Raw genomic sequence first — 52,273 nt, forward strand, 5'->3', positions numbered from 1 at the left:
TAATAAGAGTTTTGTTAAAAGTTCCAACATTTAATAAAGTAATTGTATCTCCATCTTTATCATAACAATGTCTTAAGGTTGGTTTGGATACGTAAAGAGGAGACTTCCAGAGTATGTAAGCAACGTCGTATCCAATCTCAACATACCAGGTTCCAGACACAGAGGGCGATGGAAAACTAGATGGATGGATGTGGTCAAAAAGATATGCGGTTCTGCAATGTTTCCGAAAATAAAACGTCGGATAGAGCGAAGTGGAAGAGTAAATCGAAGAAGGCAGACCCCACCATCAGATGAAAATAATAAATGTCAAGAAGAGAGAGAGATAACAATGTATTAAGAGGTGCTCTTTAAAATTTTGTATTCCAAAATGTAATAATATTGCCGTTTTATAAAGCATTTTTTTACGTTATAATTGCTGTATTTATTATTATAGTACTGCCATTCTAAGTTATATTTTGTTTCATTAAAAATGGATTTAAACTTTACATTATTATTCCCTAAAAGGCTTAGAGGACAGGCTGAATAGTGCCAAGAAAAAAAAAAAGATTTTTTTAAATAATTTTAAACAAAATTTAAAAAAATAAACGAACATTTTCCCTCTCGTGCTGTCAAACCGTTATGGACGAAGATAAAGAAAGGAGTAAAAAAATATTTTATCGCGCGAACACAGATAGTACTACCATTCTAAGTTATATTTTGTTTCATTAAAAATGGATTTAAACTTTACATTATTATTCCCTAAATAATGGCTTAGAGGACAGGCTGAAAAGTGCCAAGAAAAAAAAAAGATTTTTTTAAATTATTTAAACAAAATAAAAATAAATAAACGAACATTTTTCCTCTCGTGCTGTCAAACCGTTTTGGACGAAGATAAAGAAAGGAGTAAAAAAATATTTTATCGTGCGAACACTATCTGTTTAGGAAATAAATTAAAAAGCATGCTATTTAAATCACCTATCCATGCGCAAGAGCGGTAAAATCCGTCGCCGGTTACGGGTTAGTTCAGTCGTCGCAGCCACCTGATGGTGAGTGGTCGTGTAACGATGGCTCGCATGCAGCTCTTCGTCTTGGCACAAACCGCTTTCGTCGTATTCATTCTCGCAGGTGCGTGGATCTTAAATATTTTTATTTATCATTTAATTAATTGTATTCTCATATATTTAGTTATTTATACTAGAAAATAACACAATACATAATTTACCAAAATTTGTCATTTCTTTTTTAATCGTGTTTTATATATTTGTAAAAAAATATATATTCACCGATAAAAATAAATTAATTTAAATTAGGTTTGAAACCCAAATATTTGCCTTAATGATAACATTTTCTTAAACATTTCAAATGTCATATATAGACATTTGGATTCAAGGTTGTCTAGACAAATACTTGTAAACATTACCAGGTACAGTAACGTATTAATTATAATTATCATATTTATTAAAAAAAAATATTTCGTTTCCTATCACCTCCGCGAATTAGAGTGAACACTTATATATCACGTAAATGTTAAGTCCTCTAAGGCCCACTGTTCTTTTCTTTAAATTTGACTTTTGCGTAAATTTTTGTTCACATACCACGAAATAAAAAAAAAACTTACTATATATAAATATATATAGTTTTATTGTATTGTATATATATATATATATATATGTATGTATGTATATTTATATATATATAATTCATATGAACCGAAAGCTAGACGTTAATGTAGTACAGACAATATTTAAGAGATAAACTTTAATAATCCTTATGGAATGTAAATTAAGTTATTGTAACAGGATAGAAGCCTAAATACTGGTCGAAACATACTCTAAAATATACTCGTATTATACTTAAATAGAAAGATATAGTTTCCCTTTAACTATGATATTGAAATTGTTATTTTACAATCAAATATCCCAGCAAATTAATTAAGATAAAAATATTGAAGTTATTGTATATCACAGTCGCTTAATGAGCAAGGAGGAGGACTTTGAATTTCTTTACGAGAGTGAGTCGGAATCGAGGAGTTCTAATGCATCCCAGTGGATTGACAAATTGAAGTGGCACTGACGACTGAAAAGGAGACCACGGTTGGGCAAGAACAGCGTAGGATTTCCTGGAAAGACAGACGATTTTATCAAGGTCCATGTCCAGCAGTGGACTTCGTATGATTTGATGATGGTCATATACTATTATTTACTATCAAGTAACTAGAATTCTAAAATTTGTTTGTAACTCAACTTGTAATGTCATAAATAAATAATTAGTCAAAAAACATTGTTGCACAATACGTAACCGCAGTCTCTACGTTAGTTATATAAAAGCACTTATGTTTGGCACCAAAAATAACATGTTTTTTAAATGAACCATAGACTCGGCTATAATATCAGATAATCTGGTTCTTGTTTTTATGCAACCTAAAAGTTTACCAATGGTTTGTATTTATTGAATTTTAGTACAGGCGAATTGTACTATTTTAGTCAAACAATATATTTATTTTAAGTTCCAATTATTTCGAAGTGTTTATCTTTGCTAAAGTAAGTAATTTAAAAATTGTACTAAATTATAATGATTTTAAAAGCTACAATAAGAATTACAATTAAAAAGATACAATGTGAATTTTATCTCAACCTAGTTTTAAGTACATTGATAACTTTAACAAACTGCTAAAGTTAGCAATATACTTATATCCCGGTTAAATTTCGATGTGTTATTTATTGTATTTATTTATTTTATTTTATGTTCTGTACACACATTGTACACGTTTTATGATTATTTTTTTAATTTCTGACATGGAACTTTAAGGATATATTAAGAGTTAAAAGTTACAGCAGGAGAAGCCTTTTAAAGCATTTGCTTATTTTAAAGCTCAAGGTAAAAATGTGAAATATTCATACATTCACACATGTTGTTCAGTCGCTAGATGCGCTCTACTAGGAATAGGCTTTTTCAAAAGATGGCTATTGGGGAGATACACCATAATATTTGGCAGGAGGGTTGACGATTCCAGTGTGGTATTATGGTACGCAGAAGACGCTGCTGCCCATCTCTGGTAACTTGTTTGTATGCAGTGGCAATCCTATATAATTCATATACAAAGTGCGAATTATATAATATTATATCCAGAGAATCGAACCCGAGACTTACGATCGCAAGTCTAAGTCCTCTACTGGGCGACCACTGCTCGTTTTGAACTGAATGTTTCTTAATTTTAGATAACTTTTTAAAATTGTATGGATCGGTTTTATCAGATGGAATGGATGTATTATTCAGACAATTTCATTCAGCGTGATGTATGTATAATGATGTTATTTTTTAATTCACGTCTCATAGCATTACATTTATAATGTCTATTAATTAATTAAGTCCTTGTTATGTATTTAATATATTCGCGTCCAGTTATTGGCAGCTTTTGGGTTGACTCGCGTTAACAGTACAATTGCAAATGACCTCCTGTTTCGCTTGGTCACGCCATAACCAGAGAACGACTTTACCGATTTCATTTATTTTATAACTTTCCTTAATAAAGTATTAAGGAAAGTTATAAAATAAATTCATTTTAAGAGAATATAATGGCTGTTGAAATTGGGTATTTGACATATTTCACGCGTTTGACATTACGATTTGAACTTCGCGCGTTTGACAGTTTACGTTGCTAATTTATATTGTCTTTAACAGCTGAATATATAAACAAATGATTTAATTTAATTAATAAATTTAGTATATATAAACAATTTGATCTCTCAAAAATAGGTCATTTTTTTCTATTGGAATACGACTGACTAGTATTTTTAACCTTTCATGTATCATGTGCCTTAGCGTTTCAAAAGTTCTACCGCCCCCTATGTAACATATATTTTATATATTAAAGCAAAAGGGTTAAACTCGTATTGTTCAGTCCACTTTCAAATTGCCCCTTTAACAATAAAATTGACCCTCTGTGGGGGCGTGGGCTCCACGTTGGGAAGCACTGCGATAGATCTATAACCTCTCAGTACATAGTCTATCAGAAAAGCTAGTAAAATGTAAAAATTCGTTTAATAATTTGACTAATTTTCATTGGTTAATGGTAAAAACGCTATTGGTGTAAAAATATTTCTTTGGTGTTAGAGCTTCGAGTTTGTCTAAGTTCCAAGGTCTCTTTATTTATCTAGTAATTTCGTCGCATTATAATTAAAACTGACTATGGGACCTTATAGAAACGCGGCCAAAGACGTCCACAACGCACGGACAACCCACGAATTTTATTAAAAATCTGTGATAGGGTTTTGTCCAGCATTGGACTTCATTTATATAAATGATGATAATTAAAAAAAAAATAAAACTCAATAAAACAACAATTAGCAAATACATATTGCCAGCATTTACTTATTGTTTTAAGAATATTACAGTCACTTATGATGACAACATTGTATACTTAGTGTCAGAAAACAAAGCGGTTACAACTTGATAATTGCTTAGCCAAACGTCTTTGCTACTTAAGGTGAAGGAGCAATGATAATTAAAAAAAAACTTATTTTGTTCACCATCTTGAATCATGAATGAGGAGATCAATAGACGAACAAAAGTAACATAGCCCAGCGGTTAGGCAAGTTATAATGGCATTAGGCAGACCACACTAGGGTTATTTTTTTATGGCGTCTTTTATTGGGGACCTCGTACATCTTCTGTCTTGGGTTCACAGGGACAGTTTTGCTTAATCATTTATTCATATTTTTTTTTATTTTCTCACTCTTCTTTCGTCTTTCTTAATATTTATTATACATTCTTCTTTTATTCGTCAAATTATTTTTCATTTCTATCCATTTTTTTACCTTTCATAAAGTTTACAATTTAGATTCATTCATTCATTTTATTTCACATTTTGTTGCGTATTCTGTTTTTTTACTTTTATTGTTTTATATATATTATCTACATCATAGTATACCACTGATGGTTTATTGTTCTGTATTGGACATCACGGAGCAGCACGCGGTGCAGGACGTCCACCCATAAAGTGGTTAGACGACCCTGCTGGTCCTATTAAAAATCCACGGAGAAGTTCTATGCCCAACAGTGGACGACTTACAGCTGAAATGATATAGATAATACGTGTATATTTTGTAATATGCCCACAATCTGGACAAGAGTCACTTTCGTGAGCAAGATTTTTAGTTTAGAAACGAGTTTAGAACGTATGTCATATGTTCCGAATTATAACTCACATACGCCGATTTCTTAACAACATTTTTATTTACAGTTTATAACTATTGAATATATTAAATAATGCACACAATTTCAGCAGCATGGAATCTATATTTTGAAATGGAATTATCATTTATCAACACTTATAGCTCTACGTAAGTTTCTGTTCATATTGTCAAAACTATAGGTTAGTTATTGGTTGTTATTTCATTTTTATATCATGACAGGTAATAGACGACGCTCTCTGGAATGAATAGGCCTCCACCAAAGATCGCTACAATGACAATCTCACGCTGCCCGCATCTAGCAACTTCGCGACCTTTATTATAAATTGAATATTTATAATATATTCTCTATTGTAGCATGTATTTGTATTTTAAATATATTAATAATCACGACGCTATCACGACTACAAACACGATTTGATATGGAGAGAGCATTAATATTTAATTTGCTATTATTAATAGATACTAGTCAGATATATAGAATTGTACAGGGTTAGAGATGAAAATTTACAGTCATTGTAAATTATTTTATCAGCAAAACCATTAACGCTTTTACACTTATAAATCACTGTGTTTAAAGTGATCAAATTTAAATATGTTACATTTTTTTTCTATGGGAATGCGACAAGTCAATAACATCCATAACATAAGAAAATAATATGTCATTCTAAATTTAAATTACATTTGTCTGCAGAAGGCCTATATTTAAATTGCGAGTACAAAAAAAAAATTAGTGTGATTAAATTTACCGCTTTAAATTACTTATTACAACAAATAATAATTTTATTTATTTATTTAATATACTTTATTGTACACGTTAAGATACATTTATTAAGCTTTACAGTAATGTATTATACAAAAAAGAACAATGGCCGGTCTTATCACACAAGGCAATCTCTTACAGACAACCATAGTATAGAAAAGGTAAAAGTACTAATAATGGGTACGTGTACAAAAAATACATATTTACAAACAAATGAAAATAATACATTGACATACATATATATGTATATAACACATATACTTATAATAAATAAGGTTTAATACATATTATAAATATAATAAAATAATAAATAAAAACATCTAACTGACTTCGATCAGGATTGGTTCGATCGCACTTGCCTCAGAAATAAACAGAAGAAGGAAAAGAAATGAATCAACAGATAGATAATTATAGGTCTAGTAAATAGTTCTTAACCATTTACTAGAAAATAGGTAGTGAGTTAACGTTAGCACGTTCGTCAACATTAAAAGAATTTTCCTTGGAAGTAGCATTGGGTGGGGCACATGGCATCGTACAACTGACGGCAGTTGGTGCTAAAATATTCTACAGTGGCAATCGGAAGCTGGTTTACGCCGCTTGGGCAGATTGACCGACGACATGTAGGGTCACTGGATGCAGCAATAGCCCGCGTTCAAGCGAAGGCGGTCTGGAGAGGCCTGTGTTTTTCCCGACCGGCGAGCAGTCCTCGCTTCGCAAAAATTACACTACACCTCATTCACTACACTATACACCTACACGGGTATAGTCCCTCCTGGTGTGGGCGTTTTAACAAGCAGCGCAAATTTTCAGTCCGTGAATCTCCCGTTTCCGCAGACTCAATTTCCAGGAAGCTGTAAAAAGCCTTAATTAGCTATCAGCATAACTTCAAACACATCAAATGAATGAGGATGCAGCCTGCATAAGATCAGTCATTGTGACGATATTCGGGAGAGGCCATGTCTTACAAAGCGTCTACCCGTTAATATGCTACAAAAAAATGACAGAATTTTAAAAAAATATAACAACCTCTAGAAATGTGTTTTAAACACTGTCACTTGAGAATCCGATTTAAGAAGCATTTCGTAACAAATTATAGATTAAAAATATATACATAGATAACGCACGTGACTTAGCTGTTTCGTGATCGTAGATAATTAAAAACACGTACGTGACGGCTACCGACGGCAGCATAGATCATGCTATTTATTCTAAAACTCTCTGAAACATACATTCGTATTATATATATTTTAATGAAGTTTGAATACATTACTCCGTATTTCATATATTTATCAATTGTATTGATAAGAAGAAGTATGTAATTCCAAATTTAAATTCAAGAATTATGCGCTCACGCACGCATATGTGTACAAAGACGTTATTATTTTGCAACTTATTAATTATGTATCATAGTATTATTCAGTTACATTTAAATATCAGACTAGACGTGTAAAATTTATTGTTTAATTTTTTAACATGACAAGTTTGTTGTTTTGAATGATTTTTAATGTTTAAATTTACGAATATCGTAATTTAATATTTATTATGCTATTCCGAACGAAGAGAAATCCAAAATTATGAAAATCTTAAAAATTGGTGCAGTCGTTTTTGAGTTATAAATAGTGTAAATAACACGATTTATTTCCATTATAAAGTTCGGGGCAAAGTCTTTTTGCAAATAGTATGTCATCGTCGTTGTCACCTTTTCAGTTCATACTATAAGGCCTCTCCTAAATATATCTATGGGAGATATACCAGAGGTTTGTGAGCAGTGTCAATTCTATATAATTAATGCACAAAGTTTGAATTACATAAGATTGTATCCCGGGAATCGAACCCTAGACAAGTCGCAAATCTTAGTCCTCTACCGCTGGGCTATCACTGATCAGAGCGCTTTAAACAAATAAAAATATAATGTATAAACTTGTAATGAAACCTCCTTGGCTGTACTATTGTACCTGGCTGATTCTGGAGATATTAAAAAGGATACACGTGAAATTCAAAATCAGAAATTAATCAATAGAAGTGGTATTGTCTTGCATTATCTTCAAAAACATTTTTAGTCAATAAAAATAAGGAAGTTTGGCTGGTAAGTGATAATGTACCTATTACATAGCCTTCATAAAGATGTAGCGGTCACGCTCCGTCTTGCTGGCAACTCTACCACAATACTTTTAATTTAAACGATTCTTGCATAAATGATCTTCTTCTCCAACGTGCTCTGGTGGTAAGTCACCTCCGCACGCTGCGTGCAATTGTATGTTTACATTTCTTCTTATTTCGGTCACTTCAGAATTTTTTACGTGTCATATTAACATCGAAATGGAAATATAGAATGTAAGGCATAGCGAAAAAATGTAATAAGAGTACGGCTTTCAGAACGAAGGAGTAACATAGTGTTAAATGGTAAAATAACAAAAGAAATGTAAATGAATAAAACAAATATATAGTCTGTGTTAAAAAAATATCTGTGTTAATTAAAAAAAAATGTGATAAAAATGAAAAGGAAGGAGATCTGCATGCGAAGAATGACATATGTGAAGCGTAGAATGAATGAATAAAAAATAATGTGAAGAAAGAAAGAGAATGTAGAATAAAAATAAAATAAAAATTGAATTTATAACGTAAGGCAAAAGGAACGAGAGTCCAAAAAACGGAGGTCATAAAAATACATCAAAGTAGAATTGCCACTACTATTTCTCGCTATTTTTATCATTCCTAAAAGTTTTACAGCGACATCTGTCTAATCGAATAAAATTGCACATATGTACACCAACACCTCACTTTGCGTCGTGGTTACGTTCCAAAAAAACACGACGCGAATTGAAACGCCGCAAAGTGAATTAGGATTTTCTATAGCTAACCATGTAAAGATCGAAGATAGGTTCCAGGGTGACGAAAATACAACTTTTTAAAAGGAAAATAGAACACAGTAAACAATTTAAAAACAAAAATAATATAACACTGCCAATAAATAATTTGGAAAAATATATACCTTTTTTGTAACCAGAAACAACTCGTTTAAATATATATAAATTTATTATTCTCTTTTAAAAAAAGCACAACACACTACGTAATTGAAACTGAACTTCAAAATTAGCAAAAAAAAGTGAAAATAAAACTATATAAAAATTGCGTTGATTTTTAGTTAGAAAGGGAATTCTCGAGTTTTGATGGCATAGCGCAATTAGAAACAAAAGTGTTGCCATCTTTTGGAAAAAAAAAATTAAATTAACAATTAAATTAACCCAAAAAAACGCAACCTCGAAAATCTAACGACTCACAATGAAAATTAGTACTAATAAAATAGCGAAGCAACTTCGAAAAAAACGAACCGACACAAAGCGAGGTATTGGTGAACTGTAGTTAAATGTAAATAAAATTTGAAAAAATAAATCTTAAATTTTCATATAAAACGCGAAGTAACTTTTTCCTCGACTTGTTATATAGAAGGTGAAGGTAAATAATTAAAATAAAATGTAACAGCCTTTAACTCAAGGCTGTTACTACTCATCGATATAAATATAATAAATGTTAACTTTTTTCCTACTGATATAAAAGTAAACATACAATTACCTTTATTACTACAGCAATACGTTATATATATTCACAAATAACCTAGAGTATATTTGTCCTAATTAACGCAATTGTAGATTATATTTTCAATTTTCCTCAATTGAGTTTTTCCTAAATATTTATTCGAGTCAATGTCATATTTACGTTGCAATCTTTAATAGTTTAAATAGAGGTATTTAACTTTGATTTTACCTCATGTGCACGTTGCAGGAAAATGATTTTACTCGACTACAAAATCACGGGGTTACCGTTGTTATTTTTGTAAATGGTAATTTATTTATTTATCTGTTTAATTTTTATTGTTTGGCATTAACATAGTGCGGAGAATAAATGGCCTAGGGGGACTTTCGTTCTTTAGTAGAGACAACGAACCTGCAGGCGTAACGTAGGAAGTTCATCAACAAGGTTTACAGACGACTTTGTTAAGTTCGTCGGAAGAGCCTGGATGGTATACCTTTTCCAATAAGAAAGGCTGGAAAAGAATGGAATTTTTTGGGAGAGGCCTATGTCTAGCGGAGGAGTATAAAGATATGAACATATTGCATTGTTATTTAGTACAAAACTTGAGTTTAACGCCATCTATTATGTCAAAATAGAAGCTTTTAAGTCATTGACAAATGGTGTTTACCAACGCGCAAATAGTGCAGGGTACACTTGGCCAAGTGATAAAAGGGAGCCTAAACCTTTTCATAGCATCTGTATTTTAAAGGTTATCCGGAGCCACAGAGTTATATTATCCTGCGTCATCTTCTTTCAACAACAGTAAATCGTGTTTATAAAGATTATTAAATTAAAAATTATGTTTGATTCTAATTTCAAATATAACGTTTAAAAATTTCGAAAAATCAGTATCTTATTAAAATATTACAAGCGATACTTTTTGGTGATAATCTTCCAGACATCAAAAAGGTTACGTTGAAAGTTATGAAGGAACTAAATTTATCAATAGCATATAATGATTTTTATTGTATGTCCTAAAAAATGTAACAATCATATCTATAATTTTCGCATTGATTAGCATCATATCGAGTAGCGCCACCTATCTTTTTTTGAAGGTACTAGTTACGTCATCACTAAACATTTTTAAGACATTTTTACCCATATACGGACTCATCACGATGTCTATGGAAATATACAAAGTAGAGACTTGAAATTTAATACGATTATTCTTTTTCTTGAGTTGAGATCAGCTAAGAATGGATTTTACGTGATTTTATCCAAAAGAGTGGTTGAGAGAACTATTACTAAGTTTGCAAATCAGACAAGGGAAAACTAGTTTATATTATCTTAAGTGGTTTCTTCATTAGTCAAACGCTAATATAAAGGTATTTAATAGACACTTCATGTCCTTGGCCTATACTGCGTAATTATAGATTAGATTAGGAGGATCTATTAGATTAGGTAAACTAATATACCATTGTCTATACAAGTAAAAAAATACATTATTTTATTTACAGCACGTGCAATTTAATAAAAAAATATTAAGTTGTTTTTGTTTCGTTTTAGAATTTAGAAGACTATGTTACTTGTTATTACATCAGTTACCTGCCAGTATAAGTTCCATCAAAACTATCCAGCCATTTAGGAGATTAGCTAGAATAAACAGACAGACACACAAAAATTAAAACAAAATTAACTTTGTATTTATACCGTACATATTAGGGGAACCGGAAAGTAATGTCGTTTCTGTCGAAATATTTTACAGAAAAACCAATTGATTTACCGCTCAGACATTCATAAGTTGTATACTAGATAGCAAAAGGTTGATGACAACGAAATTGAATATATTGTTGATTAGAAATAAAAACATGTAAAAAATATAGTCCCGTAAATTTAACTTGAAAAAGCGACATTACTTGCCGATCCCCGTAATATATTCACGGCATGTAGTTAAAAGCGGTAATTTTATCATTACAAACAGACACTTGAATTTAATTTATTTGTATAGATTAACTGACAACAATAATTAATTGTGAACAAATATTATCTTACTACGTATTAAAGGCGGGTACATCTACTATTTGTGAAATTTATTAGCGCTATGGGAGAGAAAAACAAAAACTTTAAAACATCTGGAAATAAAATAAAAATGACTAAACAGGCAATTAAATTAAATATGATAAAGTAAACATAGGATTAAATGCGATAAAAAAACAATAACAGTATATTCAGATAATCGAAAATTGTTTATCTATATTTGTTTGTGGAAAATAACTTATTCCTTGTTCCAGTTATTGGTAGTTTCATCATAAGTTATACCTATAATAGATATGTATGTTCGTTCTCGTCAAACATTTTGACAGAAATGCCATTTTAAAATTTGTATCAATATTTGTATCAACTTGAACATATTGATATTTTTCGTTCAACTAAACTACAAAAGTTAAAGCATATTAAGCAACATCCACACTTTAAATAATTGTAAACTCTATCTAAATTAGGTAATTTTTTTAATGTTAACATACGAAAAAAGTCAAATTTATTTTTACAATTGTTTTAGGTACACAAATTTTTCACTTTATATAAAAACTATGGATGTGATATTTTTAAAAATATTTGGAAATTATGAACTTGTTGTTCATTACAAGATTAAATATTTAAAAAAATACTCGAGGAAATCCCCGATTTTATGCAACCTACTCGTGATATAATGTAAAACGGCGAATACATACGAAACCTTTCTTATTTCTTTACATCGTAATTTTATATGTCTGTATATTTTCTTTAATAACCCTATTACCTAGAAAGCGGCTTCCTTAAGATAAAACAAAGAAATTAAACATTTGATGTATTATAAGTAGTATCTATTTATTGGTAGGGTACTTAAAAAAACGAAAATTAAAAATAAATTTTATCCGCAGATGTTTCAACTCCTAAACCAAAGAAGGTGTTGGACACCGTAATGAACCCCGAGTACATTCCACCCGAGGAGAAGCACGCATCATTCTGGAGGAAATCTGCCGCAACAACACTGAAGTCCAAACTCCATGAAACGAAGAACATTAATAAAGCCAAAAATGGCATCATGTTCATCGGAGATGGGATGTCATTGGCAACTGTGATGGCGGCCAGGACCTTTGCAGGTCAGATGGAACGCGGTCTTGGAGAGGACAATATATTGGAGTTCGAAAAGTTTCCAGTTACAGGACTTGCTAGGGTGAGTCGCTTTTTTATATTGATCGCAGTAACGACAATGTTATAGTGTGTTTATATTTTACAGGGGAGCAATGTTTCATATACTTAAAAGTAATTGATCAACTAAGAAAGGGATTAATACATAGCTACATCCGCCATGCAGCAGTTGTCGTGCAATGAAGTACACCACCCACCAGCCCGCTGATAAATGTGCGTGCGGTAAATAATGCGAAACGCAACTGCCATCGCTAATTTACTCTACACGTGTTTCACCCCTCCACGGGGCATCCTCAGGAGACTCCTGACGTAGCTATATATTAGTCACTTTTTTAGTAAGGATGGACTTCCGCAAGATAAGGCCTAAATCTATTAGATAGTAATAGATCAATCTACATATTTGTTGAAGAATCTCTGTATAATTTCTTATTATCACTAATTATTTTGATAGTGTATATTATATGACAATATTAACAGTACAGTCAGCGGCTCTGGAGACAGTGTGAAGATATGCAGGATTTCTTTTTTAATGGCACCCGTTTTTGGGGAACAAGGCCCCCAAAAACGCTTTGTGTGAGACAGGGACGTTACAATGTCGGGTTAAATATTTTTTTCACTATTAACATTCTTCACAATTTCTTTTTTATTTTTATTACATCCTTCATAATTTCTCTCGTTTATCACTTTTTCATGTTCTTTCGCACATCACCTTATTTACTCATCTACATTACTTGTTAAATTTGGTCCTTTTACAGCATCTTTTTTTAATTTATCTTATTTATTAACAATTTTTTTAGTCATTTTACTCTTCATTTACGTATTAAATGACATCTATAGTTGACTTGATATTTTAAACATTTTGTGTTTCTGCGGTCGGGTTTTACCTGACTATTTATTTTAGTCTTTACTTTTTTGTCTGCCGATTGTCTGCTGCACTACTATTTCCAGAAGTTTAGGAAAGTAGGGCAGCATTTTCTATCGCCCATGAGGGAAGTGACACTTTCGTCTCCTATTTTTCTACCCAATTCCACCTCCAAATCAAGGCGGAAAAAGGTCAAGGAGGAAGCGGCCTGCCGGCAACGTCTTCAGAGTATTTTAAAAAGATCGTTTGTCCACCATGTGAGTAGACGTTATAGGCTGCGCTTGACAGTCGGTAGTCTCCACTTCAAAATCTTGGGCCAAAGCACCTACGCCATGTCGGTTATTTTCGTTCGTCTACAGATCTCCTTATTCTGATTGGATCTCGTAGGGTAATCCCTCAGAGTATAGCCCGGGATTCCCCTCTCCACAGTTAGATACACAACTGTCGAATGTGGCCCGAAATGAGCGACCACATTTCTGTGCCGTAAGCTATCTCTGGTAAGCTATAAATGTGAAAAAGCACAAAATTCCAAATACCATGTTTCTCGAATTTGCACAAACGGAAGTCGAAAGTACAGATAAGTTCAAACTGTGCAGTCGGATAGAATTCAATACGACAAAAAAACTTCGATTGTATAAAAATAATACAAAAAAATACTATTCAAACTGTAGAAAGGAAGCGGCTGATCTCGTTTATTATGTAAGCCGAAACAAAATAAATAACCAATCTTTCTGTCGATCCGTAATATTACAACAAAATACGCAATTATGTAACATTTTTTACTGTCTTTACCAACTCGAATTTTGCTATCGTCGCGGTGAAAATATTAGCTAATCGATTATATTTACGATTGAAAATAACAGATTATAGCAGTCCTCATAAACACAACAACAGACGTCATCTGTCAAAATTTACGAGACGTCATAAGATTTTTTTAAAATGTAAAACTAAACACTTCCACTTATAAACATCTATACTACAGCAATCATATTTCTCAATTAAACACGTTTTTTGCATAATGAAAGCGACCTTGAACAGTAGTCAAAACTTCTATTTTAGTACAGAAATATGTTCCTCTTATGCAACTAGTTAAACTAAGACGTATTATGTTGCATCTAAGAATGACAAACGCAAACGCTATTCCACAATAAAACTACTAAGGCGTATTGCTTTCAATCAAGCGAACTTCCGTTTCCTGAAATTATATTATCCTATAAACTTGTTATTCCTTCCAATTTAAATTCTGTCAGTGATACTCTTTTTTTTCGCGTGGGTAAAATCTCCATTAGAAAACCTCCTGCTACTGGAGTACCATAGGTTTTTATACCCTGGCAACAAAACTCTATAGCTTTTTTTAATTCCGCCGTCAAAATAACGAGAATGCTTTTGCACACTATATTGCACCTTTGAATCCACCATCAAGGCTCTACCACTACCTCCTCCGAAGTCCAGATTTCTTGGTGTCAAAGAACACCTGTGATATTTCCTATCCTCATCTCTATGGCCTTCTTCTGCAACATTACTACGTTCATGAACGACTCTAAAATCATTAAAGCCAACTTTATATTCTTCTCTTAAATTAGTAATTCTTGTTGGCTATTGTGTACGGTTTTATTTATTTATTTATTTAACACTTCTTATACAATTTATGTATAATATAATAGCAATCTTAATACCGAAGGTATTCTCTACCAATTAACCGTTTAGGCGGTGTAGCAATAAATTACTGAAGGTATGTGAAACAAGACAATATCATAAAAAATGACAAAGTTAAATCAAATTAAGAAGTAAAATAATCATTAATATTAAAAATACCTTTTATTAATATTAATAATGGCCACTGCTTACTCTAGTTATGAATATACCATGTGTATATTTAAATATCTACCTACACTATTTATATAAATGTATAATATTTAACAATGCGCTTACAAATGATGTCTTTGAATAAACTTGCAATAAATTTATAAAGGTTTAATAAAAAAATTATGAAAATATCCTATTAGAGTTTAATAGATAATTAAGCTATTAAAAAGACTGCAAATTAATTGAACTTACTTAACTATACTATAGTTAAACATAAAAGTGATGATGAAAAGCGATGACAAAAAAAACAGTTTATTGTTGGGTCTAATTTGTAGACACCTGATTGTTATAAAATAATTAGTGAACGAATATATACATTGCTTGTTATATATAGAAAGTACATAACGACAGCGTAAGAAGAGAGTCACTGTTTGAACCGTCGAAGCATATTCTGCTAGCCGAACATAAGAAAATTCTCCGAAACTGTGTCGTGTTGGAAGTGTGTTATGCTATACTAGTGACGTCTAAAATATGACATTCTTAATTTAAAAAAAAAGAAACATTGCGAAGAATATATTTCCCTCATATTTTTATACGCCATATGTTTTTATCTAATCGACTATTAAAATGCATCAACAGGTACTTGGTTCACAATCAAGTTAATCTTTGTTTATTTCGGTTCACACAGCGATAATATATTTCGTAAGCCGTGCACTCACACAATGATATTCGATTAAAGGAAACTTCATACCGCCTCTTTTGTAATACTTCTTTGTTTCGTTATATTTTTTTTCCTTCTTTGATTTATAAAGGGCAAGGCACTTGTACATTCAGCCAAGACGTTGGTTCGGTTTTCTTTTTTTTTTTTTTTTTAAAGGTTATTCGGAGTCTTGGATTAAGTAAGCGAAGTAATTGCGTATTTATTTCTTAACTTATTTGTTCCATATTGTTGTCGCAATGTATAATTTATAGCTTATAAACGAGCTATGGACAGGGCTATACTATTATTTACGGGATTGTTTGAAGAATGCGGAGATCAATAGACGGACGAAAGTAATAAAGTTGCAGTTTGAAGTGGCAGTGGATATCGTGCAGAACTAATGGCCGCTGGGGCCTCAAGGTTCTAGAGTAAAGACCACCAAGATCTCGATGAGGCGGTAGGAAGACTTTGGTGGCAGGCTGCCTCCAACCGGTCTTATTGGAAATCTTTGGGGGAGGTCCATGTCCAGCAGTATAAGTCTTTCGATGGAAATGATAATGAAATTATTGTAGACCATAGACGATAGTGGGGTGCAATAAAATCTCTGATAAGAAATATATTAGCAAAATATATATATATTTATGTTTTATTAAAACATCTTTAATTTGTTTCTAAATTTCTTATATTTCAATGCGGATATATATGTTATATGTACACGCATATATATATACATATATATGTGTATATTTATTTATGGATGTATATATATATATATATATATATATATATATATATATATGTATATGTATATGTATGTAAAGTTCTAAGTAGTTTTTTTACATGTAAATGTTTTTGTGACAAAAAAAACAAAATACGTACGTCCAACTTTTAAAAATCTTCGTCAACTGGGAAGCTTTCTAGAAAGTTCGAAACATGTTCTTTTCTAAAATTTATTGCCTAAAGACTAAGGTATGTAACCAATGAGTGTTATCAGGGACTTGCCCTTCAAAAATTTGGTCTCTTACCTCGGGGCTCATTGGTAAACTCACAGTCATTCTACGAAGTATGCAGAAGTCTAATCTCGGGATTTCTCTACGAGATCAAATTAGGACGAATGAAATTATTTAAGCCTAACGCATTTGCAAGTTGAATTGGCAGTTTGCCGGCACAAAACACGTAAAACTGACCGCCACTTGGTACTTAAAGTCCGGGGCCGTTAAGGTATATCCTACAACGAGTAAACGCGCCTCCATGTCCTTACTATAAAATAGAACATATAAATATTAATTATTAACAATTAAAGCTGTTGTAAATTAACCTTCAATATTAATAAATGATTGTTTGACGTCTCGACTGCGGTTTTTCTGTGAAATGGCTGAAACTGTCATGAAATATGGTTTATAACTCTTATTGTAAGATACGACGGATTTTAATTATGTATTGTTTAGGCTTGGCTTCTTCATATCACGATTTTATGAAAGACTGTTTTACATGAATATCTATGATACTATACTACTTTTCTTAATATATTTAGAGTAGGTAAAATACTTGAACATATATATGTACCTTGTTACTTTCCAATATAAAAAGAAAGCGCATTTGCAAATGCTTGAGTCTTGTAGTACTTGCATTATCTTTTAGATAATTATTATATGAAATATAATACATAGAAAAGATAACACATAAAAACCCACTTTAAAATACTGTTTAACAGAAAATAGAGTTCATTAATTTAAGGCTATATATATATATATATATATATATATAAGAGGCATGATAAAAAATAGTCACTAATTTTAAAACGAATAAAGTATTTACATCAAATTTCAATGAATCTATTTAAAGTACTCTCCTTATCTAGCGATGCACTTACCCCACGTTGATTCCACGATTGAAAGTACTTCTGGAATTCTTCTTTAGGCAGGCCTTTCAGCTATGTTGTAGCTTGTAGTATGGAATTGTGTGTTGCTAGTATGGAATTGTGTCCAAAGTGTTTATCTTCAGCACGTTTTTTTATTTTTGAGAAGTGCCAGCATTTGTTGATCCACACCCTATTCATCCTCGCTTTTGAAATGTTCATAGCACTTGTAAACAGTCTTCAAAGTCACCACATTATCACTACACATTAATTTTAATATTTCGTGATCTTCTTTGGCACTTTTTTCCAACGTAAAATAAAATATTCTTTAACACGTCGTTCAAAGTTCATGACGCAACAAAAATACACCGAATGTGATTTCACTCTTGCAGCTATGCTGGCTGGTAGACAAGACGCATTTTGTTCAAATTTTTACTTCAAGACTCTCAATTTTCGTCAAAGGAAATTACTGCTTTTAAAATTTTCTTTTTAATGATATTAGATAATTTTTCTGTTTTACTAATTTATTGAACTTATTATACCTCTTAATCTGCGAAGTAATTAATAATGTATTTAATAGCCAAGCATTTGCCTGTTAGTGTAAAATAAATAGTTAGACATAAATTAGACAGAGTTATTATATCTAATTAAAAAGTTTAATAAAAATCGATCAATGTACAATCCTAACACAAGAGGTCTTTGTTAAAAAAAAGTAATATTGACATTTTGACACAACACTTACATATTTCAAGCACGTTTTTACAGGGGAAATACCGATGTTTTAAGTGAACGGTAATGTACCTAACAGTTTACCGGTTTTATATCGAGTCGTTATTGCAATCTCTTGTCGAGGAAACAAGTGCAGACAAAATTGTTTGCACTCTTCTCGAATAGTACTTCATTTTGAAATGTATAAGTGAAATATTTTTACCTTTTTCTTAATTTCAATTCGTATGGTATTTTAATATTAACGCAGCCAAATATTTCTTAATAATAAATATAAGTCTAATATATAAAATTTTCGTGTCACGGTGTGCGTAATTGAACTCCTCCGAAACGGCTCGATTTTCGTGAATCTTAGCGTGCATATCGGCCAGGGCGGAGAATCGGACAACATCTATTTTTCATCCTGTTAAGGGTGGACCACCTCTAAATTTTTTTTATTTTTTAGACAAAATTTTTTGGTTTTATTTTCTTATTATACAACATACAAAAATACATACAACCCTAAATTTTGATCCATCTACGATCAACCCTTACTTTTTATTTGTTTTTTAATGTTTCATAGAAATAACATGCATGGCAAAACAACGTTTGCGGGATCAGCTAGTAATAAATATAAGAAGGTACTTTTTTGTAAAAACTGGGTTTAAAATAAATTCAATGTCTAATTAACAACCTTTATGACATATTTTGTGATATAGTTTTAAATTTAAATTTATAACTATGAAAAGGAAGGCCTGAGTTGTCTTATGGAACTTTTTTATATATGTATACACCCATACCAATGAATGATTTGTCAAATTTATGACGACAAAATTTAGGCGTCACGAGTTTTATTTCTAGTAAAAATGTATTATATAAGATAGATGGATTTACCCTTTCTATTACATACTTCGTCCAGAAATATTTTTACAATTCAGTTCTGTAACTGCAATAATAATATTTTAAATAACTTATTTGACTTTTTTTCTGTCATGCGTAATTGTTGTTTACGAGTTAGCTATTACAGTTTCATCGGGTTTAACGTGGCATAGAGTTAAAAGCGCTTTGTCTTTCCTTCTCCAATGTCATCGACAAAAGCTTCTACTATATTTATTTTACCGAATTAGTAGATATTTTATAATCATCTTACAATCTTAGGGAATCCACTTCTGGGCATAGGCTACCCCTCCCGACTTTTCAAGTCATCTAATCACCGTGCAGGAGGACTTCCTTCGTTACGATTACCGGTCTGTGGTGTTAAACCTTGAAAAGGGTTCAGGAGTTAACACCACGATTAAACCCTAGCATCATCTGATCTACAAGTTGTGTGGTATGCCCACTGCCACCTTTGTTTTTGAACTTAACAGTCATTGCCACCTGAGCACTATATGCATATCCCATGGGCTCAAGGCGGTAGGCTGCAGATAGCGACTAGTCTTTTTTAAGGCAGCAAAGTTCGACAGGACCCTGGGATGTCTTAGCTCGAACCGCTACATCCTACTATTTTACCAAATTTGGCACAACTACTTTTGTTCATCTACAGATCTCCTCATTCCTAATTGAGTCTCACATAGATACATCGATCTTAAATCACTTCGCACTTCGGGCTCATTGAGCAACTACGAATATATTTACGTAACTAAAACATTGTAATTTTCGTTCAAAAACTTACTCTGTTGATTATCGATGAGGAAAATTTCAAAAGAATTGTCTGTACTAAAAGAATAAGGACAGTCACCGCACCAAACACAATAACGGTTTTAATATTTTGCATGGATTTTATTTATTTCACAGATAAGAAGTGCGTTTACCTGATCGTAATTGATATATACAAAGTTTAATAAGACAGCGATGTCTTTGATTTTACAATTCAAATTATTTGGTTTAGTTTTTTCCAATATCTTCATAGATTTATCACTTTTGTAATAAAAATCGATAAAAAACTTTAAAGTTAAACGGTTTTATTTTATGTGCACTGAAAACTACAAAACGGCGTCCATCTTGAATTTTAAATTTTGACATAATCATCGTGTTTTACTAGTGCAGCCCTTTCATTTGATACCCATATTGAGAGGGTTAAGGAAAAATATGTAATCCGCCATTTTGTATCGGCGGTCATCTTAGATTTATAATGTTATTGATTTTATTATATTGTATTGTGATCTAAATTAAATGTGTGTACCAAATTTCAGATCAATCTGACAACGGGAAGGTGTTTAAATTTCAATTTCTAATTTTGACCCAAATAAATAAACAAATAAATTCCGTACGGGTCGAACTAAATAAAACCGATTAAAAATACAAAGTCTCGGTAAATAGAATTCAGTATGTTCTCTTCACACGAGTTTTACTTTTAACTTCAAGAGATGATATAAAATACTATTACAGTGTTAAGGATTATTTAAGTAGATATTAAGCTCGGTAATGAATTGCTATAATTACAAGTAATACAGTAATAAGAGTGATCATAGCAAAGTGATAAAAAAACCGCCCGTACTTGTTGTGAGCTCTTCACAGATCAGGTTGTGTTTGGAACTCTTGTAGTTTTAAGTTGCATGATTTCGTAGAGGTGTTCTATTTGATTCTATTTTCAATGAAAATAGGCTCATCTGGTTTAGACGTACACAGGTGATTAAAAGTAGACAATAATAAGAATTTTAATATCGGTCTTATTGGTAATTCCATAATTAAATAAAAATCAAAGTGACTGGCTTTCTTTTGTTATTTTAGAAAAAGCTTTCGATATTAAGTCACCTAAGAAGCGCGAAATGTTGAGTCATCATATCAACTGCAGGAAGTCAACCGCTGGACAAACGCTTTTCCTATAGACTTCCAACCAGATAGAAGCGACCTATGTACAGTGTTTACGATAAATCCATTTTAAAGTCAATTAAATTAGCTTACTATTGTATTTGAAATAAAACATTTGATTCACGATGATTAGTATTATTTTATCTAAGTTTAGCATTGTTAAATTTAAGTCCAGAAAAAAATGTGTTTAGCTAATTTACTGATAGGCAATTACTTACTGGATGTACGCTGGTAATTTAAAAATAAATGCTTTTTATAGCATAGCTGTGAAATAAGTAGGACTAATTGAAATGACTGAAATACACGATGTTACGAGGTTTCTCACACTGGTGGTTTACGACGTGTAACAATAACTTTATTTAAGGTTTTATAGAACTTAACATTCATGGGTCTATATACTGAGTTCCGAATGCAAAAATCTATTTTGAATCGTTTTATTGTACGTGTAACTTAATTAAACTTAATATAATAACATAAAAAATTATATTACAATTAACATAATTATTAATAATATATAGAAAACTTGAAAACGTGTTATAAAAAATTGGCATAAAAAGCATTGTCACCGTCGTTTCAGTCCATAGATGCTCGCTGTAAGATACAGGCTTCTTCCCAGAGATATCTATATGGAATATAGCATAATCGTCACGCTTGGAAGGTGTGTTTAAGTGAAACGTGCGATCGTAGGTCGCGGGCTCGATTTCCAGGATACAGCCTTATATGTAATTCATAGTTTTTTAATTAATTAGTGCATTAATTATATAGGATGGCAATTGCTCACAGACAGGTGTCCAGAGGATGGGTAGCAGCGTCTTCTGCTTACCATGATGCCAAGCGAAGCATTATGTTATATCTCCTTTAGATATCTTTGGAGAAGATCTATGTCTTGCAGTGGGCATCTATAGGCTGAAACGAAGAATCATTTAAGATCTTTTATTGTTATAGAAATAAAAAAAAAATCTTCCATTGATTTGTGTATGGTTATAAAGAGCATTAAAATATAAACAAATGTTTACGTATAAGTAAATTTTAATTTTTCTGATGAAAATCACGTCGATTAAGAAATGTTTATTTTAAAGTTATTTTTTGTTTGTTATTATTGCTTTTAACTACTGAGAACTAAGTATAAAAACGGTCACAAGCAGGCGCAAGCATCACCAATGATGAGACTGCAAATATAATTATCATTGCTTAGAATTCAAACTAATTATACTGTACAAAAAGTCCAAGACCTTCTTGAGGATTGTTAAAATACAATATCTTTTTACAATCACTTTATTCTATATATGTATACTTTAAAACAAATACAGTATTGTACACAATCCTGGCGCATTTAAAAAACAAATTAGCTAAGATTTTATTTCCTTATCCTTATAAAATATCATATGATACAAATTATTTCAATAAACTTATTTCTTGCAAACTTTTTTATATGCTTCAGAAAAAATAACATAATTATAACATAGTAAAAAAATGAGTTTGCAAAATTTGGAAAAAGACATGTAAAAATAAATTAATGTATATATATCTATGCACAATTTGTACTACCGGAAGTTACAAGCCTTTTATATTAAAAAAAAAACATAAATTGTGTCACGTATTTCAGAGTGATCAGTTTACACAAGGTGATAGGAAATAGTTGTCAATTTATACATTTTTCCGACGAATGAGCAATCATTTACATTTTTAAAATATTTACACCTATAATCCTAAACATAATTAAATAGACATGGAATCCGCAATGGGTTCGTGTACGCATACTTTACACGAAAAATATATAATAATTATAATGGTATTTACTACAGACCGTTGTCGACGCGACTGTACTCAAATCAAACGAGTAACGTAAAAATGTCGAAATGGTGAATCTTCTTTCGAGCGAAACATTAGCCGTTTATACACTAAGACATTTTTAAGCAGGTATTATCCGGGTGAACGGTGACAGTCAAGCACGTTCAAGGAAACATCAGCGAAGGTTATACGTTTTGTAATTTGTCGTATTATCGTATAATTTACATCGGAAATTATTGAAAAAATATGACGTATATTTACAACCGGTGCCTGGTAAAATGCACACTTAAAAATAAGCTTTGGTTAAAAAAATTAATCAAGATTTAGCTTTAAAACTAATTACGATATAAATAAACTTTTTTTTTAAATTACTTAAAAAAGTTTTCTTTATGACGCTGAAAAAGAAAATCATTTGAAAATTATCTCTTTAGCAGGAAATAAAAAATTGAATTTCGAACGGTTGTAAAATACAATTCTTTCTGATGGACATCTTTAACAAGAATGATCCTAGATGAAGAGCATCTGACGGTCGTTCCAGAAGTCTTGACATCAAGTGGCTTCCGAGATACTTGTTTATTGTCCAGTTGATGTGTTCCGTTATAATTGAATCAACTGACCTCTTCCTTGACTCCACTGACGTCAATCAGGACTACGATACACAACTTCAAATTATTATATCAATTCACTTTCTTACACAAGAAACCCTAATTATATATCAGCTATTCATTTATTTCGGAGAGGAAATTTTCTGCGTATAAAATATCATGTCTTCTCGAACAATGTTTTCTGGGACTTTCAACCAGTTTTTATTTTGTTTTACACGGGAGAGATACTTTTGAACATTCGTGTTGGTGATGCAACAAATAAAACTTAGGTGAGGTTCTTGTTTACTTTTCGAATACCGGGAACACTACAGTAACCGCCGCCAATGCAACCCTTTTCAGGGTAGAAAAATTTCACCTTCACCTTTCAAGGAAAGGCGCTATGAAGCTTAGTTTATCACATGCACCGTACTGCTCCGAGACCGTAAGGACCAAGTGCAAGACAAGTATTGGCCCTTAGTTGGTTTTTCTCTAGCGGCAACCATGACTAAGTCGTGGGGATTATTATCTCCTACAGTCCTAACTTCGCCTTTTCTGCTAAGCGACTCCAATAGCCGCACAGAGTAGAAAGAGCGACGCATCGTAATACCGACACTCCTATTTCTTCGCGAGTCTGTTTATGCTGCGGAAAAAGACAAGTTCCTCTATCGTACAGCCCATCTGCTTACTTTCGGGGCTCATCATGCAACCTCAGAGTGACAGTTTCAGGACAGCCCTACGTCTCGGACCGTTCACTGTTAAGCTTCCCGCCACAACTATATAGGCACCAGAAAGAAATGACTTTAAGACTCGATCATATTTCTGTGCACTTAACATCAGCGGTAAGGTATAAGTGTCTAAAATATGTGTAATCAGGTGATTCTTATTTTCTTTCCTCTATATCAACATGTCCAGTATGCTGTAGCTATCCTTTATCATGATTGGGTAATTCGCAGTCTAACCGCAACTGACCATGATAAGAAAGAAAATCAGAGTTATAAACACATCGTTAGACATCACCACGAAGCAGGAAAACGAGTAGAGAATGCTAATTAGTTGTAGAGAAATGTTCAATGTCAAAGAACAATACAAGCCTCCGTGTTGAAGCAAGAAGGTATTTATGTACATCTTGTAATAAATAAATCAGTATACTACAATTAGAACTGTATTTTAATAAAACAAATTATGGTATTTTTTAAAACGGAGTTACGAAATTTTATGGTTAATATTAGCATCTTCAAAGGGTTAGAGATAATAGAGCGTCGAAAGTGTTTAGCTATGACTTCTTTATAGTATATTGAATATCTTCTACCGCTTCGCGAACTGATCACTGAATTATCAACCTCCTTTGCCGGTGGAATTCCATGACATCCGCTGCCAGGTGGCCTCAACTTGTTGAAAGTCAAGTCTGCAGGCCTTAAAATCCCAGAGATATTTTGATGAAGCCTTAATGTGCCACTCCAGATAGTGTCCGGCCCATGCAAACTGTCAAATTGCGTATCAACCAGATTGGTAATAAATTGTTATAATAATACAGGATTCACTGTGAAAGTGACGACAATACAAAACTTGTCAATTTTAATGTAGACTTTTCTCTAAACGTGTAAAAAAATTTCATGAGATACAAATCATATTGAGCTATTCTGGCATTCATCCTATTACGTACACGGTAATGAATATAAATAATCCAAACTAGATAATATTATGATTAAGTAAGTAAGCGAATCGGTATCTTCCGTCTTTGTATTATTAGAAAATTAATCTTGACACAATTGTGCTCTTCTATGCTAATTACCGACATCAAGCTATAGCGCGAGGCAATCCACTGCTAGCGCCATCTACCAGCGACGTGCGAAAAAACAGTATTCCAGCAAATTCAAGTATATCGTTATAGCATTAACAGAACACAATAGAAGGAAACGTAGTAGGAAATAGTAAAGTCCGTGCCTCATTGTCCAAGCAAGTATACAAGTATCAAGGTGAGAATGACAATAAGCGACCTTGACAATGAAGACTCAGTCATGACATATAGCAATGATTGACGCCGAATGAACAAGCCACAATGTGATTGAATTATGAAATCCATAACACATGTCTATCTTACTTACTTAATAATCCTATGACAACTTCTTTTGCGGTGGATTATTCTTATGTTCAAAATGTTGAATAGTCAAGGACTTTCAATTGATATTCAAAGTTATCTTCACAAAATAATGTTACGTTAAACAATTACCACTCATTATTTAGTCATACGAGTAATTATCAATACGGCTAATAGATATACTTCGCTTTTTCTACCTTATTTATGCATTATAAATGTATCAAGTAATAAATAGTTACGTTTTAAATGGAATTTTCAATGAACTTACTCAAATATATTCCATTAAGGCGTAAGGTGTCAACAGCTTGACATAAGCTAACCTTATCGATTTCCAATAGAATCACCCGCATCTAGTGTTTTCTGACGACCTTATAAAGGTCATCTGTCCACCTCGTCTATGGAGACACCACAATGCGATTGCCTCTCTGTGATCTTCACTCCAGATTCTCAAGTCACAAGTGGCGATCTATTCTGCGCGTTATGTTACCTGCCGCTGTTGCTTCAATCTACCAATCCGCTGGATTAAGTTTACCATTCACCTCATTAAATCTGGTAGAGAAATCCCAATCATAGCTCTCTCCTTTGCCCCTTGAACGACTGTAAGCGTGCTAATGCGACAACTAAGTTATCTACTGGACTATCATTGTAGATTACAGTCTTAAAGAAGCTTATGTTTGCCATCAATCTTCTTCTTAAAGTGCAATCTTCTTACGATGGTTGTCAATCATTAGAGCAATCTTAATTTTAGACATCTTGGCTATGAAGATCGAACGATTGCTCTTTCTAAAACACTGGCGTAAGGCTTCTCATCTATAACTTTTTTTATCAAAATTACTAACTTCTTTTATCATTTCCAGACATACTGCATCGACGCACAAGTTCCCGATTCTGCTTGCACTGCCACTTCCTATCTGACCGGCGTCAAGACCAAGTACGGAGTGATCGGACTCGACGGCAACGTCACCAGAGGTTCCTGCTACTCGCAGCTTTATGAAAAGAACTGGGCGTCCTCTATTGGACAGTGGGCTTTGGATAACGGCTTAGATGTTGGTAAGCAAATCTTAACATTCTATTATGAATGCTATCACCATGTGTATTGATAGATTGTAGATATAAAGATATTGTTAAAATCTTCAAAGGGGTTAATGTGTGGTTCATTTGTAAGCAGAAATCTTTAAGGCTTTTACACCTATTTCTATCTACCTTGTATAAAGCAAACACTCTAGATACTCTACGTATTTTTCTTATTAGAATGCGTACAAGCTAATTTCTCCTGACTATACAATCTGTAGGGACAGATCGTTAAAAATAAATAATTTTATTGCGTAATTTTGAAAACAGTTTTTTTTTATAATGATGGTGATGATGATGAACGTATGTTATTTATTATTTTTCAAATTATTGATTTTCGTAAAGGGTGTACCATACATTAATAGACAGCAAATGAGTTATACGTTCACCCCTTTAAGATTTACAACTATCACTCTGTACAAATCTTGTTACCTTATTATAGAGAGAATGCCTGCTTGCCGTATTCCACCATGCTAGCCAATCATATATTGGCAGATGTCATATAATATACGCCTATGAATTTTTGATCCGATTATATATTTTCATCGAACATTTCTATTTTTTTAGCGAAATAAGCTCATCTCTTATCAGCAGTAGCATTATACATGGAAAAATTCTCAGAAACAAAATAAGTATTTTTTATAATACGGAACAATATTATTATTTGTACATTTGTAATCTTTATTTTCCTAATACTTTGTAAAACTTTCTTATGGGAATAAAAACGAAAATCGTTAGAAAATATGATGATGTTTTCAAACTTTCTGCATTTGACAGTTCTCGTTGAAATTCAAATTGATTGTTCATAACTAAGACATAATAGCGTTTACCGTATCAGCTATTACATTAACAAAGTAGTTTTTACATTTTTATCAATTATTTTACATTCAATAAAAAAAGAAAAAATCACTCGAGGATATTTAAAAGTGATAAAATCATATAATTGATGAGAAGAAGCTACCAGAACAAGTCTAAAACAGTAATCGATTGTAAATAACAATGAACAATTAAAAACTGGAAAGGTTGCAAAACAATTATTTGAATCTATCTTCGATACTAAATTATTACAATTATACACCTGCGTCAGAGTGTCAAACACTTATGCAAACAATTCGTCATAAATATTATAAGATGGTATAAATTTTTCTTTTTATTTTACACACTGATTAGTCAATTTGCAGTAAATTCATCGTTCATCGTCATTAAGATACATCCCTTGATCAATTAGAATATAGTAAATAAGAGAGATGAATCCGTATTTTTTAAAGAGGGATTTAATTTTTTTCTTTCACGTGCACACAGATTTCAGTGATCTAGGGACGTAGATAAGCCATGTAGTGAATAGATAATAGCCTTCTAAGGCCATAGCAGATGGCTGCTGGAGCCTTAAGGTTTTGGTGTGAAGACTGTAGACCAGCAAGAGTAGAGTAGTACACCCACAAGCTAGACAGGCGACCTTTTTAAGATTCTCGTACCTTTCGGTAATTTATAAGAAACTAATATGTCCACTAGTAGACATTCTGCAGATGAAATGATAATGATGAATAAACTATAATAGAGTATTATTAGAGACAATTGAAGATCGAGACAGTGATGTAAAATAAAATATTTAGTAAACTGGAAACATTTTTAAGCATATATTTGTTAAATCTAACAGACGACTAAGTCGGTGTAAAGGATTATGCGTATATGTGAAAATATCTTTGACTTTACAGATAGATTCTTCTTCAAGAAGCAAATTATAATCCCTCAAGATGTAAATATTAATGACAAGACTCTATTGATTAGGGAACTCCGTCAGAAAGTCATACAAAAATAGATCTACTGCTAGATATTAACTTATCTCTATTAATAAAATATATAGAGAGAAAAAACAGTAATTGTAATAGAATTGATTACTGTGGGTTTTATACAAATTAAATATATACAAATAAACGCAATTACAAAAGAAAACGTATACGAATTTAAATAAAGAATTAATTGTAATGAAAATGATAAGCTTTTTAAAAGCAAATTTAATTAACCCTTAATTAGGCGCATTAAGAAAATCACTCAATTAGGCGCATGGGGTCTTAAATGACCCCAAAAAAACATTGGGAAAAGAGTATCAAAAAGGAATAAAACTTAATGGATTTCTGTAGTAATTAATAAAGTTCTTTAATATACTTAACTTTAAGAAACAAATACTTACTATGACATTAAAAATATTTAAAAAAAAACACAAACAGTAAACCCCTCTTTAAACTAATTTTTTGGGCATAGCCGAGATCAACTTAAGAAATAAAGTTTATTCAGCCTCATCAGCGGAATCTTCTGCTCTGCATCCGACGCAGAAAGTCCTTGAGTGTTGCTGACTAATAAATTTACGACACTTGAAACATTTTGTTGGCACTTTTTTGTCGTCCTTTCTAGGACATGATGAACAGCGTCATCGCTTAGCTGTCGATTGATAAGCCGCTTTGTTCATATTATAAACTTCACGGAGCCGTTTTTTTGTTGTCGCTGGTACAGCACGTAGTTGTATGCGACGTTTTTGGTGATCTTCCACAAGTGCCGCAGCTATTTTCTTCAAGAAAATCCGTGTATATGTCATAGTCTTCCCAGTATTCGCTTTGTGTATGACAAATGCGTTGATGCCAGATATGTTTATACTTCAGGTAAATGTAAAATAAAATTTTGTGCTCGGGTCCTTACTGCGTTCGATGGTAGTACTTTACACCATTTCTCTGAGTATGTCGAGATAAAAAATAATTATCTTCCGTTGATACAGGGATGTCTTGGATATGTTCATACTCCTCAATTTCGCTTTCTGAATTATGAGCACTATCAATGACAGCATCATTTAAAGTTTCGTCTTGCGAATCTGAACCAGCGATGTGTTGCTCTTCATCAAGCACTTCATCCAGCCATTGCAATACTTGTTTGTCGTTAGGCATTTCAATTCAAAAAAAAGAAAAAGCATAGAAAAAAAAATCATAAAGTAAAAAATCATAAAAAAAATCATAAGTAATGAAAAATACATAAAGAAATCATACCGTATCAAAATACACACATACAAAGATAAATAGTAAACAATATACTCATATGAACATAAAAAAAATCACAAAAGTAAAAACTTACCTTCGCCAAAAAATGGAACGTAACTGGGCGCATGGGGTCAGCTCTCTAAAGGACAGCGATGTGTGTGCAAGAGTTAATGTTCTGGATGCGACTAATTTGCGTACCCCGGGGGGAGTGAGGAAGCTAGAAAGAGCGTTAGTACGCTCTGAAAACTGTAAGCCAATATTTTTTGAATTTCAAGTGGCCCTGACCCCATGCGCCTAATTAAGGGTTAAAATTATATTTAGGCGTTGCCGCAACAAGGCAGTAAGAAACAACAATTGTTCTTTACATAGATATTTGGCTTCTATTACGCTTTCCACGAACGTAATTATCATGTTTTTAAAATCACAATTGTCGTCGTTGGTCTAGGTATTCAATGTGGGCAAATTTAAGTTCAGATACCTGTCATTTTAAATTTGGGGTTCAAAATTCAAATTTGCTTATAATTCTCACTGACCAATTTTTGTGTCGTAATTAGTTAGTTACTTGTATTTGATCAGATTCAGATTTATCGTAGCATTCTTTAAAGGAACGCGATATAAAAAAATAGAAATGTTCGATGAAAATATATAATTGGATCAAAAAATCGTAGGCAATTATATGACATCTGCCAATTTACAATGGGCTAGCATGGTGGAATATGGTAAGCAGGCTTTCTCTTTAATTTAGTCTCATAATACGTTGAGTTTCTCTCAGTTACCTTCCATTTTTGAATATTGTTTACATTATTACACACTTGAATAAAATAAGTATATATTGTAATGGAATTAAAATAGCATTTACAAATAAAAAATAATAATTAAAGTCAATACTTTGTCGAAAAAAAAACTTGTAATTAAGATTATTATTTAATTAAATTATGTGAATGTCATTTTAAAGTCCTTTATTCGTTGCAGGGTTAGTTACAACCACTCGTGTGACCCACGCCTCTCCAGCTGGAATGTACGCACATACGTCGGAGAGAAATTGGGAATGCGATGCCGACGTTCCGGACGAGTGTTTGGCACTAGGCTGTCAGGACATCGCATACCAGCTCATCATGAACAATCCTGGACAGAAATTCAAGGTAGAACTTGCTTCTTGTAATAGTAAAAACTGACGCAGACATACACGGCGCAGTCAATAAATAAATAAATCTTACAGAGACAAAACAATTGCTAAAAATGTTATAAAAGTTAATTAAAAATAGGTGTCAGAGCTTTATACTCCCCATACAAATAAACTGTACAAAGGATAAGATAAGATAAACATTTATGACACAAACAATTACATAAACAATTTTAAAACTTACCCTGAAATTTATTTCACAAAAATAATGACCATACATAACGTAATATGAAACATACAATAGTCCTGCCAACCGTGTGGACCATGCTACATCGATTCATTTGCATATTACCGTAGTAATAAACGCTCATACAAAACAATAAAATACTCAACGTCGTGTAATTCAAAACTAATCTCTATAAACATAACGACAAGAGTCTAATTATAATGGCAAGTCATTATCCATTACAAAAGAGACGTGAAACTAAATTCTGCACGGTGTACTCGACTCATTCAATCAAGAGGCGTATGATTCGGTTTTTGTAAGAACATTACACACACATTTTTAGATCTCGTGTACAATGCAACACATTAATCGTGTAAATTTTATGAGTTTACTAACGTATGTTATTATAATGCACCTTTGCCGTCAATTTTATCCCTTGAGACGTTCTGAGATATCAATGATCGTGTTAGTCGTGTGATTCTTGAAGAATCACGTGACGTAAACCTATATTACAAACTCGATGTAATTTTATAAATAAATAAAATTTTAAATTATAAATAAAAATTTGTAAATCAAAGCCTGTTAATAAAGGATATAAAATAAGAACCTAATTTAACACGGAATGCAGATAAGGGAGTTCAGGTGATGTGTGAAAGAAAACCAAAAATTGATGAATGAAAGAAATTATGAAGAATAAAAGGAGAAAGATAAATAACGAACATAAATACAGAAAAAAATATTTAACCAGATATTGTAACGTCCCTGTGCCACACAAACCAGGGGGAACGAGTGGCACCAAATACGGAGGCCATAAAAAAATAAACCTTTAATGCAGTACTGCAAAAAGTTTGTGCAGTACATAATAAACAAGAACAAGACTTAGGATAGTAAGACATCGGGTAAGACAAAAAAGTAATTATAATAAATTGTACAAAATTTTGGGACTAAATTAAAACAAGTGCTAGAAAAATAAAAAGGTTGTATTTTAACATACATAATAACATATGTATATAAAGCGAAAAATATAGAACAAAAAGTTTTAACCTAAATCTGCTGATACCGCAATATATGATATTAAAACAGTAGCAAATATAAACTGCGATACTCTAGGAATAGTGATGAGAGATAAAAGTCGATACATGGAAGATATTGAAGCATGGTGAGGGAAGGAAAATTACGAAAGACAGTGAATGTAATAAATAAAAGAGGAGAAAGAAAATAGGAAAAATATTGAATGTGAAAATATTTATAACGTAAAATAAAGACCATGTCCACACATGATTGGGGAAGAATGAGAGGAACTATAAAAATAGGATAATCACTAAAACATTCTATCATCCAGACGTGTGTATCACAGATTTAAGTAGGAGTGATTCCGTAAGGCTTTGTACCTAATCCGTCCATCGTTAACTGGAGTTCCTAAGTTATTCAAGTCTACTTTCCACAATTAAGTCTACTTATAGCGTCGTTAAACATAATGCTATTATATTTCAGATTTTTTATTCTAACAAAAAAATTACATTTACAATTAATCGCGTGCACTTTGCTTGAATGGAACGTAACTATTAAATGTTGACTCAAGGATGTATGACATTATTTGATCCTAAAGCATGCAATCACTTGGAAGATACTTTTATTTACTAGATATAAGATGAATTTTAACTAAGTTATATGGTCATTGTTCAATGACCGTGTGATACAATTTACAAAGATTGTATATATATCTATCTATGTTAATATTCATTTAAGATCATTGGGGGCAGAATAACTCAATTTGATAGCAACTAGAATTAAATTGAACCTTACTTTGGCATCCTTAAAACTATACGGGTTCCAAACGAGAATAACTGAGAAGAAGGCACCATACAGACGATTTTTCTTAAACACGATTGAAATATCCGAAAGGCAATTAAAAGGAACGTTGTTTAATCGAGTCAAATGTTTTTTAATGTATTTATAAATACATTAAGATATTCATGAAGGTTTTATAACAAGAACGCGAAGTAATATTGCTATAGGTAAATTCTGGCAAATTATTAAATATCTACTAAATAAAAAAGATCTCGCGCGAACTAAATTTTGGGGTAATTTAAAATAATACTATCGTAGTTCGATAAATTTATTGATATTTTATTTCCCTTTCGATGATTTAAAGTAGTCATTCGTGTAAGTCTAAAGAGAAGAATACAGGAATAGTATGTAAATATTGTTAACATAAACCTGTGAGGTCTTTTCCCGTCTACTTTCTCTCTAAGTTTGTACAATATCAGGTTGCCTACAGGCGATGTGACCATAATAACATTAACACTCAATTTAAAGTGGCAGTAAAGAGTTTGTTTTATTATATAGTATGTTTTCGACGTCATCATTTCAGTTCATAGACTGAAAGGTACAGAATTCCCTCAAAGAATCTATGAAAGGATATAATATAATTATTACTAGGCGAGCGAATTAGGCAATCGCAGTGTGATATTATGGTATGCAGAGAATGCTGCTGTCCATCTTCTTTAAACTTGTTTCTGAGAAGTGGAAACCTTAAATGTATAAATTGAGAATTAAATAAGTTTGTATCCCGGGCATCGAACTTGCAACCTACGGTCGTAAGTCTAAGTCCTCTACCGCTGAGCTACCACTGCATATAGCACCCAGAAGAATTGGCTGCTGGAGCCTTAAGGTTCTGGAGGAGACTACCGTATGCCAAGAGCAGCGTGTTGCAGTTTGCACCTGCTACCTGGTATTATAAATCTATGAGGAAGAGTAGCTCTAGCAGCTCCTGCAATGTACCTCCTACTCCTGAAATTATAATTACTGCGACGAAAATAATTAGCAATAAATTTCAATCTTGGTAAACTATATGAACAAATTTAATTCACGTTCTATGTCCATTCTCCTGAAAATATCTTTACCGCATCCTTACTACAACACATTAGTTTAGTAACTACTGTATTCATTTATCTTTATGTATATATTGTCTGCTATACATGTAAAACAGGAGTCCATAAAATTATTTTATATCACCTGTTTAAACAGTTTTACAATCAACTGTGAATGTTATTGTCTCTTCAAATTAGTCACACTTAAACTGTAGTACGTAAAAACAACACTGTTTCTAAATGTTTGTTATATTTACTTTTTATGTGAAGTGAAAATTATATCAAAAGTATTCCATAGTCCGATTTTATTTCTCAGAAACTATATTATAATTATATAAATTATGTTATAATAAGTTGTCCTAAATATATATATAGCAAAACAATCTAAACGAACATATCACAAACAACACTTGATATTATATCATAATTGACATAGACGCGTTCCAACACTTCAAAATTTGACGGACGCCAAGATAATGTTAATGACGTCCAATGTCTTACCTGTGAAATTTAAAGTTTTCGTATTAATACGGAAAAAACAAATAGATATACAGCTGAAACAAGCAATACTTGTCATGATAAAAACTATCATTAATTAACTTTTAAATTCGAAAATAAAGTAAAAAAACATTTAGTGACGAATTAAAAAACATGTTTCAGAATGATCACTTCATTTATTAACAATAAAAAAACGATCACTCACAAAAAAGTTTTATCTTTCGCACGCATACATTAGTTATAATATTAAGATTACGTATATTTTATGAAGATTTTTTTTTGTGTATTACTTTTTCTTCATTTTAACGTCGTTCTCATAAATTCTGAAAGCCGTGACCTCTTACAAAGTACTGTACTTTCTCATTTTTTGTTCCGATTAACATCAAGTTATTGTTATTTATAGCTAAACACGTGTTTCAAATTACAATGTAGTTTCTTATAGTTAAAACAGCGTTTTTTGTAATTAAAACACTTAATAACGATACGGTTTCATTTAAATATGTCGTCAAATATTTAGTAGCAGTATATTTTTAAGAAAAGATAGAATATAAAATTCACAGTTTAAATGATATTATATCTGTGATCACAACGCACTACCAATGCAACATAGTTTCGTTGATTCTTCTTATATTCGGACAACAACTGCTATTTACAACTTATTTGTACCCACAAACATGAAGCGCAAATATTCGTTCGCCCTTTTTAACAACCATTTGTTTATAATATGTTACGATACTACAATAGTTAATTTTGAACAATTACTCGATTTTGTAGTCACGTTGACAAAAAGGCTAAATATAGTTTATATATAAAATCTGGTAGGTTACAATTTTTTTATGACGTAATGCATTTCGAATTCATTTTGGAAACGTGGTCAGATGTCAACGAACCACCGAACCGGTTCGGCATCGAAATGAACACGAAATGATTGCTGAATAACAAGCGTGTATGCGAATGCACAAAATATTGCAAGTAAACGAAGATTTAATACGTACACGAATTTCTTAGCCAGGACATTCAAGTGGCAATGGAATTTGAGACTTGTTATATAAGCCACATATTTTTTCAAATGAGGTACCAAATTGTTACGAGTTGGTAAAAAAGCTTACTCTTTTCTATTATAATGATGGAACCATTAATTTATATTTATTAACGTATTTGCGTTTTTCTCCTTTAATAATTATCTATAGTAGTCTTAAAGAGTCCAACTTAATAGAAACAAAAATAAAATCGAATATTTAATACAATCAGGCGTTATTTTGCTGAAGTCCGTCTTAAGTAAGAAAAGGACCAATATTTAGCCACTTCCACACATCCACACTCGTTTTTCCTGTCTCTGGATGTAAATAGTCTTTTTACCAATGTCCCTTATCGAGAAACCTTATCATTATTATTAGATCTAAAAAAAATGTGCGGAAGTGGCTAAATATTTTTCTTACTAACGAAATCGAAATCATGTATTCTTCAACTTAAAGCTGCTAAGCTTATCAAAACCTTCCGAACAAAGTTATTTTGAGCTCTTCTCAGACCATATGTGTTCAGACGATTTTTTTTGTAAATACTTTCACATATATCTCTAGTATGTGATCAATAAATGGATATGTCGAGGCGTAGTTCTATGTAAAGCTAGGCCAGTCCGATGAAATTGTAGTACGCAGTGGCCTGACCTGGGGTCCATAAGACGCCGTCTAGCTTAGCTACCTTAGAAGAGGTTTTAGGCTGCTCCTTCGCGTTCGCGATTTCTAAAAAAATATAATACAGAAATTTTAATTTATACTATATTCCAGGTGATAATGGGCGGTGGTAGAAAGGAGTTCTTCCCCAAAACCAAGACTCTTCTGCTGAACAGCACTGGACAGAGATTGGACGGTATCGACTTGGCAGAGAAATGGCATGAGGATAAACTGAACAAGAGCGTAACTCATCAATACGTTACAGACAGAGCTGAACTGATGAAGGTCAGGAATATGGTTTTTAACAAATAATTAGCATACTATAAGATAAATAAGAGAAGTAAACTCAATTACTGGTTAAAATACATCGTCATATCACACCTTTGGACGCCCATTGCAAGGCATACTACTCCCTCAAAAGATCGCAACGATGACCGATCTTGCACTGCCTGTATCCAGTGACTACCCGCTAACTTAATTCCAACATCGGTCTACCTATTATCCACCTATTATGAGTTTACCATAATGTAATCTCTTAACAGAAATAAAAATGTTTGTTGACTTATTTATTTACATTTTTACACACGTTGTCGAATAGTGGTTGCTTATTGACATTCTAAACCATTTAACCAAAAGTAAGCAGAAATAACCAGTAGACAGGTGTGTGTAAATGTCGAGATAAAAAAAGGCGTGGCATACATGTATTGTAAATACTACACCTGTTATCTAATTACTAATAAAAATATACCTTAACAAATATACATTACATTTACGTAAATATAAATTAAATAACGGATTTCTGAAATAAAAAAAAATTAAATCGCGTAATATGTTATAATTTTCAATAAATTCCATAACTGATAAATAATTTTTAAATATCTGAAAATATTCAAATAGAGAAAGGAATTATAATATGTAATAACATGGTACTCTATGCAAAAAATAATAAAATTCACGTTAAGAGATGGAATTACTTAAATACTTAATAGTAATTTATATTCTACGATACTCAAAAAAATAAAAGAAACTTAAATAAAATTACGTACGGTCAGCATGACATGTACAAAACTAAATCTAAAAGAAATAAAAAACAAACTGATATCACAAACGTATTTTAATTTACATAGATAAAAAAAAATATTTAAAAAAGCAGTATAGTTTAAAAAAATGAGAACTATGTTATCTTCCAATTATGCATACACGTGGCAAAGTGATTTGGTTATAGGGAAATTCGTTCGGTCACACACAGCAAAACCTGAGGAAGACACTTAGACCAGGCGAGGTGATAAACAGATGGTTATTACGTCTTCTCATCAATGAGATACAAACTCGCGTAAGAGCAGTTTCATTTCATTTTAGTAACTCAGATGAAGTTGGGAAATGGCTCGACGAATGATTTGAACAGATTTACCATGAAACCGGAAAAAAACTTACCTATATAGCTGATATAAATTAAGATAGCCTTCTATTTTCTTCTTCCAATACAAAAAATGGTAGATATTTATATACAAATACATATAAATATGTATCTGGCCACTGATTATCTTTGCACCACTGGAAGAGAATGATTTTGACTTTAAAATTTGTAAAAAAGGTGAATAAATAAACGTCTGTTTCAGGTTTTCAATTCGGAAGAGCTTCCGGAGTATCTCCTGGGTTTGTTCGATGACGACCACATGCAGTACCACATGCAGGCATCCAACCAACCCACTTTAGAAGAGATGGTCGAGGTGGCCATTAAGATGCTGAATAGAAGCGAGAAGGGATATTTTCTTTTCGTCGAAGGTGAGTTATGAAGGTAGTTCTCTATTACTAAAGGCTATTTTAGGGATTTCGTACTTCTGCTGTTAAGAAATAGAACATGATTGATAATTATTACATTCACGACTCTTGCGTCCTCTGCGTACCATACCACACTGCGATCACAAACTCGCTTGCTAAGTATGGCGATTGTGGTATCTTCTTTATCGTGTCTACTTTTACTGACTATATATTAGTATTGATACAGGATACAGGAGCAAAGGATATGTGACATCTATTCATTTATATTAAATTCGCGTTACATATTACAGTCCGTTTATTCTCTAAGAAAATACTATGAATAAATGTATTGTAAAAAGTAGGTTATTGTAATTTACTGCCCTCTATATGACAACATGAAAAGCAGTGTGACCGTAAACTGTGTATTTCAAAATAGACTATGTTCTTATAGCTTGGGTTAACACGTTTTTTCTGGTACACTGTGTGTTGTCAGTAATAACTTACGGCATAGAAATGTGATCTCTTTAACTAAGCCTCGATTGTAAGCTCACGGAATTTACGAGATTAAATAAAAAATGAGGAGACTTGTATATAGATAGACGGAAGTAATCGGCATAACATGAAGTGGCAATAAACAGGCTATATAATAAAAAATGGCCACTAATGACCTAAGGTTCCGGAGAAAAGACTACCAGCAAGCACATTGTAGGATGTCGACCCACAAGGTGGATAGACAACCTTTTTAAAGCCTATTGGACATCTATAGCTCCCATAGCGAAGCCTATAGCTAAAATATTGATGATGCATAGTTTGCGCGAATTTGTTAGTCACCTTCTGAGGGATGTGAGAGGCAGGATTGAAGAAATAGATGATGATTGATGAAATAGAAGCCGTCTGTTCTTATATATCTCGTGTGCGTCTTGATCACACCCTCCCCGCTTCATCGCTCACATACCTTTAGACGGTGAATAGCATTTACACTCAATAGTCGCAGGTTTTATCGCATTTAAAATAAAATCATTAAATTCATAATTTACGTCTAAGGCTATAAAATGTCTATAAATAAAACAATTAGGGTCAAATAAAATGGCACTAACTAAAATATATTTAATCACCGATCATTTTAATTGCAGGATACAATTTAATAATTGATATCGACATTAAATCGATAAAAGATAATTTTTCTGTGAATAACCGAACGGCTTTAGTAAAATTGAATGTGATTTATTTAACTATGGTTTTCTTGTCCTTGCTGCGATGGTCAGATAAACAGTGAAAATGACACAATATGACGAATGATTACTAGATAGCGTGTCCCACCCATTACACAGTAATGTTACTTACGATTTTAAGTAAGAAAAGGACAAATATATATAGCTACTTTCGCCAATGCAGTAGTAGTCGTGCAATAAAGTGTACCGCCCGCCAGCCCGCTGATAAATGCGCATGCGGCAAACAATGCAAATTACACAACTATCACCGTTAAATCACTTAACACGTGTTTCACCCCTCCACGGGGCTTCCTCAGGAGTAGAGTTACACCGATTAATGCCAAACATAGACTCTGTGTCTCAGCGGGCTGGCGGGCGGTGCACTTTATTGCACTACTACTACTGCATTGGCGGAAGTAGCTATATATTGGTCCTTTCCTTACTTAGGATGGACTTCCGCAAAATAACGCCTGAATTCATCGGATAATTAGGACTTTAAGTTTAAAATATCACACTAAGTACTTTTTCATACTAGAATCTTGTAAAGTACAACAGACGAGGTTAGTCAGACAGGGTCTGAAAACATTTGGTTTATTTCGCCAGACGAACTCTTGCGTGTATTACACGGACGAGACTCATGATGCGATCGCAAGATTTATCGATGTGACGAATACGGCAACCACCGTACAGATACTGTCGTACAATCTGAGGTTGGCAATAAGGAGTAGGGATGAGGAAATGGTCGCACAAAACGTCAACTTAAGAACTGCATATTGTTAGGGCGTCGATAATTTAGATTAACAGACTTACCTTTTTACTTAAAAACTGTAACATGTAAAAACGTGAGCAAAAAAAATCGGAGGTAATAAACGTAAATGTAAAACAAAGGCACGGACGCTTATGTCTGGGGACAATGATCCTAATAATAAAACTGCTCCAGACGGCATGTCTTTAAGGAATTCTTAATACTTGTATCAACAGAAATACGTGTTTATGTTTACATTAGCAGTAATAATATCATAACGGGTTCCCATTGTCACGCAACGTTTGCCCTCGTGATGTCCAGATATACTTTAGGCGTTACTTGAAATGACTACCTACCTATCAATAAAACAACTGATTTCTCTTCGCTTAAAGTGTGGCATCGTCCGGACTCGGGTGATTAATAATTGGGCAATCACATACAAGTACATAACGATTTGTAAACTTAATTATTAAAAAAATGTTACACAAGAGTTAATATAAACGATCTCATTGTTACAGGTGGCCGGATAGACCACGCGCATCACGACAGCTACGCACGTTTGGCTCTGGACGAGACAGTGGAATATGCCAAAGCAGTTAGAAAAGCAAAGGCTTTGACTGATGAAAGTGACACACTGATTGTCGTCAGCTCCGATCACGCCCACACAATGACAGTAGCCGGGTACCCTTCCAGAGGTAACGACATCTTGGGCATCGTTGACACTGCAAAAGGCTTCGACGGGAAACCTTATACCACGATAAGTTACGCGAACGGAAAAGCGACATCTATTGGTAGTGACGGAAGAGTCGACGTGACATTGCAGGATGAATTTCAAAAAGGTGAGTTGATCGAAATGTGTATTTTTCATTTAAAATTGTGTTCATAAATTGATTTATGTAATAAATAATAACAGTACGTGTCCTATAAAAGGTTAAACATATAATTTTGTCAAAAAAGATATAATTTAATTTAATTTCAAATTGGATTTAATTTTGTTAAAAATTTAATTATTTTAATAAATGTTAATACGATTCTTCTTATAACATACTATATAAATGTAATTTATTATATATTAAGCTAATAAATAGTTTAAGTTTTGTAATAAGAACTAAGTTCCTTTAAATATTCAAACGATTTACATTCTTACAAATTTGCTATTTTAAAATTTCAGGCGTTTTAGAATATTCTTATCCAAGCTTGGTGCCGCTAGACTCTGAAACCCACGGCGGTGAAGACGTCGCCGTTTTCGCACTTGGACCCTGGCAGCACCTCTTCACGTCTAGCTATGAACAGAACGTAATTCCTCATCTAATGGCGTACGCGATGTGTTTGACGGAGGAGAAACATGAAAATTGCGAAAGACATAGACATTTCTGGACATCTAGCAGTATAAATAACAAACCAAATGTATTTAATTACGTATTATGCGCTTGTGCTGTGATAATTAGTTGTTTTAGTTTTAATTTTTGAAATAGTAATTAAATTTTATGGCAATATATACTTAAGAGATGAAAATCGACGTAGGATTTATCAAGAGCATATTATTAAGGTACAATTGTCTTTTTGAGTCATAGTTAAAACATAGTTTTAAACGGTGAAGAAATTTACACAAGTTCTGTATTATATGAAATTAAACTAAATCAAATATTACAATTTAAAATCCAATGTAGTAAAATGCATCCATAGTTTTTATAAAATAATGTTAATTACCAAATATGATTTATTTCGATTTAACTTAAATATATTATTAAAATATTCTATTTCATTAAGACAAAAACTTTTCTCGGTGCTCGAAATATAGTTGTTATTAACAAATTGTCCTATTTAATAATAATAATAATTAAACATATGTATAACATATATAAGTTGTGCAAATAATAATAACTATTAAGTGTTAAAAATATTAAAACAATATTGTTCTAAAATTAAAAATAGTTTATGAAATACTATAGTTAGCATTGTAATGCTTTCAGTCTATCGACAGAACGTCTTTATGTTGATAAATACGAATTAAGAAGGTTACTGAATACGAGATTATAAAAATTGATTTTAGAAATCATTATTACCCATACTATGATATATGCTGTCATTATTAATTTCTTTGAAACAAATGAATAACTACATAAGCATAAAATATTCACATAAATAAAAATCAGTCATAAAAAAGTGAAGAATTAGTTAATAATTATGAAACTATTATTACAAACTTGAAATAAGTTTATTAACTAAGTGAGGTTATGTCAATAAAATTATTGCCGTGTAGAAATATTATAGAAAATTATTAATTTTGGGCGCTGTATTATTACACATTGTGAATATTTGTTTAACAAAATAAAACTAGTTACAGGAACACAGTGAAGTTGTTGTAGATTTAATATTATAAGAACCAATAGAGCTTATTATTAACGTAAATACCTTTTATTTATTTAATGTTTGACATATTAAAATATAGTTACACGATAAGTTTACGCCTCAAGTACATTCCAATTATGTGATCAATTATTTATAATTCCTGCAACTAATTTCTACCTAAAATTCTCGTAATAAATATTACAATTAATTTGTTTACGCCTATGTTACGAAATATTACACATACTTCTGCAATAGTTCTTTGAGAATTTAATTTAGCAATTAAGATTAATGTAAAATTTGATCAAAAATAAATAAAATCCAAATAAATGATTAACGTTGTCCGAAAATAATATATAATAAAATAATATTAATCCATTACTACTAAGTTTTTAATAAACAATGATTTAAGATACATTTCCGTCCACGAAAATAATATTTGTAGTTACCGCGATCGAAATATATTTATGTCATATTTTGTTACATACTTTACATTGCCATAAGCGTAATATTGTGTTTTATAAAAGACTACATATTTATTGTCATTAAGTGTATTAAAAATTATCTCATGGGTTTTTGTTTACATTTTCGTTCATCCGTTGATAACCATTTAGTAGAAATATATAACTTAGTCACAGCCTTTGAACTGTTATAAACTTTCAACTTTCTTTTTTTGATTTGACCTTCAGTTGACCATAAACACTTAACCATAAACAGTTGTTTTATATATAACAAAGAGTCATAATATTAATTTAAATTTAATCACGAATCCTGTCCAGTACAATAGGTGGCGCTTATATAAAATTTATAATTATTCACCATAAAAGATCTAAACTTTTTAGCCTTTTAACAATTTTTCCCCCATTTTGTTCTTATTTATACATCTTACAAGACTGACTGAGATAAAATATTTTTTTGTTAAAAATGTGCTTTTATCCTCATCAAGTAAGTCTTATATTAAATATCAGAATATATTTAACGCGTGTTTTAGCTCAGAGAATCTTATATAATTTACATCTTGTGTATTAATTATATAGTATTGCCACTGCTCAGAAATAAGTTTCCAGAGCATGAGCAAGAGCGTCTTCTATGTACCACAATACCTGACTACACGCCAGGCGTGGCGATCATGGCATTGTATATATCCCAATGAATATCTTATGACGGAGGCCTATATCTTGCAGAGGGGATATATGAGCTACAGTGATGACGATAGATGAAATTAGTGCGATATGAACAATACAAATTATTGGATATTATGTTATACGAATATTAGTTTAAGCTTTATAACATAGATGGCGCCAATTTAAAAGATTATTTTCATGAATTTCGTTTAATATTCATTTCCTATTTTATTCCTTCATTAGTCATGAGAAGAATTCCAGAAGAATCCATTTTGAAAGAAACTAGAAACACATTACATTCCTCCCCCCCCCCCTCCCCCGTTACGATATCATTTATTGTGAAGCTATTTGGATGTCTTTGTGAGGTATTTTTGTGATCACTCTTACAATGTACTTAATTCAGTGGTAGAGCAATAACTTCCCAAGCTTTATGCTTCTTCTTCTCTTCAGTCGATAGACGCTCACTGCAAGGCATAGGCCCACCCACGCCGCGTCTACTGGTTTGTACCAAGCACCCATAAATTCCTTCACACTATAATAGGATTTTTTTTAACAACTTTTTTCTAAATGAACTAATTAATGCATTTACAGGAGTTTTCTACGTCATAAAACGTAACACGATTGTTTAAAATTGTTTGTGAACAATCCTAGAGATGAATTGAAATATTTTTTGTTATATCATCGAATATACAACGAACGTAAACTTTGAAAACTTCGACAATCTCAAGAATCCCGTTCACAAACCCGAAGGTCAGCGGCCAAACGATAGCCCGATATAATTGCAGTAAAGCCTATTAGTCACTTCCTTCATTCGAGCAGGCATGTAAACTTGTAAATGTAACAAAGGAAAATTTATTCAACAAATATTTTGACATAACATTGTTGTTTAATTTTACAACAATATCTTTTTATTTATTCCATAAGACATACAATCCCAACCTTTTATTGACTATTTGTTTTTACTACAAAAATATATGTTCTCATTTACAAATAGTTAATTATACTAATTTTATACTAAACATTTACACATGGTAAATGGTTATAGGTATAAATCCTTTAGAGATAGGTATAAATAGATAGATTATTGGCTGAAAAACTATTCTAAAAATCATTGATCTTAGAAATTATACATAAATTTGTGATATAATAGTAGATTGAGTAGAGTATATAATTTACAGGATCATTGTAAACAGGTGTAAAATCTTTGAAGCTTTTTGTTGATAAATGAGTTAGGAGTGACTTTGTGTTTGGCACTAATCGGTGTAACATAACTCCTGAAGATGCCCCGTGGAGGGGTGAAACACGTGTTGAGTAATTTGGCGGTGGCGGTTGTGTGATTCGCATTGTTTGCCGCATACGCATTTGTCAGAGGGCTGGCGGGCAGTGCATTTGTTGTACGACTACCACTGCATGTGCGGAAGTGGCTAAATATTGGTCCTTTTCTTACTTAGGATGGACTTCCGCAAGGTGCCGCCAGATTTCATTAAACAATACATTCACCCATTTAAAGTTTTTACATATCTTATATTCCTGCGACATTAACTATTTTGTCTATTTATTTATATGTAGTGGGTGGCCGCGTCTTCCGCCTTTTGATCGTCGCTTGAAAACCTTTCGGACGCAACGGCCAATGCACGAGTGATTTGACCCATCTACTGCCACTTCAGAGGAGTTATTCTTAGCATATGCTGGTTCGTCTGAAGAAAGACTGGTTCCAATCAACCTTTATGAAAATATTGGTATAAAATTAGGCCCTCATATGTCTATGGATTTGCTACCGCCACCATGATTGTTTATAGTCCTCACTAGGTGGTGGCACCGAAGTTTAGCCATAAAGTGAAGCAAGGTGTGACTCAAATAAAACAATTTAAAGCTTTAGATATACTATGTACATTCGACAGAGTTAATACTTGAAAATTTACAAACATTATTATATCAACTTAACAATGAGGTAAGCATGCGTTTATATATATATATATATATTTATATATTTATATATGTATATATATATACACATAAATATATATATATATATATATATATTTCGCCATGGTGCGGACTCGTCCTCTTGCTGTGATGTTGATTGTTTCTGTTTGCTATAGGACTTTGTTTTTAGACTAATTTCCACTTTTAAAGGCGTATGCGTTGGCCTCCACCTAGAAATAACAAAAATCATATTGCGTAGTAATTAATATAAGTACACAGGACTATAATGGCGACCACAAATGCGATGTTTACAGATATGTAGCCATAACAGTTGTACATATGACATTTAGTTGCACAATCACCCACTACATCATTACAACGCACATTAACGGCACATATAAAGAAATACCACATAACCTATTGTATTAATCCGTTTTTATTCCATTTTGTCACCGATTCATTTTATTTATTTAAAGTTGATGCAATTTAGGTAATTGTGAAATATATATTAATTACGTTAAGATTACGAACGATTAGTTTATTTCGTGCGATATGTAAAAATACGGTTATTATAAAAATAATATAAAAATGTTTCTAAAAACCTTAGAATAGATTAGAGAGACAAAATTTTTACTTTCTTATTAACAATATTGTACTTTTTTATGGCCCTCGCTATTTAGAGCCTCTCGTACCCGTGTTTTGTTTGGGACAGGGACTTTATTTACAAATAATTTTTTCATGGTTTTATTTTTATTCTACACTCACTTTCATTTTTCTCAATTTCTTTTATTCTTTCCTTTTATCCTAATATTGTACTTGAGCTGACTGACTAAAAGGTTTTTATACGCATAACTTTGGATACAAAGCTTCAGTGGAACCCTCATCCCCCAGGAGTCACAGGTAAACCCAGCTCAGCCGTACTTGCAATTAAAAAAGAAATACAACGGACGTTTATACCGTTCGACTTGTGTATATATATTTTTTTTTTATAAAAGGACAGTGCTGCCGATATTAAATCTATATTTATTTTATAATAAAGAGCTGTACAGGCTATTGTACAGAATGTTTTAAAGAAATTGTTATATCATATTGTTTATGCGCCATTATTTTAAATATTACATGAAAAATAGTGACGGAATCATAATAAACAAATAAATTTAAAAACAAATCCTTCTTGGATCCAAGTGTACGCTTATGTAATAAAGTTCTAAATACCTTAGATCTTTCTTTTCTTAGTTTTAAATCTAAAATTAAATATATATATTAATAAATGAATCTTGTTATAGCATACAATATTTTTTCCTTGATTGAAATATATTGAACTAGGTTTGTTTACTCATTTAAATGATTGATATTATAATTGACATATAAATTTTTTTAAATTTCATCTAAAATACAACTGTTGAATTCCTGGCCGGCTCTTATAGACATATCAACGTCCCAAGTCAATGTTGTAGTTTACTACTTATAATGTAAATGTACTCTTAATTTAGAGTTTAATTTAAATTACAAATCTCTCGTTTCTATGACTATGTCATGTCAAAATATGCCGATACATGATTACTTTAGTATTTTTTATCATAGTACGCGGAAGAAATTAGAATTATTTTTATAAATACGGCAAATAAGGCATATTACTGATATTAGAACACTATCCTCTTAGAGTGTACGATATTACAATACACTATAATAAATTTAAGATGTTTATTAAACAAAAACTTGTTAAAGAATCCTGTTACACTGTGAATGATTTTAAGTGCTGTTCGCAAAGGTTATTTACCAGTAACTTACAAATAACTATTTTGAATCACAAGGATTCTGTTCGAGTAAGCTTTTAATGTTATTATTCATCGGAAAATTTGAAACCAGGTCTTCCCCTGTAGTTAGTTGGTTCAAAAAATACATGTTTTAACCATGAATAAAGACTTAACGCGATTAAAAGCCTTTTGGTTGAATTTCTGTACCTAACGACAAAATTTTCCTTGAAATAATTATGACAAAGCTCATGATTATGACGATCCAGAGAAATATTTAAAGGGGCAAATTCTACATATGACAAAATTATAGTTAAGTCGAATCTATAGTTTTGTCTGTTCAATAAAGTAATAGTAAAATTGCAGTAGCAGTTATTTTTAATATGAAGTCCACTTAACCATGGTTGCACAGATTTATTAAGACTAAGGGCCACTCGGACAAATGATGAAATGATGGCGGGCCGCCGCCGGAAGTATAGGTAATCAAATTTTTTCGGTTTTATTCTGGAATAGAATTCAATATTTTTCGAATGTGCGAGAGTATTATTTTTGCTGTCGGCGGGCCACCAGTATTCGACCGGCGGGCCGCGGTTTGTGCATCCATGTTAAGCCATCTAAGAGCTCTGTGACTTCACAATCTGGTGCAAGTGTAATACCTAGTTCGGATTGAGGCTCTCTCGGAAGGTCTCGAACGTCGCCACCTAAAAAGAGATTTTAGCATTAGCGTTCTCTGTGCCTTACTAGATCGAAAAAATATATTTTCCCCGACTATAGATAGAATTGTTGCTAGTTTCATCCGCCAGTCCTCCCAATCCCTATGCTGACGCTTTTAGAAAGGATAGTAATGTTAGCTAGACCAGCAATTTAGTTTAGCAATCGAGGGTCGATTCTCTCGCACCCTTGAGTCGGAATGTTAAGCGTAATGTTAGTGACAACACATGCCAAAGGTGCAGACAGATTCCGATTTATAATTTTTTAAATCTATAACAAGAACTTTTGTTTCAAATAATTATCAGTACGTTTTTTATTAGCGTTCTCTTCGATCGTCTTTCATAAGTTCATGTACTACATCTTCTTTCATTCTTTACATTTTCTTGTATATTCCTTTGTTTCATTCGTATAGCCCATAATATCTTTTAAAAAGATGCTTAGCTTGGGTCGCCACATATTACAATTTCACTTGTTTAGGCGTGACAAAGGATGTCTGGAAGGAAATTCTGCTAGTCGATAATATCCGTCTCAAGGGGCCGAGAAGGTTGAACTACGGTCTCCAAGAGTTCTTCTTGCCTGCTCTAAAACTTACTTTGAGTTTACATCCCAATCCCCTAATAGCTAGCGCATTACGCTTCTACCCCCGCACCTCAGTAAAGACCAAGAGACATCCTAAAGACGTTCTCCTCACGCCCATCAGATGGTTTCCACAGAACACTCGCCACACCGCACTCAAGCACTCAGCATCATCAGCCACCACTGCACCTGCAACACTTCACACAGGTTGTCGCGTTCTACATAACAAAACATCAGCTACCACGCCACAACACGCGTTTTTAGTGAGCGGCCGCCCGCTCCCTAACTGCGAACAGCGTGGGCGAACCGTTGTTAGATCCAGATCCCTCTTCGGCTCGCCTGTGGCCCACTCTGCCGTCCTAACCCACTCCAGCAAGTACACTCCAGCAACACACCCCGTCAAAGCTCTACCGCGAAGAGCCTTAACAACCTGCGAGCGTCCACGTGCAACTGGTAGGCGCCTCCCCAGCTTATAGTTTCTAGTTTAAATCTAGTTCACGGACCCTTTCGCTCCGCGAACTCAGTACCGGTGAAGCTGTAAAAGCCTTAGGACTAACAGCATTACCATCTTCAGAAACAATAGACAATAGAACCACGATCATGTTAGTTAAGCTAATATTAAAAAGGAAAACGTTAATTGGTAGGGAAATAATTGATGAGTGATTCATCTGTATTATAAATGCCCATAAGTCCTGATTATGTAAAGTATTCGTTGTGTAAAAAAATGTCATACGGAGACGATTTCTACCAGGATAAAAAGAAAAGGTATATGACAATGAAAATACGATTGACATAGCATGCCTTACATTTAGTAATGTAGCAGGTAAGGTGCCACAACTAACGGCAAAAATAGTATTTGACCCTTTGCACTCGGGATGCCAGCACTGTTGGGATGAAATATTATTTCAGCAATTCGATATTCCAACTGGGTAATTAGTTAGATCAGATGAATGAAGTAATTAGAAGTATAAGGTATCTAGTACTGATAAGTAGAAATGTCAAAGGATTTTAAGCGGTATCATACTCTAGAAAACTAAAAGATGTGAAATTTTGTGAGTTCTCTCAATAAATTTATGTAAAAATAATATATTTTATTGTTTTATTTTTTTAAATAAAAATTTATCCAACATTTTTTATGATAAAATATATAACTCATTATTGAGTTTTCAGAAGGTAATGTAAAAATAATCTCGGAGTGCAAGGGGTAAAAATAAGTTCCAAAAGTTCAAAAATTCTGTTGAAGCATCCGACGCATTGCCAACCGAACTCTTGCGAAAAATGTGCCTCATTTTAGTTATGTCTCATATTCATTTAAGGACCTCCTATGTATTCTTCATACACGAAAAATAATAAGGTTATTTATTTGTACGAATTAAGTTATGATGTTTTATGAAACAAATATTTATTATTTCTAATAGGTTTTTGCTAAATCCTTGAAACTTAAATTTAAATATTTATTTATGCATAGTGTTATTTTCTCCACTGCCAGGTTTTGAAATGTTCACACTTGAGAAGAGCTTGGCAAATAATTTGAAAGCTACCCTAGTCTATATAAATATAAATATTTCTTAAGTGAAAATCAGCATCATACTAAATCTAGGCATTTTTGTATCCTATATCGTTAAATATCTTCCATAATTTATAATTAATACGGCCAATAGCCGCATACTGGCAGGCATATGATACCTCCGGAGATCGCCACGATGTCAGTTCCTGTTTTACCCACAATCTTTGGCTTCACGCGGCCTTAACAATGTCATGGGTCCAGCTAGAAGTCATCCTACCCACGCCTCGACTACCGACACGAATTTTAATTTTTTTTATAAGAGGCTACAGTAGGCAAAATTATATGAAAAGTAAAAAAAAACCCTTCCATTATTAGAAACGGCGTTTGACGATAAATAGATATTTATTGTATTATGTAAAATAATTGTGAAATAAGTGAACTAGAATGACGTCATCGGTCTCCGAACCGGTGCATGGGACACTCATAGGGAAGCCGAGGACGGAGGCTGGGAATTACTTTCGTATCGACGGGAAATTCTCGCACAGCGATGTAATAGAGTCGAAAACGATTTGAGTAATATTTAAATTATATATATTAATAAATGAACAAATTAGCTAATTTTAGTTCAGGCACTCATAGTGTGTGTATAATTTTATATATCTATGAGCCAGCAATCATTATGCTAAGAATTACATAAAGAAAGATATGACATAAGTGCGAAAATTATATATTACTTTATGTCAAATTATGATAAAGTTCAATTTACGTATTTTTCAAAACGTTACTTTATAAATATTAATAATGTAATATTTTACATGCCACAGCATTCCAAGCGTGATTTGTTCTATTTATTACTGTGTAATAATGCATATGATTTAGAAGGAAGAATATAAATAGTAACTGCATAAATTTTAAAGATTAAGATATTGCTACAGAATAAATAGACTGATGACAATGCACTAGATAAAGTAAATAAAAACCATTGAGGTCGAGGTGCAGCGGGCGACCTGTGAAAGTTTAACACAGGGTCGATACGTACCGCATTATCTGTCACATTAAAATTATGATAGTGTTAGCTCAGAGTTCCCCAAACTTTTTTGTGTCGTAGTCCCCTTGCCGTATTATTCCGTGTTGGGTAGACCCCCTACTTACCTGATATTGATTTCCTGTAAATTTCTAACTGTAGTGAAGTTTAGTGTAAAAAACTTAAAGTAAAAACTCATGTTAATTTATACATTTATTTATTGAATTTAAATTAAAACTACTCAAATTAAAATTTTGTATCTGTTATGTAAAATATACGTAACATTAAATAAACTATAAATAAAATAATATAAGCAATAAGTCAATATTTTTAGTGCACACCAACATCCTACAACTTACACAATTTTATGAACATATAAAATATTTTTTTACTTCATAGGTACTTTTATAAATAATGTAAATGTTTTGATATCATAAGATAGTATGATGTAAGTAATGAAGTAAGCAATGGGTACTATCAGCGTATGTGTTGAGATCCACTATCGTGGACCCCCATTTTCATTTCATGGATCACCAAACTTTTTTTCGCTGACGTAGACCCCTTGCAGGTTGTCATAGACCCCTAGGGGTCGATATAGACCACTTTGGGAATCACTGTGTTAGCTCATTGGTGCGTCTTTTTTATTAAGCACTAACAACTCTCAACCGTGTGTTTCTACTTTTAAACAGTAGAATTACATTTTTTGTCTTTAAAAACAAAATAATTGAGCAAAATAAATATTCACCCAATGATATTATAACAAACGGTATTTTTCAAATTGCTTTCTTTAATTCAAGCGTAACTATATATTAGGTACAAATATTTACGCTTTGAAAAATTTAAAAGAAATATTATTTTGGGATAAAATAATATTCATAATACTTTTTCTAATGTTCTAACGCGATGACAGGTGCTGTCAAATTTTATCTAAATTAAATGAAACTCATTGGTATTACCTGATTTAATAAATAAATTAAATGTCTATCAAAAGACATTGCAACGCTGTTAATTGAATATAAGAAGATTATCAGAAACTGTTTTGTATTGGACTATATTAAAATGTCACATAAGTTTTGAGAATCAGTATTAGATACTATGTTATCTTCAAGATAGTTTCTTTTGGAATACTATCGTTCAACTACAAACAAGTAGGCATACCATTATCACTTTCTGGTATATATATGTATGTATAGATATGTACACATATATAGATATTTATACACACATTTAACTTATAACTA

The 52,273-nt window shown here is 32.3% G+C and overlaps 1 protein-coding gene across 1 annotated transcript; it reads left to right on the top strand.

The window, feature by feature from the left end:
• Positions 1-974: 974 nt before the first annotated feature.
• LOC137933175 (membrane-bound alkaline phosphatase-like) lies at positions 975-41,808 on the top strand. Its single transcript, XM_068777001.1, has 8 exons — positions 975-1,104; positions 12,369-12,664; positions 26,712-26,904; positions 30,924-31,093; positions 36,459-36,629; positions 37,964-38,129; positions 40,580-40,900; positions 41,233-41,808. The coding sequence occupies exons 1-8, from the start codon at positions 1,023-1,025 to the stop codon at positions 41,529-41,531; spliced, it is 1,698 nt and encodes a 565-aa protein (XP_068633102.1). The 5' UTR covers positions 975-1,022; the 3' UTR covers positions 41,532-41,808.
• The last annotated feature ends 10,465 nt before the right edge of the window (positions 41,809-52,273 follow it).

This window comes from Battus philenor, unplaced genomic scaffold (assembly GCF_028537555.1).
Source record: "Battus philenor isolate CCGP_79_NKW_IND1 unplaced genomic scaffold, ilBatPhil1.0.hap1 SCAF_13, whole genome shotgun sequence".
NCBI lineage: Eukaryota > Metazoa > Arthropoda > Insecta > Lepidoptera > Papilionidae > Battus > Battus philenor.

Bases quoted from the DNA above. Each gene is read 5' to 3' on its own strand.
- LOC137933175 (XM_068777001.1), top strand. From the start codon at position 1,023: ATGGTGAGTGGTCGTGTAACGATGGCTCGCATGCAGCTCTTCGTCTTG. The intron at 26,905-30,923 runs GTAAGCAAATCT...TATTCGTTGCAG, and splicing joins GGATAACGGCTTAGATGTTG to GGTTAGTTACAACCACTCGT. The intron at 38,130-40,579 runs GTGAGTTATGAA...TCATTGTTACAG, and splicing joins ATATTTTCTTTTCGTCGAAG to GTGGCCGGATAGACCACGCG.